The following is a 72,089-nucleotide window of genomic DNA, read 5'->3' on the forward strand; positions in this document are numbered from 1 at the left end:
GTTGGAATGTTATTTCAGTGCCAGATGAATTGGCCATTTGCTGCCTGAGAATTTAGGATACTTTTAATAATGCAATTATAGCAGCTGTATTTTGTGATAATCCATTTTTTCAGTAATATATTCAAACATTTGAATATACAAAACATAAAGTCAAAGTCCATGCTTTTTGGCTTCACCTAATCATTGTTATTCACATCAATATAAAAATTCCGAGGTAAAGTAAAAAACACATTGTTTGAAAACTGTTAAATACAACTTTCTTTTGTTTATATAATTTATATTTTATATGTAATATTTTAATATGTATATATCTTATATACAATTTACATTTTGCCATTACTCTTCCAATGCCATTTTTCACATTATTCTTAGCACCGTTTTAGTGAGCAATTAGCTATTAGTTGAATGTCTATTTATGTATGTGGAAATTATACTTTAAGAAATTAATGTGCCTATACGCAAAAAGTAGAGACTTAGTTCATTGTTATCAATAAGTAAAATAGCATTTTACTTATTTTGCATATTATATGAAGGACATTATATGAAGACAATATAAGTAAATTTGTTTTTCAGGTATGATTTAATACACGTTACCGACCTGACTTCACTGGATATCTGGAAAAACGAAGGAATGCACATTATTCTGCTTGAGGCTTTGCAGAGAGGAGCTGCCTGAGAGATGGCACCTGCATTCCTGGATGCCCTGGCCCCAGGAGTGGTTGGTGCTGACTTCACATTTGTCTAATAAGATGTCCATATACAAAAATGTCTGTAATGTGGGAACCATTACAGATCTAGGAAAGGTTTTTCAACAGCAAACAAAGCAAAGCCTGTTTCTCTCAAAGTCTTTTATTTTCTTTTTGAATTTGACCTTTTAAAATACGATTAAAACATTCCATCAAGACTGTCTTTAGAATTGACCCATAAGATTTTTTTTTCTTGACGATTCCAACTATACTGACTTTCTAAGATTATTTTCTCTAATCTCTATGTGAGTCAGATAATGGGAGTGAAGAACGGGTGAGACAATTATAAGATTAAATCAGAAAAAGCAAACCATAATTCAGAAGATGCCCAATGACTTTAATAAATAAGTTTACAATTTCATGCCTCCAATCCTAAATTCTCTGTTTATGATATATGAAGAGATTTAAATTTTCAAATGAAAATCTAAAATTGGGCCAGGTGCTCACGCCTGTAATCCCAGAAATTTGGGAGGCTGAGGCAGGCAGATCACGATGTCAGGAGTTTGAGACCAGCCTGACCAACGTGGTGAAACCTTGTTTCTCCTAAAAATACAATAATTAGCCAGGCATGGTGGTGCATGCTACTGGGGAGGATGAAGCAGGAGAATCGCTTGAACCTAGAGACGGAGGTTGCAGTGAGCCGAGATGGTGCTACTGCAATCCAGCCTGGGCAACAGAGTGAGACTCCGTCTCAAAAAAACGAAAAAGAAAAGAAAATCCAAAATTGAATTTGCAAATCTGTTTTTAATAAACAAAATACTCTCATTTTTTTGAGAGGTGTGATGGAAAAGTTAATTTATTAATTAATTTATTATTTGTTTTTAAATTTGCTTTTAAGCCTCACATCAACATCACCTCTCCATTGACTACGTTTTTTAAACATAAACATAAATGGTATAAATATTCTTAAAAATGTGAATGTTCTTATAACTGTACGAGAGGTAACTATATCAAAATTGGAAAGAAGGTGAATGATAAATTATTACTTGTGTCATTTTATTTTTGTTTTGATTAGATCTCATATTTCATTATCACATGTAATTTTTTTAATGGTATTTTTAAAATGTATGACTTTACACAGTGTGGCAGAAAGAGATTTTGAAAATTGTTCAGTCAATCTGGGTTTTAGTTCTGACTCTCATTGTAACTAGATATCTAATTTTGAGTGTATGTCTTTAACTTTCTTGATACTTAGCTTAGTCTTCTGCTAAATACAGGCTTGGACCAAGTCCATGTTTGTGCATAATTTTTATTCTACCTTGAAATGCATGATGAATGATATTGCCCCGTGGAGTACACGCCCAGGTGGTTCCTGAGAACATGTTGGAGTCCTAGGTAATGATTAACTTTATGACCATTTGCAAGTTAGTTAGTATCTCTGAACTCTGAATTTGCTCATCGGGAAAAAGGATTATATTATTAAGTACATTAAGAAAAGCATGGAATGAGAACAGGGTTTGCCATTAGAAATACTTATCAAATGCTAGTTATTATAATATTAGGCCAAATCTTATAGATTTGTTAGTTATATGTTAGTGAATACTTATTATATATAGTTATTACTATTGTCGTTATTCTTATGAAAGGTAACTTCACTAAATTCTTCCTCATCAAAGAAGCACATTGGGCCGGGTGCAGTGGCTCACGCCTGTAATCCTAGCATTTTGGGAGGCCAAGGTAGGTGGATTGCCGGAGCTCAGGAGCCGGAGACCAGCCAGGCAACAAGGTGAAACCCCATCTCTACTAAAATACAAAAAATTAGCTGGGCGTGGTGGCCGGTGCCTGTAATTCCAGTCACTTAGGAGGCTGAGACAGGAGAATCCCTTGGACCCAGGAGGCCGCGGCTACAGTGAGCCAAGATTGTGCCAGTGCACTCCATCCAGCCTGGTCCAGCCTGGGTGACAAGAGCGAGACCCTGTCTCAAAAAATAATAATAATGCACATTGGAGTACAGTATATTATAGTAATAATGTATCTATCATCCTTTAGTAATGAAATCAATTATATGAACATCTATGCTATTTATGCCACATAGGTTAAGACACAGTGAAATAAATGATTGGAAAATATCCTTTGTGCATCATAGTTATTTGTTCTAGAGCATTCCTTTATTAGTTGACTGGGATTATCATTAAAAACACATACCACAGACTGGGCAGGGTGGTTTAAACAATGGACATTCTTGCGGCTCTGAAGGCTGGGAGTCCAAGATCCAGGCACCCCTGGCTTCGGTTTCCCCTGAGATGTTCCCCTGGGCTTGCAGATGGCCGCCTTTTCCCTGTGTCCTCACGGGGCATCTTCTCTCTGCGCACACTCATTTCTCGTGTCTCTCTTCTTATAAGGACACCAGTCCTGGCCGGGCGCGGGGGCTCCCGCCTGTAATCCCAGCACTTCGGGAGGCGGAGGCGGGCGGATCACGAAGTCAGGAGATCAGACCATCCTGGCTAACACGGTGAAACCCCGTCTCTACTAAAAATACAAAAACTAGCCGGGCGAGGTGGCGGCGCCTGTGGTCCCAGCTCCTCGGGAGGCTGAGGCAGGAGAATGGCGGGAACCCGGGGGGCGGAGCTTGCAGGGAGCCGAGATGGCGCCGCTCACTCCATCCTGGGCGGCAGAGCCAGACTCCGTCTCAAAACAAACAAACAAACAAAAAAACAAAATTCACATATAAGGCAGAATAAAAGCACAAAGAGAAAGAGCAAATCAAGTATCTGTTTAAAACATATAATGAGGCCAGGCGCGGTGGCTCACGCCTGTAATCCCAGCACTTGGGGAGGCCGAGGCGGGCAGATCACGAGGTCAGGAGATCGAGACCATCCTGGTTAACACGGTGAAACCCCGTCTCTACTAAAAATACAAAAAACTAGCCGGGCGAGGTGGCGGCGCCTGTGGTCCCAGCTACTCGGGAGGCTGAGGCAGGAGAATGGCGGGAACCCGGGGGCGGAGCTTGCAGGGAGCCGAGATGGCGCCGCTCCCTCCATCCTGGGCGGCAGAGCGAGACTCCGTCTCAAAAAAAAGAAAAAAAAAGGACACCAGTCCGATTGAATTATGGCTCCACCCTTGTGGACTCATTTAACATAATGACCTCCGTAAAGGCCTGTGTTCAAATGCACTCACATTGGGGATTCAGGCTCTAATGTATGAATCGTAGGGGATACAATTCAGTGCATAACAATCCCATAGGGCACACCTTCCTGAATCAGCACTGCAGAATCATCAGAACATTCTCTGGGGTACATGAGCTCTATGTAATGGCTTGTCTGATCATGCAAGGAACCAAACTCCAAGCCCTCAGAACAGGTAAAATAACATGCATAATTTAATCGCTGTGTGTATAAATGCCCTTAAATTACATTTACAAATGATTTCAGAAAAATACCTAGACATCGTGGGTCCAGGCTACATTTCCATGGGAATAACCAAACACAGATTCGGCCATAAAACACCCAGATGCCAAATAAATTACAACTCTAAACATCAAAATGCATTATTGAGTCCACAAGAAAGGGCCAGAAGGTCCCAAAAGGTCTCTATACCAGCCAGCTCGGAGTCCTGAGGAGAAGAAGGGGAAGTATTTCTGCTCATGGAGGGGCAGAAGTGGCTTCCGGGGTATTTTATCCTTGTAATCAAAGACTTTTGTCATATGCAAACATAAATATACGACATTAAGTAGAACCAACCTCCTAGTCAAACAATTACATAATTTGGCATATTGTGTTCTATTATGAAAAACATCTTTGATCTGTCTATAAAGTAGGTTAAATATAAAATCTAAAATATTTAACTATTGGAGTGAATCTTTTTATTTCAGTCGCCCAAATTATTCTATTTATTTCATTTATCCTATTGTCTGTATTATTAAAAAGTTCTAATTTTTGGCCAGGCACAGTGGCTCACGCCTATAATTCTAGCACTTTGGGAGGCCAAGGCGTGTGGATTGCCTGAGCTCAGGAGTTTGAGACTAGCCTGGGCAACATGGTAAAACCCTGTCTCTACCAAAATACAAAAAATTAGCTGGGCGTGGCGGTATGTGCCTGTAATCCCAGCTGCTTGGGAGGCTGAGCCGGGAGAATTCCTAGAACCCATGAGGCAGACATTGCAATGAGCCAAGACTGCGCCACTGCACTCCAGCCCGGGCAACAGGGGGAGACCCCATCTCTAAAAAAAAAAAAAAAAATTCTAATTTTTCAGACTCACCAAATTTCTCTGGAAATATAACATTAAAAAGAAAACTTCAAGGCAAGGAATAGTAGTTCAGGCTTGTAATCCCAGTGCCTTCAAAGACTCAGCCATGAGGATTGCTTGAGGCCAGGAATTTTGAGACAAGCCTGGGCAACATAGCAAAACCTCATCTCTAAAACAAACAAGCAAAATTCCCAGGTGTGTGATGCACACCTGTAGTCCTATAGCTACTTGGGCAGCTGGGGTGGGAAGATCACTTGAGCCCAGCACTTCAAGGTTGCAGTGAGCTATGATCACACTGCTCTCCAGACTGGGTGGCAAAGGAAGACCTCAGATCTGAAAAAAAAAAAAGTACAATTTTTTCTGGTTCATCAAACTTCATCAGAAATATAATATTAAAAAGAAAAGTCCAAACTTCCAGGGTTTGCTTCTGCAAGCAGTATTGTAAAAGAAATCCTCTGACTTTGGATTACTTCGTTATTCCTTCACCACAAATCAAGTAATCAATGCAGGAAGTAGATGGACCATAGTCATTGACTAAAAGCCAGATAAACACCCCAGTTGTGCAATGTAAAAAAAAAAAAAAAAAAGAAAAGAAAAAAAAAAAAAAAGGTGCGTTCTAGAAAGTCAAAGTTTTTAGAAGGCCAAACTTTGAATGGAATTAGACCAATGCTCTGATAGTAGAGAATACAAAATGCAGACACCATAACCATTAAAGTCAAAGTAAGCCAGGATTTATTTGCATTTTTTAATGGGCATGCAGAGGGAGGCAGGTGATATTACACTGTTTACATCAAACCACATGGGCTGAATGAGCTAAAAGAAACAGTGGGATTATCTGTGTGTCAGCATTCTAATCCCATCAGGCCTGTCAGCACTATAATTTCCAACCTATCACTTAGTTTAAAATACAGTAGGGGAGAGCCTCAATGTTTGTTTTGTTCTGATGAGCCAGATGACTCAGAGCAGACTTAGAAATGGAACGCTTCAGAAAATGAGAGAGTTTTGAAAATTATAGTGGTTTTGTTCACAGCTGTATATATTTATTTTTTCTGTAAAGCAGGTACACAGTGAATCATGTTTCCTGGGGCCCAAATTCCTCAAACAGTAATTTTCTTCTCTTCTCTGGTTGCCTGAAACCAGGAAGCTTTCAAGTTTGCCTAACTCAAGTGAAATAACTTTGTAAACTTTGTAACTTTGTAAACGAGATAATCTTGGTTAACTGTTACTGTTTGATTAAAATTTTTCAATGCAGCAAAAGACACATGCTTTGCAATATCCTTGTTTTCAGGCCCTTATATAACATTTCTTAATTATTTGTATTATTTAATATAAGAAATAATATTCCTTATATTATTTAATATAAATGTAATTATATATAATTAATATATATAATTATATAAGGACACGAACACAAGGACAAAACTAGGTACATGTGTAAATTACTTCAGAAAGCACCTGAGGGCCCTGGGATATAGATTTATTTTTCCATCAGAATGGCAAGGTAGATACTCTGAAACCCCTTTCTGGCATAAAACATATAGACACTGGATGATTACAATCATAAATTTTAAATGCATTGCTGAGTTTACAGAAAGGTAAGGGACATTCCTAAGGGCCTCCCACTCTGTTTCCCCCACCCCCAAAAGAGGAAGCTGATCCCAGAGTGGTAAATAAATACAGAGATTGGGGCTGTCCTGGATGCAAACGCCTTTGGCGGGAGCAGAGAGCTTTGATAGAAATGAGACACTGGAACTTAGCCCTGGCAGACAGGAGACTCTCAATCTCTGACTGCTGCATAAACTCAGGACAACTAATGGTGCCCTAACCTCAGTAACCGTTCATAGGCTGAAAATTGTCATTTAAATCAGGGGTCCCCGGCCCCTGGGCTGCTGACCAGTACCCTCTGTGGTCTGCTGGGAACTGGGCGCACAGCGGGAGGTGAGTGTGGGGCAATGGAGCATTACTGACCAGAGCTCGGGTCAGATCAGCCGCGGCATCAGATTCTCACAGGAGCGCGAACCCGGTTGTGAACTGTGCGTATGAGGGATCTGGGTTGCGGTCTCCTTATGAAAATCTAATTCATGCCCGATGATCTGAGGTGGGCCAGTTTCGCCCTGAAAACCGTCCCCCATTGAAAAGGTGTCTTCCACAAAACCGGTTCCTTTTGCCAGAATGGTTGGGGACCACTGCTCAAAATGGTGTGAACCCAGAAAACAGTTTGTCTTCGTACATTCCATGTGATTTCTAAAACTGAGATTAAGTTTTCCTCTGAAAATTGGCAGGCCTTTCCTCATATAGTCTGGGGTTTGAATTTACATTCTGTGCAGGATCAGGGAAATCTCCTGTAAACATTACCTTAAAGTGCTCCCAGGTGGGTAACCCCTCTTGGTTCCTGTCAGGAATAAAGGAATACCTTTATTGGATGCCATTCCTCACCCAGGCTCCTCAGAGTTCCTAGGAATTAAGTTTGGACAGACAAACTTAACAGAGTTTCTAGGAATTAAGTTTGGACAGACCGTTTATTATTTAACAGTAAAATAATAAAAATAATGATAATGATAATATATGAGGAACTACAGCCTATCAGACTTATAATACTAAATACAATGGAGATATCAGACACAGAATCTAAAATGCCTGTATATGAAAAAGTGATTGACATTTAAAATTCAATGAAAAGATTAAGGAGAAAATTAGATACAACTAACGAGGAATTAGTGATCCATAAAAACCTTTTGAGAAAAGTATACAGACCTACGTACAGGGAGGTAAATAGAGGAAAACAGAATAAAAATAAAATTGTCTAAATTGCTTCTAATTTAGATTCATCTAAGAAGTTCTCAAACTTATTGGTGTTAAGATTTATTTATTTTCTTAAAAAATTACTGAAGAGAATTCCAGTGCATTTAAAGACTAAAATAAGATTTTAACTTGTTACATGTAAAAATGAAATTCTATTAAAAAAAGTCATATACTTTAGGGTTGAGATTCAATATAATAATTTTCACTGTTTCATCAATATATCATCCAGTAAAATCATCTTTTATTTCATACATTACTGCTTGTGTGTACTGGTAAATAATGTAATGACTACTAGTGCAGTTTGGTATAAATATTTTGATCGGTGCTAAGTTGCAAAAAAACTTTCCTTTCCATTGCTTTTGCTTTGTGGAAATGTCAACATTTAACTCTGTTAAATAGAAAATAATAATAATAAAGAAAGAGTATTAGAAACAGTCAGAAAGAAAATAAATCACCTATTTAAAAAACAGACAAATTGACAGAATTTTGATAGCAAATAATATCCTATGCTAGAAGGCAGTAAAATATATACATACAGCTTATAACTTAGACATGTGTATTTATTCAAGTTATCTTTAAAAAACATAACTGCAAGAGGAAAATAAATTATCAGATAAATTAGAATTGAGAAAGTTGACTATAACAGAACTTATTGTAAAGCGACTTCCAAGTTTATATTCCAAGAAAAGAAAAATAAACTCAAAAGTGATACCTGAGATTCACAAAGGAATAGGCAAAGAAATTGGTAAACATGGGCAAACCTAAAAGAATATTTTCCACATATAATGTCAAAAATATTTAATTTACAGAATAAAATCTGTAAGTATGTAAAATCAGGATAAGAATAAAATATAAGCTTGAGGGCGTGATTAGAGCCAAAAGCATTCCAAAATGTGTACATTTTCAGGAGGAGGATGTATATAGGATAACAATAATTTTGGATTTTTGAAAGATACTTATAAAAACTTTCAAGCACATAAAACAACAGATTTTTGCTATGTGACTTTTAAATCAAGTTAAACTTAAAATGAAATCGAAGAAAAAATACAGAGAAGCGAAAAATGACATAGCAAACACGGCAAATAGAAGGAATTCCAAAAGATGGCAGCAAAAGTAAAAATGAAGACCACAGTCATTGCCAATGACCATCTAATTCACAGGATTCAAGTTATCTTCTGCGATTACATGTAACAAAAATATCAAAAATTTACTTATTTTCACAAGAAACGCACTAAGAAAAAAGAGAAAGACTGAAAATAAAATTATGGTGAAAGATGAACCACACAAATACTAACCAAAATAAAGCAAGGTAGCCCTATTAATATTGGATGAGTGTAGCATGAAGGTAGGTCATTAAATAATTAGGAAATTGCCCATTCAAAAGGAGGTTGTTACAGTTTTAAACTCATGTCTTATATCAGAACGTGTTGCTATGTAACAAACACCCAGAAGCTTTGTGACTTAAAACAATCACATACGTAGCTCACAATTCAGCTGGTGATTTTCAGCTTGTGTGACTAGAGGGACAAGGTCACCTGTCTCTTAGGAGCCAGCAGTCTGTCCATGGCCTCTTCACATAACGGTGTTAACAGGAATCCCAAGAGTAGCAAGAAATGGGAAAACCAAAACACTTGTGATTTTAAAGTTTCCACCATTCTCACTTTTCCTAATATCCCGCCTGTCAAAATGACACGGAAGGCTAAATTCAGGAGGTAGAGCAAGACTCCAAGTATCCAAGGGTGGAAGGACCTGCCACAGCATATCAGAAAGGCGCGAATTTAGGGAGGGGAAAATTGCATGGCCACTTTCATAATCAACCTCAATGCATTTAATAACTCAGCCTTAAAATAAAGAAAACACAAGGTCAAGAGATTGAGACCATCCTGGTCAACATGGTGAAACCCTGTCTCTACTAAAAACAGAAAAATTAACTGGGTGTGATGGCGCGTGCCTGTAATCCCAGCTACTCGGGAGGCTGAGGCAGGAGAACTGCTTGAACCCAGGAGGTGGACGTTGCAGTGAGCTGAGATTGCACCACTGCACTCCAGCCTGGGTGACAGAGTGAGACGCCGTCTCAAAAAAAATTTTTTTTAATTAAATAAATAAATAAATAAAGCAAATATTGGCAGAATCATAGTCAGAAAATTCTAAAATAAAATTAGAAGACATAAAACATCTCCTGATAAATAATATATTTATCACTCAAAAAATTATTAAACATATGTGTGATTTCAGAGACACGTTAATGAGCCTAACCTAACAGGCATATAAAACAGCTTGCACTACTCATGAGTACACTCATTCTAAAGTACACACAAAACATGTAAACATTTAACTTGTCATATTTTTGGAGTTTCACTTACATACAGTAAGTCATATACATTTTAAATGTACAGATTTTACTATGATAATTTTGTATGATAATTTTAGGGTTTTGTGAGATGTCCTTTATCACATAAAGAAATTTCCCTTTTATTCTTAATGTTCTGCATGGCATTTAAAACTTAAATACCTAGTAATTTTAGAAAATTTATTTTTCTGTATCTTTTGAAAAAATAATATGCTTTTTCCTTTATTATGTTAATATGGTGAAGAACCGATAGATTTTTGGTTGTTTAACCAATCTTAGATCCTGGAGTCTCACTTTGGACCGATTACTGGATTCTAGCTTCTCACATTTTTTTTTAAGACTTTTCAGTCTATATTCATGACAGATAGAATATTGTTTGTAATTTCCTTTCTAAGATCTTGGTCAGATTTTAATATCAATTATGTGGTGGTTTTATTAGGCAAGTTATGAATTTTTTCTTCCTTCACTATTTTCTGAGTTTGTAAGACTGATATTATTTCTTCACAAAATATTTGATAGAATTTACCAATGAGTCATTAATACCTTTTTAATATTATGAATCCAGTGTACACATCTATTTTTTTTTCTATATCTTGGTGAGTCTATTTCAGTAACTTGTGTCCTGAAAAAGTTTTTTTTCCATTTCATCCAACTAGTTGAATTAATTGGCATAAGGATTTTGGTATTTGAGGGGTATACAGTGACCTCCCTCCCTTCATCCTTCATACTCAAAATTTTTTTTTTCTTTATCAGTCTTGCTAAGTGTTCATCAGTTTTATCAATTCTTTCAAAGCATTAGATTTGTCTCTGCTGATTTTCTCCACTGTCAGTTTTTTTAAGTTATTTATTCCTACTTTCATTTTTATTGGATCCTTCTTCTACCTCCTGTGTTTAATTTGCTCTTAATTTCATAGCTTTTTAATCATAAGCTGAGATGATTATTTTAGACTTCTCTTCTAGTATTTGTTTCAAGATAATTTGATATAAAATGTTTTAATTTCCCTTGCTTTTCTTCTTTGACCTAAGTAATTCAGAAATTCGTTAATTTCAAAGTATTTGGGAATGTTTAGCTATTTCACTATTTTTGGTATCTATTTTCATACTGTTGTAGTAAGAGAATCAGAACAAAGGCTTTTTAGAGGATTTTGATCCTATAAAGGTTATTAAGGTTTGATTTATTGATCAACCTATCATCTACCTTGATTAAAGTTCCATGTGCCTTGAAAAATGTGTGTTCTGAAGTATCAGGGAAAACCCATCCCCGATACTCAGCGTGGGTTCTTTTCTATTTCCCTACATGTTGGCCGGTCTGAGAAATAAAGGGAAAGAGTACAAAAGAGAGAAATTTTAAAGCTGGGTGTCCGGGGTGACATGTTGGCAGGTTCCGTGATGCCCCCTGAGCCGTAAAACCAGCAAGTTTTCATTAGCAATTTTCAAAGGGGAGGGAGTGCATGAATAGGGTGGGGGTCACAGAGACCACATGCTTCAAAGGTGACAAAAGATCACAAGGCAGGAGGTCAGGGCGAAACTAGAATCACTAATGAACTTCCATGTCCCGCTGTGCACGCAGTGTCATTGATAGGAAGGTGTAAATGTCCACGAAATCTTCACAGTTTATGTTCTGCTGTCATGGCTTTGGCCGCTCCCTCCATTGGGGTCCCTGACTTCCCGCAACACTGAAGTTAGGGCGTAATGTTCTAGAAATATCAATTAGGTCAGTTTGATTGATAGGGTTGATTAAATCTTCTATATTATTACTTATTTTTTCTCTGTTTTTCTATCAATTGCTAAAAGAGAGGTATTAAAATCTCTATTTGCCTATTCCTCTCCTTACTTCTGCCAGTTTTGGCCTCACAAGTTTTTGAAACACTGTTATTAGATGCGTTTAAAATTATTTTTGCTTCCCATTTAATTGTACTTTACATGATCCTGCAACTTTTTATTTGTGGTTTGCTGATTGTGTTGGAGTCTGCCTTTTTGAAATAATAATACTGACACCCCCGTTTCCTTATGCTGAGTGCTTTGTTGGTCTCCAGGTTTCTTTTCATGCACATTCCATTTGTCTCTTTCTTAATATTTCAAGTGTGTTTCTTTAAACAGCATCTTGCTGTACAGTTTGTTTTCCAGTTAATCAATTCATGGACTAATTTTCATTTACAATAACAATTTCTTTTTACATGCTGTTCTCAGGGTATTTTAGTTAATGCACTAATATGTGTTGGTTTAAGGTTTTACCACCTTAGAAGATGTTTTCTTTTTGTCCCATTTATTTTTTGTTCTGCTTCCATTTTCTTGCCTTATTTTGGAAGATTCACATGTTTAATACTCTTTATTCTGTTGTATTTTAGTGATACTTCTTCATGTGCATCTATGTGTCTGTGTGATTTCAGTATATTTCAAAAAATTATAATGCAAGAGTTACAATAAAATTTCAACAACATCTCACAATAAAAATAGACAAGTAAAGAAAGTAGACAAGTTACAAAAAACACATACATTTGTGTATCACACATAAAAGAACCAATTTGTAACACATTTTTGGTTCATGTTGTATATTTTTCCTTATGAGTATACATATTTATGATAGAATAAATGTTTTGAAATTGAAAACAAGCACTTTCATTGTTAAAAGGCCTACTCCAGTCTCCTACGTACACTTCCCTGTCTGGAACATTCACTTACTTATAACTTCTTCATTTGCGTGTTCAAGCTGGCAAAGCTTATAATTTCTACTTATTTTTCTAAATGTTGCTTTTAATACCAGTAACTAGAAGTTAGGCAAAACTGCTTGTAAAATAGAAATATGTTAGCCACTGGCCCTGGGCAAGCTTTTAAAGTGTACAATACCGCTCTTGGAGGCAAAGAAAGGACTCCAGGCTGTTGTGACTATTGGAGGTTTTGCATGTCCCATGTCCTGTCCATCATTTGGCTGAGGTTTTCCACTAATGCAAATCATCAACATTATACTTAAAAAATTGTACTCAATTCAAATCCACCTTAAAATTAATTTTAAAGCAAAAAGCCACATTTAACAAGAAGACTTCAGTTATGTTCTATAATAACAAAACAATTCATTATCAGATTCCTGTAGTTAGCAATCTTCCTTCAGGTATTTAACTTAGGAATAAATTACTGGGACAGACACAGAAACAGCTACACAAGAATTCATCTGTTGTGCCAAATGAAACATACAAGTACTTGCAAGGATAAAGTCAGAAAACCCCAATCCTTTCATTTCTCCTTCAAAAAAATCATATCATAATTACGATTTAAAATGTTACTCTAAGAAGATCAATTGTTTTGAATGTTATTCTCTTTCAAAGTTGATTTATTTTAACAAAAACTGCTATATCATCATTGTTGCTTTTCATTTTCTGATGCACAGTGAAATGTCTATAATCCGAACTCAGACTTACTCACGTTCATTTCAAGTCATCTCTCAGCAAGCACACTCATATAAATTGCAATTTATCAATTAAAAATAAGAGGATTCGTTTGCTAATTTCAAGGAAATGGCAGTAAGTTGATGAAATGCACTCATATAAAATGAAACTAATGGCATCTATAACAAGGAAATGAATCTTTTGTCCTTCAATGATGTGCAACATATTCGTAAATATGCTTTCAATATATCAGGACCGAAGTTATTAGACAAGTGGCCTGAATACCACGCCAGGCATATTATAAAAATATCCCCATTAAGCCATAATTCTATTTGGCAGTTTCTGTCTTCATGAAAGATAATTTTATATGGGAAACATTTATATGATATACATATAAAATCAAAAATAACCAGTACCTGAAGTAATGTATAAATGATAAAAATGAGCAAGATAGATAAAGTGTCCAATGGCTGATATCAGTGTTGAATAATATTTTAGTCATTTACATTAAATTTTCACCACTTCAACTAATGAAATATGAAGTACAAGGAGAGCTTGTGATCATACCATAATACACCATACAGGCAAGTAGATGACCTTTCCAGTGAGAAGCCTCAGCATCAACATCAAACAGATTATCGTCCTGTTGACGATATACATTACATACCATAATTTATAGAGATGACTCTAGGAATTCATGAAGGGGTCTTGTCTACTTTTGGTTATGCTGAGTGTAAATGGCCTAATTTTCAATCTTCTCTTAAAGGTCACTTTCATAACTGATACTTTGTAAATTTTTAAATTTTCATTTTAGTTTTCTTTTCAGCTAAACTAACTTCCAATTCCTCCACTGTTTCAACTTGACGATCAGGGGGACGAGGCATAGGCATGGTCTTCTATCTTGTTCCCGAATCTCTGGAAAAGAAAGTTGGGAAGCTTGGAGATGGATCTTCTGTAGCCCATGTTCTAATATTTGTTCTTATATTATTATTTGTCATCAACCTGCACTGAAGCAAATAATTATTTTAACAAGAAGCCTCTTCATAATAGAGACTTCTTCAGCAGTGAGCCGTTTTCTCAAGGAAAGCCATTTCTCTGTCAGAGCAGCTCTTCCCCACAGCAGAGGTATTCAGCCTTCAAATGCACCAGGGGTCCAGATAATTGTACAAAGAGAACACCTTGCTTCATAGACTCATCACCTGCAAGTGGAAAAAGAGGGAGCTTTTTAGCAACGTAGCAAACTGCAGACTCTGCTAAAGGCAGCATGAAAAACAAGGTGCTTCTCGTAGCAATCAGAGAGCATGGCTCACGGAACAAAGGTGTTACACAGCTGAGGAGAGAATACGCAAAATGAAAGCACTCTGCCTGCTAAACACCCAAAGGATCATCTTCCTTCATTGGTTCTTTACAATTTCTATCAGCATGTTATCTGCAAACATAACAGAAATTAGGGGCAGTGTTTAGCAACCTAAGACATTCGAGTGGAAGCAGTAAGCAGATAACGCATGCAATCACATTATTTGGATTAATCTAAGGATTACTCTGCAAATACTGTTAGCTCAAATTTGTAAAGTAGTTCCAGAAATAAAGGCGTTTGTACCATTTGCAATATGTTCTGCATACAACATATTCTTTAATCCCTCATGTGTCAACTTGTCATGCATCTGGAATATTTGATTTCAAATAGCCTTATTCAAGGAACTGTAAATGCCCATCTTCCTGATGGAAATGCCAGCTCCTTAAGAAAAGGTTGGTGGAAAAACAAAACCCACCTCTTGACTTTATACCAAACGTGGAGGCCTAAATTTTCAGAAAAGTCCAGTCAGCACTTTGGTTTCCTGAACCGCTTTGTAAAACCCAAAGCAGTGCTGGAGAAGAAGGAGAGTGTGAGGCCACTGAACACAGAGCATTGTTCCAATTACAGAAACACCTGCACTGTGTGGCTTTATGCTGATCTGTTGTGAGCATTTTACACAGTGTTTAATAGTCCTTCAAATTCCTCTTTCTGCAAAATCCAAAATGGGCTGGGGGTGTTGCTGGCATGCTAGGGGCTTTAGGGGGCCTCTTGCTGGGGGTAATTTGATACTTTAGCCACGATGGAGAATGCTTGGCCTGGTAGAGTCTCAAATGCCACCCATAGACACACTAATTAACAGCCTCTGTGTATTGGCTTCTGGGGGAAAAAAAAAAAAAAGAGAGAGATTGTTTTCTTTTACTTAGTGAGAAACCATTGTTGGAAAAAGCAATGACTCAGCTTTTCAGCAGTGAAACTATTTACATGGGCAAAAAAGGCTGCAGCAGGCTTGTAAAAATCTTGCTGCAGATATATTTTTTTCTCTTTCCTTATGCAATTGTGGTTCAGGTAGAGCCATGCATTTTCAAACATCTTTTTGAACATCTATTGCTTAAAATAAATGTACTTTACTGCCAGAGGACTCAAGCAATAATTACCTTAATTATTTCTGTTTACACTTGGAGAAATGTGGCATCCGAAACTGCAATATGAGACTTGTTGGGCTTTAAATATTCCTTTTCTGTATGGTTAGTAAACACCAAAGGATGAATATAAAGTTTATCTGTATTTATGCGATGGTTTCAAAAACCACACTTCTAAAGTGCAGCTCCAGCAGTTTTTAAACCCTGCCAAGTATATTTTGAAAATCTCCTTTGGAGTAAAACATTAATGAGGTAGCATAGTTTGCTTTTCTAAAGACAAAACTACATTTGGAATCCTTTCCAGTATGATTCTGTGATTCCAAACCTCAAAGTAAGAAGAGCACACGAGTAGGGAAATGGCATGAAACGAATATGACTGAGACCATTCTGTTTACGTCACCGAGAAAAGATACACAGACTCTAAGCCCTTCTTATAGTTTGTTGGTGGAAGGCAAGTACCAGCCTGCATGCCTTCATGTTCTTAACTTCCTCAATAAAGAAATTATTCCAGCAAAGAAGTGGTGACTTCTTATTTTAATTCTAACTGCTTAATTTTTTCAGTGACTTCGGTTAAATTAGAATATTTTTCTTCAGCAATATTTAAATTCACTGAAAAACAGCTAAATTTAATAATCCGTCCTCAAGGATTTTTAGAAGTCACATAGCAGAAAGAAATAAAGGTATCTCTCATTATGGTAATAAACTACCCGTGTTAAAGCCACAAAATGCAAAGATGCTAACAATAACAACAATTGTACAAGAAAGTCAATCTACAGAGACCCCCAAAATTACTAAATATTACTTTCAAAACCCAATTAATAGTAAGCCTCATTTTAGCCATTGGCTGTACCATCAAAGTTGCCATGTATCTAAGAATAAAATTGCTTTTTGTGTCTCAATGCCTCATCTAAAACCAAAATACGTGCCCACTGATGATCAGGGAGTGCTGTGAGCCTGACTCTCCACATTACCACAGGCCCTGCTAGTGCTTGAGAAGTGATTATGTGAACTGGAGTTACTCCTGTCACACGCAAAGAATCAGAGTGAAGGGGTTTTGGTAAAAAGCAGGACACAAAGCACCCACTCCGGGAACTGTCTGGAAAGCCCAGCTACCAGAAGAGCAGTTAGAACCTTAAGACCAGTTTTGCCCGGAGGCTGCCCAAATGACTTGCCCTGACTCTAAGAATGTCCAGGTGAAACTGTACCTGCCACCATTCCTCACCCTGTGGGATTTGCCAGCTCCCGACAGTCTTCACTAGCACCAGTGAACTCACTTTGAAAACAATTCACATCACATTTCTCCTTCCCAAGAAAACTCCAACCTCTTCCTTTCTTCCTAGGGCATAAAAGACCACCGTGGGCTGTGCGTACACCCTGCACTGCAATTCTGTTTTTATATATATTCTCAAGGAAAACCTTTTGCTTAGAGATTCGTCACTGTCTTTTATTTCACTGCAACAGTGTGAAGGTGAAGTAGGCTCTCGGGTAACACCATTAGCCCTTACCGGCCATTCCAGTGAGTACATGAAAGTGCTGGTGCATGGGCTGGACTTTTAGCTGTGGTTGGGGGCTGCTAAAGTCTCCTGTGATTACAGTCAAGTACCAACTTTAGAACTTAACTAAAGGGTAATAGATTATTGCTCTAATATTGTTCAACTCACTGCTAGAAAAAGTTCGATCTTTAAAAGTTCAAGTGACTCTGGCACTTTGTATAAACTTTCAAGGGTGTATTCTGTAAAAAAGCTTTGAAATTACCAATTTATTTTCTCTCTTGATCATTTTTTTTCCCCACAACATAAAAAGAGGTGAAGTAGGAATTAAGAGTTGTACCTGAAACCAATGGGAATTAAATTTAGAGGTGTATTTGTGGTATTAGAATTCCTTGAATTCTACCCTCATTTAATTTGAAACAGCATTTGCTCTCTTGGTTTCCTATTGCTTCTTTTTTCCCCTATGCATTTAAAACTTCATTGGTTCTCAATTTAGCTCACCAAACAAAGGAATATATTAAGGTTAAACCTGTGTTCTTTACAATGACTGTAATTTTGTAGAAAGTGCCTTGTATAAAAAAGTTATTTTAAATAGTATTTGCTAGTGAGCTTTCTCTCATTTTTGTTCATTTATAGATGGAATTAAATATTGACTCAGAAGGGAAAAAAATGCTTGTCATACTTACAGCAAAACGAAAACACTTGGGGGTCTATGTAGAAACGTAGTGTCTGTGTGTTAGTCTGTTTCCACACTGCTGATAGAGACAGACCTGAGACTGGGCAATTTACAAAGGAAACAGGTTTCATGGAGAACTCACAGTTCCACACAGCTGGGGAAGCCTCACAATCATGGCAGAAGGCAAGAAGGAGCAAGTCACATCTTACGTGGATGGCAGCAGCCAAAGAGAGACAGAGCTTGTGCAGGGAAACTCCCCTTTTTAAAACCATCAGATCTCATGAGATTTAATCACTATCACGAGAACAGCACAGGAAAGACCTGTCCCCATGATTCAATCACCTCCCACCAGGCCCCTCCCACAACACATGGAAATTCAAGATGAGATTTGGGTGGGGACACAGACAAACCATATCAGTGTGCCATTTAAACAAAAGCTAGGGCAGGCATAGTGGCTCACACCTGTCATCCCAGCACTTTGGGAGGTCAAGGTGGGAGGATCACCTAAGATCAGGAGTTTGAGACCAGCCTGGCTAACATGGTGAAACACTATCTCTGTAAAAATACAAAAATTAGCCAGGCATGGTGGTGTGTGCCTGTAATCCCAGCTACTTGGGAGGCTGAGGTAGGAGAATCGCTTGAACCCAGGAGGCAGAGGTTACAGTGAGCAGATATCATGCCATTGCACTCCAGCCTGGGCAACAGAGCAAGACTCTGTCTCAAAAAAAAAAGAGAAACTAAAATGTTTGTTTCTTGCTGGGTACATCAGTCAATGAGGATTTGTCCTGGAAATGGCTGCAGGTGGAAACAGCTAGTGGCAAGCCAAGGACAGTATTGCACACACACTCGGTAAGCATTTAGGAAATGTTTGCTGATGACAATGACTAGCAGAAAGCACTTCCACTCAACGTATATTCAAAGTGATTTCTAATACTGCACAGGCCAAATCATTACTGCTGAATTACGCGATAGCAACAGTCCCACCTGTAGGCAGGCCTCAAAACCAACACAGTTTATTAGCCTCCAGGCCAATCACAGAAATTATCTTGTTTTGTTTTACAATGATTTAAAAATGTGTGTAAGCATTGCAGCTCTTTGAATGCCCCCTTTTTTTCTCTACAGAAGTCTTACTTTGTCTCTCTTCCTGACGTAGATCTTTAATTGACTGAAACTTTCTTTAGTTCAATTAAGTACAGACTTTTTTATTCTTTGACTTAAGATTTTTTGACTTTATACAGTGTGAAAGTAATAAACACTCAGTAGACACCACGCTTCAAGCGCCCATGCAACCATATTGTTTCTCACTTTCAGTACAGTATTGAAGACATTACATAAGATATTCAACACTTTATTATAAAATAAGCTTTGCGTTAGGTGATTTTGACCAGGAGAAGACTAATGTGAGTGTTCTGAGCACACTTAAGGTAGGCTAAGCCAAGCTATGATATTCGGTAGGTTAGGTGTATTAAATGCATTAAATGCATTTTTGACTTATGACAATTTCAAGGTATGATGGGTTCGTCAGGGCCATAACCATATTGTAAGTTGAGGAGCATCTGTACTGCATCATCCCAGGACTACTTTAATAGGACTTAATTTGTAAAGACACCAGAAATAGACCTAGAATGGCTTCAGAAAATCCTTTATCTGGAGAGTCAAGCTAAGACCAATTTCCTCACTACTACACTGGAAAGACAAACACTTAGTGAACTTGGAAGTTATCCATTCAAACATTCCGTAGCCTGGTTGGTATCTACACGTATCCATGCATGGACATGGTGTTGAAATCAGGCTCTACTTAGGAAATGCTGGTTTGGGAAAAAATGACTCAGGTATTCTGCCTTGTTGGTTATGATGATGTTTTCTTGAGAGTTTAACTCTATTATATTGTAGATGCTGGATCACAAGGTAAGTGGGCTGAGGGAATACTGACTTCCAATAAAAGCAGTGCTACAATTTCATTGTAACTTACATGACAACTGACCAGGCAGAAGCCAGTGAAAAAGGGGACTCTTTAATGATGCCAATCATCCAGGAAAACGGCGTGATTATAGGCACATGAGGGCCTGGAATGCATTTAAAATTGTTTCCAATTTATAAGGGTGATTTTAGGAAACTGAGAGGGCCACACAGAACCAGGAAGAAAAAATAAGAGTCATTCAGAAGAGAAGCAGCAGCACAAAGGAAAGTCAGGTTTGGTGAGATTAAATCTATCCTTCGAGATATGAAACTCTCATTCTACAAAACTAAAATATTGCATAATAATATTTTCTTTTCAATAGTACATTTAGCCATATAAATTGATTTGAAAACACAAACCTAGTCACTAAATGCCCAGGAACTGTTTGGTAGAGATTTGCAGGTAGAAAAGAAGCCGTCCGATTCACAGGGATGTGGGATCAGCTACACCTATTGTTCGCTTCCAAGGCAACTTGACATTCTTTCAGATTTGATCTAACCGGGTTAACCATGTGGGCTGGAAATAATGCTGACATGCATGCAACGCTTGCCGGTTGGACTGCTCTCGTAAGCTCCGTGTAAAATGGACTAAAGAAGCAGGGATTTTAGAAGAAACGCTTTGTGAGATTCCAATTTTGAAGTTATCGTCTCCGTACTGCGAGGAGTAACATAAATAAAAATCTGAAACTGGATGGCATAAGAGAAGGAAGTATGTTCCTTAGAAATACCATGCAGATTTTTGACTAGGTCCTAGGAGGACAGAGTCAGAAAAAGAAATTACTTTTTATATGCAATATATTTAGCTGAAGCCCTGGGGTGAAATGATAGGCTCATGATGAATAGATACTCTGGGACAACTCAGAGGTCCCTTGGCTTTAAAATTCCTGGATACTGTACTTAACCTTTAGAACTCTCCAAAAGCATACTGCACGCAAGTTGCTCCCTTGAAAATCCCCATTTTGAAAATAAAATCTAGAATTACAGAGCAAATTATGACCCAGTGCCTGTGTCCAAAACACATATATGTGGCCTTTGAAGAGTGGATACAGCTGGGGAAGGACTGCTGACAGAAAGTGGAGGTAGTGAACTGTGGGCTGCACTTGAACAAATGTTTTTCTTTCAAATTGGTGAATATACCCTTTAATACTGAGGTGTGTTAAAGCGACTTATTTCCTAATCCTTGCCTCATAGTTCCTGCTCACATATATTTCTTTTCTAAATGCAAATTTCTATTGCAGAAGTCCTTTTTGATTTATAACTTTGTTTTGCCAAATCGATGTATTTGTTCTCCAGTAGGATAGATGTTAGGTAAGTTTGAGCACTTGTGAGAAACACTGCAAAACTTCACTTATATTTGTTTTGAGCAAAGAAACGGCCTGTGACGAGGGCCAAAGATACTGAGGAAGTGAGAGAAACTAAATGAGCCTTTAGTCCAACCTCCTTCTTTCACAAGTGGGGAAATAGAGGTTCAGATATTTATTCCAACTCATTTAGCTTGGGAGTTTATGGAAGAGAACCTAAGCTCTTTTCACTCTGTCTGGTTCCACTACTAGGAAATCTACTTACGGTTTACCTGGGTTGTTTTTGTGATTGTTTAACTGGGAAGAACAATTATAATCAAACCATTATTGTTGACCTATCCTAAAGGTGACATGGTTTTCTTGACTTTTTCAAATCTTAAATTAAAGCACACATTATTAAGAGTTCGTAAATTATAGAAATCTCAATTCTCAAGCATCCTGGATTATCCACTGTGGTGTGAGACTCCAAATTGGGGGCATATAAATGGTGGTAACATTTTATGTTCCGGCAGCTTTTCATGTGTCAACTGAGACAAATGAAATGTAAATAAAACATTTTTAAAAAACAAGTAAACAGAAAACAACGTTAAGTGTCCATCCGTGGACGAATGGATAAACAAAATGTAATGTATACAATGGATATTATCCCGCCTTGAAAAGGAGTAAATTCTGATGCACTACAACATGGGTGAGGCTTGAAGACATTGTGCTAAGTGGAATAAGCCAGTTATAAAAAGGCAAACACTGTGTTTCCACTTTCTTTTTCTTTCTATCTTTTTTTTTTTTTTTTTTTTTTTTTTGAGACAGAGTCTCTCTCTGTCACCCAGGCTGGAGTGCAATGGCATGATCTTGGCTCACTGCAACTTCCATCTCCCAGGTACAAGTGATTCTCCTGCCCCAGCCTCCTGAGTAACTGGGATTACAGGCACACACCACCAGGCCCAGCTATTTTTTTGTATTTTTAGTAAAGACAGGGTTTCACCATGTTTTCCAGACTGGTCTCAAACTCCTGACCTCAGGTGATCTGCCCTCCTTGGTCTCCCAAAGTGCTGGGATTATACGTGTGAGCCATCGCACCCAGTCTGTTTTCAATTTTATATGAGGTGCCTAGAGTATTCATATTCATCTACAGAAACTAGAATAGTGGTTGTCAGGGGCTGTGGGGAGAGGATACTAGGCAGCTGCTTAATGCGTATAGAATTTAATGCATACAGAATTTTAGTTTTGCAAAAAGAAAAGAGCTCTGGAGATTAGTTGCCCAATAAGAATGTACTTAACACTACTGAAATGTGCATGTGAAGATGGGTGAGATGGTAAACTTTAGGTTATGGGAGCTTGATCGCAAGTTAAAAAGAAAACAAAAAACAAGCATAAAAATAAACAGCAGCAACAGCAACAACAAAAAATAAACAAAATAACTCCAAGGGAAAATTCAAGTCTGATTGTGAGAAGTGAAAGGACAAGTTTCTTTGATTTTTCTTGCTTTGGTTTTTAAAGAAATAGTAGGAACAAAGCTGTCAGTTTGAAAAAAAAAAGAAAAAAGAAAAAAAAAAGAGAGGGAAACCAAAGCTGATGATAGTGATTATTTATTTATAATTAAGGCAGAATTACAATTTTAACATGTGAAGAGTCAGCACAGCACAGAGGGTAAAACCTGAAGTTTGCTCAAACTGTGTTTCAGTCCCAGCTCAGCTATCTAATGGCTGTGTGACCTCAAACACGTGATCTACAAAGTGCCTCAGGCTCCTCACGTTAACATGGAGATAATCATACTATTTATTTGAGAAGGTTGTTTCAAGGGTGCAAAAAAATTAAGACACCTAATGCACACAGAAGAACTTAAAATCTGGCATCTAATAAATTCCATATAGTAATGTTACATTTAGAAATCCAAAATAAAAATGAAAAAATATTATTGGTTAAATTCTTTATAGTACATAATCTACATTGTATACTATTAGTAGAAATCATAATGATCAAAATAACCCTTTTATTTGGTTGCAGAAATATTTTACATTCTTCCAAGATGATTTTATTCCAACCTGTCATTTACAATCTCTCTTAATATAAAATTTCAACAGAGAATTCCAAAGTTTTTGCATTTCTTTTTTTAATGACAATACTGAACAATGTTTCACGTTGAAAGAAAAAGAAGGAACGAAATATGGAATTCATTTTTTTATCAGGAATACTGGCTGAGGAAGAACAACTACATTTCTGTTCTTAGGTACTGAATGCTGAAATCACAGCGATGATTGAATGATTCATGGCTTAGCTGTGTTCACATATTTTTTTTCTGCTTTAGAATCTGCCATCAACTAGTGGTTTAGATTTGATACTGATGATACCGCATAAAAGAGTCCATCAGGATGAATAGCAAGTGACATGGATAAGAGTATCACATGATACATGTAAGATGCCTTCACCGTTAGAGTCTACAATGTATTTGGAACAATGCATTACAGATGTGTCTTCACCAATATGTAAGAAACTAGGGAAAAATTAATTATTCATTAAATTTAACTCAATCATTCGTATAATCAATGTTAATACAAAGAAGATATAATAACAAGAAAAGGAAAAATTTCCCAGGAAATCATGTGAAATATTCTTCACACAAGATGAAATAAATGTTAGGGAAGCCATGGTAAAATTGTTGAGATAAAGGTGAAACAACCAGATAAACAATCAATCAAACTTCCAGGAGAGTTTATCATTAAGATCTTAGAATGAGGCATATGTTGAGACTATTATTGCACCCCTAATTAATGTCAAAATTTTTATTGGCTACTGTTTCAACATACAATTTTATATCTCTGACCTATTTTGCAAAGTAAGGACCTTAAAATATTGCAGATCATTGCATTCATCATATGTGATCTCTACTTCTGAACCAAACCAAACAACAACAAAAAAATAAAAACACTTGCAACATCAAAAAGCTGCTTTAAGTGAATTGTCACTAAAATTCCCTTCAGGGTAACAAAATGCCTTAGGAAAGATATTATTAGACTCCAATGTCAAAGAGGCTATGAAAACCAAATGTCTCTCTGAACAAAAGGTCCATTCTACCCCAAGTTCATCATCTGCACACAGAAAAAGACAAGGATAAGAAGAATATGTACACATTTGTGTATACATTTTACAAACCACAAAAACACTATGAAATGAAAATAGGGAGCCATATGACAGTTAAAAAATAGATGCCCAACGAAATTTTATTAGCTGAAATTGTGCATGAGAACTTAACATTATGTTGTGATGCTCTTTACTTATTTAGCTTAATATTTAAAGAGTGTGTTAGTCTGTTTTCATGCTGCTGATAAAGACATACTTCAGGCTGGGCAATTTACAAAGGAAAGAGGTTTCATGGAGAACTCACAGTTCCATGTGCCTGGGGAAGCCTCACAATCTTGGCAGAAGGCAAGAAGGAGCAAGTCACATCTTAACGTGGATGGCAGCAGGCAAAGAGAGAGCTTGTGCAAGGAAACTCCCATTTTTAAAACCATCATGCCTGTAATCCCAGCACTTTGGGGGGCCCATGCGGGCAGATCACAAAGTCAGGAGATCGAGACCATCCTGGCTAACATGGTGAAACCCCATCTCTACTAAAAATACAAAAAATTAGCTGGGTGTGGTGGTAGGTGCCTGTAGTCCCAGCTACTTGGGAGGCTGAGGCAGGAGAATGGTGTGAACCTGGGAGGTGGAGCTTCAGTGAGCCGAGATCACGCCACTGCACTCCAGCCTGGGCAGCAGCGCGAGACTCCGTCTCAAAACAAAGAAACAAACAAAACCATCAGATCTCAAGAGACCCATTCACTATGATGAGAACAGCACAGGAAAGACCTGCCCCCATGATTCAATCATCTCCCATCAGGTCCCTCTCACAACATGTGGAAATTATGGAAGCTACAAGATGAGATCTGGGTGGGCCACAGAGCCAAACCATATCAAAGAGGGAGAGGTAGTTTTGAGATCTACCCTAGTTCTAACTATTCCTACAACATGCTGCACAATTTTTTTCTTTTTAACAAATTTGGAAAAGCTTTGACTAATTAATAAACGATGTGGTTCACACAGTGTATTTCTTGTATACGTTTGAAGCAATCCTGGTCAACTAAACAAAATAGCTAACCTCCTAAGAAAGTGAGAACTACAGTTCATATCATGAAAATATATTTGAAAGACATAATTTAGAAGGTTTCTTCAAAATATTTTTTGCTGTAACCATGGTAAGAATTTCTTCACACACAGAATTTCTGTAGGTTTCAAAAAATACAAAGATAAGAAATCTAAAAATTGAACTTTGTACTAACACTCATAAATATTTTAGATATTATTTTTCAACAAAACAGACAACTAAGAATTCTTGAGAGTGATTAATCATCTACTTATGCCTAATTATTTTGTGTATACACCAAATGTTTATAAACATGACATAACCTGAATTTTCTTCAATTTCTATATTTTTAAAGCTTTGTTGACCTCAAAATTCATTATTTAAAATTACCTTTCCATGAATTTACTTCCTTTTAAAACCTTTTTTATTGGCTAATCTTGGTAGAATAAACCAAATGTTGACTGTCTATATGACCCATGGTAAACTAACTGCTATATAACAGAAGTTTCCAGAATTTATAATGGTTCAAACACAATAAAAGTTGACGTCTTACTCAGGTAACATTAGTTAGTAGTTGGATACATCAGTGGGTGATCCATCTCCTCACAGTCATTTAGGGATTTATGTTCATAAATATTTGTCATCTACCATGTGTGGCTTCTAAAGTCAACCTAGGGATTATCTCCATTGCAGCTTGCCATAAAGGGTGAAGGACATGAAGTCACATCGTGCAGTTTAAGGACTAGACCCAGATGGCACTTCTTCTGATCATTCTTTTGGTTTGACCTTGGTTACATGACCACATCTATTTTCAAAGCAGACTTGAAAATAAGTGGAGCTGTGTCCCTGAAAATAGGAGTTAACATCTCCTACAATAGGTAGCACAATTCACTGTGTTCATGAGCTCTTAGAAGGCAGGAATCTTCCTAAAATTATAGACCACCTGATTGGGAGGAGAATAATGGCTTTAACTGTTCTTTATCCATTACAGATGCATATAACTGATTGATATTTATGAAGCCAAGTTGTATCAATTTGAGAAACTTTCAAAATGACTGACTTTTATCATAACACATAGTGAAAAGCAATGCCTTTTGAGGACGTTGGGTAAAATAAACACTGGGCCTTCTACTGACCTCAGATAGGAGCCGATCATAGTAGGAAACCTTCATATAAATCAAGGACGTCTTCATACACCTCCAGAGTTCCGAATGACAGCAGCTTGGAATTGCCAAGCTCCACTCTTGGTTGGACAACTTGTCTAGTCTTCCGGGTGTGGCCGCGCATCCGTAGATGGGTGAGTTGTGACATGCGGAAGAGCTTTGAGGAAAGCATCGTGACTGACATCCGCTGCCGGAAGTCCCTGCTGCTGAGCAGTACGGCGCCTCCTACAGGCGATAGGGAGCTCTCAGGCTACCAAGCGGGATCTAAGGGGAACTTTCAACTTGCTCCAAAACTTGACAGTGTAGACAATGCTAAATAATAAGCGGGGTACAATAACCTGGTTCCCAACTCCGGTACATGCTGCACGTTGCCTCCAGGCCAATCTGGAAACACGTCTTCAATCCTGCCGTGCTCTTGCTCAAGACTGCGGGGATTCCTCATTTATCCCAGATTCCTTGGTGGTGTTTTTGAAGACCTTTACAATTGTGAGCTAACCTACCCGATAAATGTATCCCCAACTACCTACCTGTTAAAAACATTCACTGCAGCTAATCTCACTCACCAGCCCTCAAATATGATGTATATATTTTTTCACTCATACCATGAACATTTGACCATTTTTTTCTTTGCCTAGATAATATCTTGATTTTCTTTCAAGATGAATCAAGTCTGAATTTCTCTATAACAAGCAGAATTCAGAATAAGTTCTAGCCTCCTTTTATATCCTGTAGCCGTTATCACCTAAACCACCCATTTTTCTCCTGGTTTATTAGCACTTGAACTGTTTGCAATATGTTTCTTTTCCTTATGCTCCTTCACTGCGGCAACTGAATTTTTAAAACATCAGAAAAAAATTGATTTTGCCTTTTTTCATCCCCCAATGTGTTTCCCTTATGGAATGCTTGATAAACATGCACTGACTAGTCTACAGTTGTGCCATCAACACCTGCAAAATAATGCTGAGCACCGAAGAAGGGGCTTAACTGGAAAGAGGCTGGAATCATATGTATAAACCAACTCCTCCTCCAGTGACCTGTAATGTTAAAAGAATGGTAGCAGGGTTAAGTGACCAGACAGATACTTTGAGCACCTGCAGTGCAAGAATAACCATCACAAAAAAAAAACCAGAATCTTTTTGAAGGAACTTCTATATCTAAACTACAAAGAACATCAACATAGTCATCATGAGACAAATCTGAACTTGGTTGACTACCACATAAGATAGGAAAAATCTAAGTGTTTTTCCTACTTTTTTTTTTTTCTTTTTTTTTGAGATGGCATCTTGCTCTGTTGCCCAGCTGGAGTGCAGTGGTGCAATCTCAGCTCACTGCAAGCTCCGTCTCCTAGGTTCATGCCATTCTCCCGCCTCAGCCTCCCAAATAGCTGGGATTACAGGCGCCTGCCACCACACCTGGCTAATTTTTTGTATTTTTAGTAGAGAGGGGGTCTCACCGTGTTAGCCAGGATGGTCTCGATCTCCTGACCTTGTGATCCACCTGCCTTGACCTCCCAAAGTGCTGGGATTACAGGCGTGAGCCACCACACCTGGCCTCCCTATTCTTACACTCAACACAGCACAGATACTTTTCTCTAGCAGATACCAATTAGGCGTTCTATAATTCAGAGCAAGCCTGACACTGTCTACCTGAAGTAAGAGTCAAATCCCACAAGCTAAGGGCTCAGTCTCACAAGGCTGCCTCCGACCTCAGTTGCCAATCACAAGTCTGGACCTCCAGAATTTCTGACCAACGAACTAGCTACTCTGTTCAATTAATTTGCTAGAGCAGTTCACAGAACTCAGGAAAATAATTTACTTACATTTACTAGCTCATTTGCAAAGGATTCATCTGAACAGCCAGATGAAGAGATACATAGGATGAATTCTGGAAGGTTCCTCAAACACAGGATCTTCTGTCCCTGTGACATTGGGGTGTGTGACCCTCTTGGCATGTGGATGTTTGCCCACCTGGAAGTTCTCTGAATCCCAGAGTTAAGGGATGTTAATGGAGACTTTATCATGTAGGCATGATTGATTGTCAGCTCAGACTCCAGCCCCTCTCCCCTTTCCAGAGGATGGAGGCATAAGACTGAAAGTTCCATCTTTCTAATCATGGCTTTCTGGTGACCAGCCCCCATCCAGGAGCACCAAGGGACATCTCGTTAGAGCAAAAGACACTCCTATCATCCAGGAAATTCCAAGGGATTAGGAACTCTGTGTCCTGAATCAGGGTCAAAGACCAAATACGAGAACAAAGATGCACCTAGCACCCTTATCACTCAGGAAATAACAGGAGTTTTTAGAGCTCTGTGCCTGGAATTGAGGATGGAGATCAAAATATATGTTTCCTATTAGAAATCACAATATCACAGCTTTCCTCCTCTTATTTTATAGTTTAGCATTATTTTCAGATTGGATCACAATGGGAGGTGTCGATGCCAGAATTGGGAGCATCTAAAATGTGTAACCCAATCCTGCATTTGACAAGAGAAAGTAGACTTTTATGACCATTTCCTGTGTCTGTTTTTAAATGACTTGCGTATTTATTCAGCGGGTATATGCATTCCTTTTTAGCATTTCCAAGTAGAGAGAATGATGATATCCTGTACATTGTGAGCTAGGTTATTGATGGGTTTCTCAGTATTATGGGGGTTTGGTGGGAAAATATTATGTCTGAAAAATTACTTCATCTTTTTAGTAACTATGTACTGCAGTAGAAAGGATGAATAAAGAAAGGAATGAAATGTGGGAGGAAGAAAGGAAAGACAGGCAGAAAAGAAGGGAGGAAAGGAGAAATAATTGAAGGATGGAAAGAAAAAAGAAAGGGAAGAAGGAATAAAAAAAGGAAGGAGGAACAGAGAAGAAAGAAGAAAGGAAGGAAATCTTCTAAAGCATATTTTGTCTTTCAATATGAGACAAGTTGATTATTTTAAAACAAGTATTTCAGATTTATTGCTCCATTTGCAGAAGTTTAGGAACTACATGTTAAGGAAATATCGTAACTCTTCACTTGAAAATGGAAAAGTGATAAAAATAGGTGTTATTCTTCTATTCCCTTTGTACCCTTTGAATTGCTATAGTTAAGTGGTAAAGTCTGAATGAACATGTTATGATATCTCTGTAAGTAACAGAGATAGATGCGGCACTGAGGTTTTCTAATTGCTGTGCTTGCTGGGTCTGGGGGCAAGTACAGGGAGATGAAAACCAGCACTGCCCAGTCGCCTCTTTCCTCTGTGCAGAGGAGGCAAAAATGGTAAGTAAATAAAATAGAGCTGCAAAGATTCTTTCGATTCCCATCACGTTCAATAGAAGAATTTCTGAAAATTGTGAAGCCTATTTATACTCTTCTTAATCCGAATACTAGCAGGTAGCTGCAAATGTTCACTTTGTGGGAAGAGGGGATAATTTAGGTTTGAAGATAGGTATGCCAAAACCTGGGTGGAATTAGAGCATCCAGGGTGTTGCAGGAACCAGCTGAAGACGGCACGCAGGCTTACAGCCCCCAGCTCCCTGCAGATCAACGTGTGTGCAGAAAGCAGTCTGCAGCCTTTACTTGCAGACACACGTTGGTGGGTTAGGTGCTTGGGGAAGAGAACAGCATTCGCAGAAGGTCCTCAGGTGGAATACACGTACGAACACTATCACAGGGAAACCGCTGAAGCTAATCAGTGTGAAGTAATATTTTGTGAGGCCCCCTCCATCTCCTACCCAGAGCCGGGTCTTCCTTTCGTCTGTTATTCCCTGGATTCTGAGGGAGTACATCTGTCTTCTCGAGGGTGCTTGAGGCGTCTCTTTCTACTCATTATGTTCAGAATTAATTCTAGTCTTGAACCTATGGAAGGTGCGCGCTCAGCCTGGCCATCTGGGTGGTCCTAACTAGCATTTGGGTGGCCACACTTTTTCACATGCTACCAAACCAGGGGCAGGAAGGGCGGCTGAGGACCGCGGGGTGACGGGTAGAGCAAACGGCGAAGTCCAAACCTTAGCTACACAGTGTATTCTGGAGCATATCTTGAGCCTGAGGACCTGCCTGCATTGATATTTTTATGAAATGAAACACTGCTCTTGTACTATCTCCTCATCGTGGGTTATTATATTCCTCCAAGGATGAGCCCACTACCCTCGCTTTTCACAGAAGCTCAAGGGCACACCCGTGAAACGTATCAAACAACCTGGGAAGGAGAAACCTCTTGAAATCGTCGTGCCAATGGCAGTTGTTTGGGGGATGAGTATCTTGGAAAAAACATCCCTAAGGTTGAGTGACGCACAGCCATGTATCCAATCAGAAATAATGTCCACACTAAGCTAATTCAGAGGATATTGCAAAAGGAATGATGCATGTAAAAATTATTAGGCTAGACTTTTTCACATACACTTGCTTCCTAAACTCTTAGAAATAAAAATATACCACAAGTCTAAAATACTCCCACAATAAAATGTGTTTCAATGAAAGGCCATTATTTCATTAAATGTTACAATGCAATACCTATTTTTCTGGGCAAAACCTAATGTAATAGGATAAATGTTTTTGTTTTTTTCAATGAAAACACCACCCAATATGTTTATTGTTGGCCCCTTGAACTATAGCTATCTTGGGATAATTTCTGACTATATTAATCACTCATTCAGTGTGTAACCTTAATTTTCTCACTTGCAATAAAACGTTTGTATTAGTCCTTAAATGTCTTGTGTACTATACAGTTCAGTCATCCATAGTAATTTATTAGCTGTAGGTTACATATCATGAGACTATTTATAAACATATTTTCTAGCAAGAGATTCAACATGCAATCTAATGATGGGGCATTTATCTTTCTCTATAAATCATATTTTTCCCGTGGCAGAAGTGAAACACTGTTCTAATAATAACTTTTAGCATTGTCTCATTAAAATAATCTTTTAAACATATCAGTTTTAAGGCAGTAAATTAACTGAAAATGGTAGCATGACCTATGCCCAGGGTTTTGTGGGCATGACTGCCAACCATGTTTACTAGGAAAATAGTTTAAAGACCAGTATAAGAACAGACACACTTGGAATAAATAGTTACACAAAGTGGGAAGGTTTTCCTTCTGCCATTACAAATTCATTGTCTCCCTTCTGAGCCGGGCCTGAGTAATCAAGGGCAACCATTCCACGTGTCTCTCATCTTCTTGACTTTTCCATTTTCCACAAATGATTCCTGCCTTTTTTCTTGTTCTTCCTGGACCTTGGTATCTTTGTTATGGAAAAAATAGGGGACATTCATGAAGATTTTTTGAACATCTCGAGTTCACTATGAAATTCCCTAGGTTGGCTGCCTTCTTTTCCTTTTTCTCTGATTGAACGTGGAAGAGTTATCCTTTTTCTCGCCGAAATCTGATCCTTCTTTACCTTAAACCTTTCTGCCTCAACCCACTCTCCCCGCTGCACCTTGCCCCCTGGCCGTGGGCCCCTCCTTCTCTACAACTCAGAAGATCCTCCTCTCTCCTGCTGAAAATTCTCCCATTCCCTTCACTGCAGTCTGGTGATCGTGTTCATCTGTTTCCTTCCTTCTGCCAACCTGTGTGAGTAAGAATTTCACGTTTGCTCTCTTCCATCACTTTACCGTATATTCTCCAAAGAGTCATTCTCATAAAATATAACTCAGGTCAGTGCACGCCACTGTTCAAAACCCTCCAAAGTCTCTCCAACGTAGTGAGAACGCGTCAGAGTTCCCTACCCGGTGCCGTTCACAGCCCTACGTGCTCCGATGTTTGCCGCCCCTCAGACCTCATCTTCCCGCCCGCTCCCCTTTGCTCCCCTTCATTGTTCCCCAGTCCCACCCGCACGGCCCCGCTGAGAGCCTGCACTGCCCCATGTGCCTGCAGTGCTGTCTCCCTCACTGAGTTCAGGGCCCTCCTCGAAAGCTCCTCGGTAAAGCCTTCTCTGTTCTCCCATACATAAATGTGTTTATGTTTTCTCTCTGTCCGCATCAGTGGCTGGGCTCTATTAGGCCAGCGAATTTGTCTGGTTAGTTCACTGCGCTAGGACCATGCCCAGCACAGCGTTTGGCTCATAGCAGCCCTCAAAAAAAAAAAAAAAAAAAAAAAAAAAAAAAGGCAAAGGAACGAGCGAAAGGTTGATTGGAATTTATTACCAATTCCCTCCACATCCCTGTGGCTTCTTTTCTCTCACTTCTGTGAAAATTCAACAGATGACGTCGTATGTAAAAGGGGTCAACGAAGTCCCCAAAGCACTACCCAGTGGCTGCTTTGCTTTTCTTATCTCTCTGTGCTCTGCGGCATTTGAAAGTATGAGTGTCTGTTTCTCCTGCTGGAAACTCAGGCCGCTGTTTTTCCTGCTATTCTTCCTGGGTACTCACTCCCTTTATTTACTCCTTTTTCCCTTAAGTCATGATTTTTCTGCTAATTGCTCTTCAACTGTTGCAATTGTGTTGGTAATTCTGTGATTTCATCCTCGGGTTTCTAGTCCCGTTTTCCTAATTTCTCTGGGTAATCTGTGCTAATCCCATGACCTCAGTTTACACAAGCTAATCTCTAAATGAAGATCATTACTCTCAATAGTTCTGCGGGACACCCTACACGCTTTTATAGGATTGGACGTATCCCATCAGGTAACTTGAATTCAAAATCCCCTTCAATATGTTTCTCTATTGACCATCTCTAATTTAGGGTAATAGCTACACATCTCCCCGTTGTCTCAAGACAGAAACTTGGACACAAATTCATAACTACCCACTAGATGTATCCCTTCGGATAACTTGAATTCAAAATCTCCTTAAATATGTTTCTCTATTGACCGTCTCTAATTTAGGTGAACAGCTACATGTCTCTGCATTGTCTCAAGATGGAAACTTGGAAGTAATTCTTAACTCTTCTGTTCTTTGCCCTTCTTGCATATGATTAGCAATGCATACGATTATCTTGCATATGACTTAGCAAAGTCATGTCATTTGCCAAGTGTAGTTAAAAATATTTGCTTGGTCTACAGGAAATCATTAATGTTTTGTAACCATGTAAGTTATTAACAGTGGATGATTTTAGGTCTAGGTATTATTATTAAATACAGGGACTGTTTCCAGGCACTGAATATGAATCATAAATTAGGGTAGACATGAGATGTGATTATGACGATATTCTAAAGGTCTGTGATCCTAGGTCTACAGCGGCACGGTGAGAATTAGAATAACCTGGAGACAGACCATTGCTACATGGACTTGCCTGGCTGTGTTAGAAAAATACTTTCAAACCCAGGCTTAAAATAGCCACATGGCGTTGCTGGCACTCACCTCATTCACACAAAGAGCTCCCTTGACACTGAGCTGCTGACGAGAAAAGGTCTCCCTGGGGGAAGAACTCCAGGGTTTGCCAGGAGGCTAAGGTAGGAGAGCCTGGGCAGGGCTGGGCGGGCCTCGGCAGCTGCACAGCAGAACCCGCTTCCATGTCTGTATTCATTATCACACACAGTACTTGGATCTTCTGATCAGGTTCCCCAAATTATTCTGAGGCGTCCGTGTTCACTTCTGAAGCTTTGTGTCGGCAGCCCCTGCCCGAGGTTGCTTACAGGCTAGGTTTCATTTTTCCTCCCAGCTGAGGAACAGACAGCAGCCTCATTCTGAGGAGGTGCACGTTGAGAACACATTTATTTTTTCCTGTGACTCGTTCAGAACCACATTTTGCAAAATGCACTGTGACGTGGTTTGGTTCTATGACCTCACCCAAATCTGTTATTGAATTGTAATTTGCAACGCTGGGGGAGGGGCCTGGTGGGAGGGGATTGGATCAAGGCGGGGATTTCCGCCTTGCTGTTATCCTTTAGTGAGTGAGTTCTCATGAGATCAGGTTGTTTGAACGTGTGTCGCACTTCCCCTTTGCTCTCTCTCCTCCTCCACTGTGGTCACATGGGTTTACTTCCCCTTCCTGTTTACCATGATTCAAGTTTCCTGAGGCCTCAGCCATGCTTCCTGTACAGTCTGTGGAACTCTGAGTCAATTAAAACTCTTCTTCATAAATGACCCAGTCTCAGGTAGTTCTTTATAGCAGTGTGAGAACAGACTAATACACCTTGTTTCCTTTATTACTCTTTCTGGAAAGCAACATTCTATTAATAATGTTTTGGTTTGAATACAAAATAGTTGTTTTAAATTACTCATTTTGAAAAATCCTGGGTTTAATTCAAATATATGCCAATATCTTCCAAAGTAAGGTAATATTCAGAGACAGTTGTTAAGATCAGATGGCATAGAGAAGTTTCTGGAATATTCATATTTGAAGACTCCTTATTAATGAATGTCTTTGACTTAAATCTAACCCCAAACTGCAACATAATTATTTGTACATTTTCATTATATAGTGTTAACAAGCTCAGTTGCAAACAAATAAAATACTTAAACTATTTGTTTAAATAGATAAATAAAAAAAATCATGTCCTTTGTACCCTCTGGGCCTTCTTGCCCAATCTTAAATCAGCGAGACGCTTCTCTCAACCCCTACTGCCCCAGTTCAGGTCTCAACCATTCCATGTTGATTACAGGTGCAACTCAGTCTCTGTCCTCTTGATTCACCTACTGCTATATGAAGATGAGGGTCCCCAAAACATGAATCTGTCAGTGTATCTTCCTGGCTTAAAACCCTTATTATCATTAGAATAACATCCCCGAAAATTGCATATGACATGCTCCTTGCCACGTACCCAGTACCACCTTGCCTACCCAGTACCACCTTGCGCCACTCACCTTGTTAAACAATCCAGTTCAATCACACCGCACTGTTCCTGACTTATAGAAGGTCCTTGCCTATTCACTTTGGTGTCTTTGCACCTGTGGCTCCCTGTGCCTGCAGAAACTCTGCAGTCTTCAGCTTTTCGCTCCTATTCGTCCTATAAGGCTCACATCCAATGAGTCTAATGCTCATTTAAGTAATGGCAGAAAAACTAATTCAGAAGGCTTCACATTTTATAAAGACAAAATGTAATATTAAGGTAGATTTCAAAGCAAAAATAACTAAAATTAGTAGAGTACTTGACCACAAGTAAAAGATTGGTGAAAATAGATCCAAAATCCTAGAAACAGAAAGAAGAATCTGTGTTGACTGAACATGGCATTTCAAGTTAAAGCCAGGAGGAAGATACACAAACTTTGCTGCTGAAACAGTTTGGGGGGTAACGAGGTTAAAAAAAACACTAACCTAGGTCATCATAGACCCCAACAAAAAAATTAAACAGTACAATTAAGACCAAAAATGATAAAGTAGTAAATATTTATTTGAAATAGATGTGTGTCTGTGTATGTGTATGTTACCAGTGGGAGGGATATAATGGCTTTAAAAAATATAAAACCGAAAGAAAAAATAAAAATCAAACAGATGAAAATTCATGTAACTCTAGAAAAAGTCTTATTAGTCAAAAAAGCATTAACAAAATTAATGAGAAACTCATTCATTTAATAGCTTTAACATTTTCCAGATTCAGGGAGCCCAAAACCAACTTGTGATGTTACTACATCAGGCTGTTTTATTTTATCTTACTTTTTATTGTATTTTATTTTATTTGGACAAATACAGGGTAATGCTACGCATCAGACATTGTTTGAAACAGTTTATTAACTTGTTCCTCCTGCTTGAAGATTAAAGTGCTGAGAGACATGGTGACATGTCTAGTTTTCTTTAAGCGGACGTGGTACTGTAAAAGTAGAATAAAAAGTGTTAAGGTGTTGTAATCTGAGCAAAGGAGGGAAATATAAATAAAAATAACCCTGTTTTCTTTATGCTTCATGAATAGCACCTATTTATCATGACCAAAGAAAACTATTTTTAAAAAATCAATTGAACAAAATATACAAACTGTTATACATAGATCAAGCATTGGTTCAGGAATCTCATTAAGCTAAGACATGTAGATATTTGAAATAAAATGTATTACAAAATGATTTAGGATATACCAGATGTCCATAATTCTAACATCTTCTGCTTTTGAATAACTCACACTATAATAAGTTATGCAAAATTTTATAAGCAAAAGTGTATGCAACAGCTGAGACACAACCACTCTGTATTGTTACATGCTAATGACATTATAGTTGCTAATGACCAGTTACAGATTTGTTGCTGGCATTATCTACACAAATAATAGAAGCACAAGGGTTAGAATATTATACTGTACTTTTATAATTAGGTAAAAATTAATAAAAATGCTAATACTTGGAAAAAGCTAAGGTATCGCAAACTTCAAAAAAAATAAGAGGAGTTGTAAATCAGCAGGTATGCTGAGAACAGAGACTCTTTAGACTTAGTGGGTTGCTCATTGGACTGAAGCCAGTTGATGCCACGTTCAATCAGGAAAGAAAAGAACAAAATTAAAACCACTGATGAAAGCTCAGAAATAAACCACCTGACCTATGTCTAAAGGAAGTAGGTAATTAGGGGTTAGGTAGTATGTAGCTCTCCAGAAAGTGAACCCTGACTTTCACATATTTGAGTTTAGTACACGATTCTGAAATGCATCCTATTTTAAGGTAAAATTTTATTGATATATAAAACCAAGAAATGCTTGCAACTCATAAGTGTACAGCTGAATAAGTTATCATATTCTATTCCAAATGCACCTGTTTAATCCCCACCCAGGTCAAGAAATAAAACATTACCTGCAACCCCAAAGCTTTCTTTATTTTTCCTCACCTCTCTCCTGACTACAGATAACTACTAGGGTAGACTTGTTTTACTTGTCTTGAGTTTTTCGTAGGTAGAATCGTTCAGTATGTATTTTTCGCCTTCCTTTCTTCCATTCTTTTTTCATCTTTTGTTTCTTCCTCCTTCCTTCTTTTCTTTCTTTCTTTTTGGGGGACTTTTTTGGTTGTCTTCTTTTGCCCATTGTCACGTTTGGGAGACATATTTCTGTTACTGCCTGTTGTGGAAGCTTATTCATTGTCATTGCTGAATGATATAATGTTGCATAAATATAAAACTATTTATCAATGCTGATTAAGAGACAGTACATTGTTTCCAATTGTGAAAGTTTGATATCATGTTTGTAATTAAAAACGGTGCTGTATCTGTCCTTTGTGCCATGTATACATATTTCTATTGGGCAGACATTTGGGGTGACATTCCAAGGTCATTGGATATGAATGTTTTGTGTTTTCATTTTCTAAAGTGGATTTATAAATTTATGCTCACACCTTTAATTCATATTTTTACCAATACTTGGTTTTTAACTTTTTAAAATTACAATCATTTTGGTATCTGTATAGAAGTACTCATTTGGTTTTAATTTTCATTTCTGTAATTACTAATGGACTTGACCACTTTCCGTGTTTATTGCCCTTTTGAAGATCTTCATTGGGAAGCACTTAATGTAAATCTATTCACATATTTCCATCAGTCTTTCAGTGATCTTTTTATTTTCGAGTATAAACAACTGTTAGATACATTCAAATGTATTTACATATTTGTATGGAAGGTATTTTATTTTTGAATGCAAACTCTTTGCAAATTATATGTGTTGAAATGTCTTGTCCAGGTCCATGTCCATGGCCGGCCTTTCTCAGTTCTCTTTGCTTTCAGGTTTATAAAAAATGACACTTTTAAATAAAATGATCATATATTAACGGCTATGCTATGATTTTCTTCAAGAGGATTTTCAACAAACAGGGTGCTTTGGATATGCAGAGTTTCTTGAGTATGATAAAGCTCAAAATATAACACTTTATTCATGGTTAACACATACATTTTGAATAAGAAAAATGTTCCAACCTGAAGTTATGAAGATATTTTTCTATGTTTGTTTTTGTAAATGTTTTATTATAAAACACTTAAACTACATTCAATCTGGACTTGATTTTTCTACATGTTATGAAGTAGGAGGTTTTTTTTTAACCGGCATATCCAATTGATATGAAACAATTTATTGTAATGTTCTTCCTATTGCCATTGCTCTGCCATTTCACTTTTATCATAAATCAAATGTCCACTTATGTACAGGTATACTTCCAGATTGTCTGTTCTAGGTCATTGGTCTATTTGTCTCTGCAGACTATTTTTAAGGCAGCCTTATAACCTAGTCTCGGTATTTGATAGAGTAAGTCCTTTTCCTCTATTCTTTCATTGATTTTCTACAAACTTTAGATTATCTTTTCTTCCACTAGAGGTCCTGTAGATTTTGATTAAGATTTTATTGAATCATAAAAAGCATCTAGGAGAGTTGACACCTGGTCCCCAGGATCTAATGGCAGTGACATTATGTCTGTGAGGTGGAATGCTGCCAGATCTGAGAAGCTGATTAATTGTTGTGCTGCATCCTTATTTCATGTAAGGCTAACACACCATTCTGAAAGATACACATGCCACTGTCAGTGGCTTTAATGCAGAATATTTCCAAGCATATGAAACCCTCCTTTTAACCAGGCACCATGGCTCAAGTCTGTAATACCAACACTTTGAGAGGCCAAGGCAGGCGAAGCACTGGAGCCCAAGAGTTTGAGACCAGCCTGTGCAACATGGCAAAATCTCATCTCTACAAAAAGATAAAAAATTTTGCCAGGTGTGGTGGTGCATGCATGTAGTCCCAGCCCAGCTACTTGGGAGGCTAAGGAGGGAGGATTGCTTGAGCCTGGGAGGTCAAGGCCACAATAAAATATAAATAAAAAATAAAAGTGAGCCAAGATCATGCCACTGCACTCCAGCCCAGAAGGTAGAATAAGCTTATCTCAGAATAATAATAATAATAGCAATAACTAAAAACCAACCAACAAAACAAACTAAAGCAACAACAACAACAACAAAATATTAGACCCTTTTTGCTCTGGAGCTGTGCTCATTCTCATCAGGGACACGCTAGCATTTGGCAGCAGTGGACGTGCTCTTGGCGGTAGGCACATGTGGCTCTGAAAGTTATCCAGGGTCCCAGAAATCTGATTACATCACATATTATATTGAATGTAATATGAAATATGTAAGAGGTAATGCTTGATTGAATTAGTGAAAATATGATGAACTATGTCAATTGAAGAGTTTTTCTCATAATAAAGAAAGAAGAAATCTTTGAAAATTACCTAGATTAGGGATTGCAGTAAGGTAAAAACAAGTATGGGATGCATTTGAAAAGCAGAAATAATATAGTGCTTTGATAGTTAATATTTGTTACCAGAACATTCTAAAATTATATCTGAAATATGGAAAGTCAATTTAAGGAAAGAGAATAGCTCCTAGACCAGGAAAATGTCACTGTTATCTGCCACTTGAATACTATATGAAAAGCCAATTGCCTTCGAGTGAAGTGAAATTTCCACACAAGCACAAGATGCTGGTGCTGCTTTTCACACATGGCGATACCTGGTCATCAGCTAGCCAGGGTTGCTGCCTTACGTGGCTAATGACTTTGTAGCACTCTGGAACTCTCAGTGTCCTCACTGAATGTTTCCTCCACCTCTTTGCACTGAGAATCAAATGTATGCACCGAATTCTGCCACTCTGCACACAACTCAGAAAGTGCACATGTGTCTTTCATGCATTCTGAGCCACTACCAGGCCACCACTTTTCCATCCCCATGAAGATACTATTCTGAGTGCACTCCCTTGTCATATGTTCTCATTTACTGAGGCGTTTGCCTCTTGCATCCTATTCTAGCTGGTAGACGTAGCCACACAGGCAATTCATCTAACATTAGTGCCCTAGGTATTTGTCCTCCTAAACTCTAATGATCTTGAGACGTTTTATTTCTGCCACTGATTCTTTGACTACTATATTTTTCTCCAAACCATCAGCTATCTTCTGTCTTCAATTGCTTTTTTAGCATGTTAATACTTTATTACATTAATTCAATCAATATACTCAAACTTTTTTACCTAATTGTTCTAAAAACTGGACTCAAACTTCATACCTGAATTAACCCTTTGCTCCCCACTACTTTAATTCCTCCTACTTCCTCTTTAAAACAGAGCGATGTGGAGAAAATTTCAAAATGATATAGATCAATGTCATGGCAAATTCACAATATTCACACAAAACACATTGCTTTAGTTTGACAGATTTTCATATTTCTCTAGGCTTTTTCTTCCTATATCTACAATAGCAATGTACAAGCTTTTTCAAACTCTTAAAATTTTTTTATGCCATCAGAAACCTCCTCACTCATAGTCAATATCCTTGACTTACGATTGTGCAGATTTAAAAGGCCATCAAACAGATTTATAAGTTTTCCTTATAGTAGGGAAGTAAAAAGCTGCAAGGAACATTTTTTCCACCCTAACAATGACAGAATACTAGATAATCTACAAAATTAGAACTTTTTGTTGAACATATTAGATAGCAAATTTCACAAGATAATCAGCTGAACTTAATTCTAAAGAGTGACAAGTTTATTTAAGAAGAGATGGACAACGCGAACTGGTTCACATTTGGCGGACTATGGGAGGAACGGGCAGCCACCATTGAAGTAGATTAAAAAAAAACTTCAATTCTCATAAATTGTTAAAGAATTGGGCAGAAGACATATTCGAAGAGAGCAAAGACTTTCTTGTCAGAAACCGCATGTTAGAAAACTATAGTGATGTCTGTAAAATATTGAGAGAAAAACAAATATAAATCAAGAACTCCTTATCCACTGAGAGGGCCTTTCAAAACTGAAAGTGAAATAAGACATTTTTAGACAAACACAGGCTGTAAGAACTCACTGCCGGTAGCCCTGAATACAAGAAAATCAAAGGACAGGCTGGGCGTGGTGGCTCACGCCTGTAATCCCAGCACTTTGGGACCTGGAGGCGGGCGGACCTGTACTCGGGAGGCTGAGGCAGGAGAACCACTGGAACCCAGGAGGAGGATGTTGCAGGAGCTGAGATGGCGCCACTGCACTCCAGCCTGGGTGACAGAGCGAGAATCCATCTCAAAAAGGAAAATACAATAATTGTAAAGGACGTTCTTTAGACAGAAAGAATATGATATGTGATACAAATTTAGATTGACGTGAAGAACACAAGAAATAGAAAAATTGAGAGTAAATGTGAAAAGATAATTGACTATGAATAACAGAAAGAAAAACAAGGTTTTGGGAATATGTAACAGGCAGACATAAAATACATGACAAAAAGACCAGAACGAATGACTGGAAATTGAAATGTATTGCGGTAATATTCTTACGCTACATGTGAAGTAGTATAACGTTTCTTGACGGTGCAGTGTGATAAGTCAAAGCTGCATATTATAAATACTAATGCAACAACTGAAGTGAAACTAATAAGCAAACAGTAAGATAAAATGGAGAATGAAAAATGCTCACTTCCAAAGGACAGAGAAGAGAGAAATACAAACAAAAAATGCATGAAGTGGGTGCAAAAGAATGAGATGGTAGATTTACCGATAGCCAATAATGTCAATAATTACATTAAGTATAAATAATCTAAAAACAACCATTTAGTGTCGGTATTGTCAGACTACATAAAAGCAAATATCCTGTTTATGAGAAGCTGATTTTAATACAAAGACATGTAGACATGAAAAATAAAGGTTGGAAAAAATGAACAATATAATCTTTAATCAAAAAATATTAATATTAATATTTATATAAAACAAAGTAATCTTAGAACAAATATGCTTTTCAAGAAAAAAGATGGGCATTATATAACTAAAAAGTGACTGCTTCACCAATAAGATTTAACAACCTTAGGAATCGGTGAACTTAACTACAGAGCTTCAAAAATGCAGTTCTTAAAATCCTAAAAGAAATGAACGGAGAAATAGGCAAATCCGCCATTATCATTAGATACACCAACAGTACTCTCTTGGATATTGATAGAACAGGTAGAAAAAAAATAACAAATAAAGAGAAGACGAGAACCTATAGACCAATACAACCAAGAGCAGAATAAACATTCTTTTTTATTATTTTTGATTTTTTAAGTTCTGGGGTACATGTGCAGGTTTGTTACACAGGTAAACGTGTGCCATGATGGTTTGCTGCACCTGTAAACCCATCACCTAGATATTAAGCCCAGTAGGCATTAGCTCTTTCCCCTAATGCTCTTCCCCCCCACCGCCTTCCCCCAACAGGCCCCAGTGTGTGTTGTTCCCCTCCCTGTGTTCTCATTGTCAAGGAGAGGAGGGACGTCAAGGCTGTGAGTCGAGATCATGCCACTGCTCTCCAGCCCGGGAGGTAGCATAAGCCTGATCTTGTATCCTGAGACTTTGCTGAAGTTACTTATCAGCTTGAGAAGCTTTTCGGCTGAATCAATGGGGTTTTCTAGATACAGGATCACGTCATCTGCAAACGAAGACAATTCGACTTCCTCTCTTCCTATTCAAGTATCCTTTATTTCTTTCTCTTGCGTGATTGCTCTGGTCAGAAATTCCAATACTATATTGAATAAGAGTCATGAGAGAGGGCATCCTTGTCTTGTGCCTGTTTTCAAGGGGAATGCTTACAGCTTTTGCCCATTCTGTATGATGTTGGCTGTGGGTTTGTCATAAATGGTTCTTATTATTTTGAGTTATGTTCTTTCAATACCTAGTTGATTGAGAGATTTTAATATGAAGGGATGTTGAATCTTACAAAAGGTCTTTTCTGCATCTATTGAGACAAACATGTGGTTTTTGTCTTTAGTTCTGTTTATGTGATGAATTACATTTACTAATTCGTGTGTGTTGAACCAGCCTCGCCTCCTGGGGATGAAGCCAACTTGATGATGATCTATGAGCTTTTTGATGTGCTGCTGGATTCAGTTTGGCAGGTGCTGCTGGATTGTTTGACAGTATTTTATTAAGGGTTTTTGTTTTGATGTTTATCAGGGATATTGGACTGAAATTGTATCAGGTAGAATTCAGCTGTAAATCCAGCTCAACTTGGGCTTGTTTTGGTTGGTAGGCTATTTATTACGGCCTCAATTTTAGAACTTGTTATTTGTCTATTCAGGGATCCAACTTCTTCCTGGTTCAGTCTTGAGAGTGTGCATGTTTCCAGAAAATTATCCATTTCTTCTAGATTTTCCAGTGTATTTGTATAGAGGTGTTTATAGTATTTTCCAATGGTTGTTTGTATTTCTGCAGGGTCAATGGTGGTATCCTCCTTATCATTTCTGATTGTGTTTATTTGAATCTTTTATCTTTACTTCTTTATTAGTCTAGTTAGAGGTCTATTTTATTGATTTTTTTTCCATAAAACCACCTGCTGGATTTGTTGATTTTTTGAAGGGTTTTTCATGTCTCTATTTCTCTTCAGTTCTGCTCTGAGCTTGGTTATTTCTTGTCTTCTGCTAGCTTTGAAGTTTAATTGCTGTTGGTTCTCTAGTTCTTTTAGTTGTAATGTTAGGGTGATAATTTGAGATCTTTCTAGCTTTTTGATGTGGGCATTTATGCTATAAATTTCCCTCTTAACACTGCTTTATCTGCACCCCAGAGATTCTAGTACGTTGTCTCTTTGTTCTCACTGATTTCAAAGAACTTAAGGATTTCTGCCTTAATTTCATCGTTTACCCAGAAGTCATTCAGGAGCAGGTTTTTAATTTCTGTGTAGTTGTGTAGTTTTGAGTGAGTTTCTTAATCTTGAAGTCTAATGTGATTGCCCTGTGGTCTAAGAGACTGTATAATTTCTGTTGCTTTGTATTTGCTGAGGAGTGTTTTACTTCCGATTGTGTGATCAATTTTAGAGGGAGAGAATGCAGATTCTTTTAAAGCACACATAGAAAATTCTCCAAAATAGATCATTATGGTTTTATAAGTTAAATTTTAATACAATTAAAATAATTAAATATCACACAAAGTATGATTTCAAACCAAATGGAACTAAAACTAGAAATCAGTAGCAGAAAGGTATTTGGAATACAGCAAATATTTGAAATTAGTTCACTTTAAATAATCTGTTGATAAAAAGAAATCAGAAAGAAAATTGGAAAATATTTTGAATTGAATATAACTTAAACATATCAAACTTTGTGGGCCTCAGCTAAATAAAGCAATACTTAGTAATTTTAGCATGAAATATGTATATTAATAAAGAAGAAATGACTCAAACTAATGATCTAATCATTCATGATAAGAAATTTGAAAGGAAAGACCAAATTAAACAAGCAGCAATAATAAAATAATAATAATAATAAGAGCAGAAATCAATAAAGTTTTTAAATAGGAAAACAATAGAACAATAGAGGACATTAACAAAATCAAAACCTAGTTATTTGAAAAGATCAATAAAATTAGAAACCTCCAGCTAGATTGACCAAGAATAAAAGAGAGAAGGTGCACATTGCTCTCAACAGGAATGAGACAGCGTGTATTACTACATATCCAATAGACATTAGAAAACATAAGGGAATATTAGGAGAACAACTATATGCTACTAAAGTTGATAACTTAGGTGAAAATAACAGGCTTTTTAAAAGATAATATACAAACAACCAAAGTTTAATTTGAAAAGAATAGATGACTCGAATAACCATAAATCCATTGAAATAATTAAATTCTTAGTTCAAAACCTCTCCACACATTAAAGTCTGGGTCCAGACTTTTCTGGAAAGCTCTGAAATAAATAGTATTTGCACAATCTCTTTCAGAAAATAAGGGATATAGAAACTCTCTCCAAGTCATTTTAAAAGGCCAGTATCACTCTTATACAAAATCAGAAAAAGGCATTACAAAAACAGAAAACTACAGACCAATATCTCTTGTGAACATACAAAGAAAAATCCTTAAGAAATGTTAGCAAATCAAATCCAGCAATATATGGAAATTACAGTACAGCATATTCTAGTAGGGTTCATTCATGAATGAAAGTTGATCTAACATTCAAAAATCAATCAATGTAACCCGCCATATCAATACACATATGAATATATGATCTTGAGATTATTTCATTAGATAACAATAAAGCATTGAATAAAATTGAACATCTGCTTATCGTAAAATATCTCTTATGATAAAATTTATGATAAAACATCTATTTATGATAAAACATCTATCTATGTTAAGAGGAGAAGAGAATGGCTAAAAGATACGTATTAATAATTCAAGAGTGAAGCTTTATTCCCCTGAGGGCAGGAACAATGAAAGAATATCTCCTTTCACCACTTCTGTTACATTGTAGTGAACATTTTAGACAAAGTAATAAGTTTGGAAATTGAACCATTCAACTTCTTAGCAGGAGATGATAAACTGACTAGCGCCAATTCTCATTCCTCCCTTTTCCTTTTCTATCATAATGGAAGAAGGCACAAAGTTTGCCTATATTTTTGCATCACCAACATCCGATAGAGCACTTAACACAGAGGTGATCATAACTGAATAAAAAACAAATAAATACATAGCTGATTTCTCTTTTGTTTCCTTGGTTAAATGCTGAATGAAAATATCTATTTAACTTAAAACATGTTGCTGATTCTTGTAACTGATTTTACTGGTTTACTTGAGTGTGTTCCTATCGTCTTTTTCCTTTGGTTTGTTTTCATCTTAACATCTAAAACTTGATTTTTTAAAGTGATAAGAAAGCACTTGTTTTTATTGTCAAGCCATTGCAATACCAGTTTACTGGATAAAGTCTTTCATGTTCCATTTTAAAATATGTATATAATTATATCCATAGGTATCAGAGTTTTAGAAAATCTATATAATTGATGTTAAATTTTATGATTCTGCTCACCATAAATTATGAGCCCTTCTATATTAGTCCACTCTCATACTGCTATAAAGAACTATATGAGACTGGGTAATTTATGAAGAAAAGAGGCTTAATTGACTCACAGTTCCACAGGCTGTATAGAAGCATGGCTGGGAAGCCTCAGGAAACTTACAATCATGGTGGAAGGGGAAGCAAGCACATCTTACCATGGCAGAGCCAGAGAGAGAGAGAGAGGAGAGAGAGAGAGAGAGAGAAAGGAGGTATCACACACTTTCAAAATATCAGCTCTCAAGAGAACTTACTCACCATCACCAGAACAGCAAAGGGGAAATCTATCCCCTTGATCCAATCACCTCCCTCCAGGCCCCTCCCCTAACACAAGGGGATTACAATTTGACATGAGATTTGGGTGGGAACATAGAGCCAAACCATATAACCGCCAGTCATGACAACTCTTATCTTATTAAACCATTAGATATTCTTGATATAATCATATCATAGACAAAAACAGGGCAATGATTGTTTAGAAAACTATTAGTAAAACTTGAAAATATTTACTTGAAGACAATAATAATCAGAAGCATTAGGTATCACTACACTGCTTTACTTTCTGTGTTATTATTCAATGACTCAATTTTTTAGCAGTTTTCAATGTCTAATCCATACATAATTTAATTAGAAGACATTTAGGAACTAAAAATGAAAGTCATATTTTCTTCCCTACATATCACGTGGCAATCCTTGTTTAATGATTTTAATAGTTTTTAGTTATTCTGAGAAAGTATCGTTTAGGAGAAATCACCGGACAGAAAGTCTAAACTCCTAGATATTCTCGTTTAACTTTATTACTTACTTCCTATAGATCAGAGATGTTCCTTTCTATATTTTACATTTTCCATAGCATCTATTACTAACAACAGTAACTTCTAACCTTGAATATTGCTTTATATTTTTAAAAAGCATTTTACATCACAATGCTATATGAGGGAGCTTCTTGTTATCTAAGTATTAGCAAGAAAGTAACAATATTACCCTACAATAGATTAGCCCAATATCAAGGTATTAGGTAAAAGGACCCAAGATGATTTAGAACTTCAGTAAACTCCTCCAATTTCTATTGAATGCAGAAAGCAATAGATATCTATGGTGCAAATTGAGAAACTCACTGAGTGAATTATAACAAGTGTGAGAGAGCAACAAATATTTTCTGAGCAACTGCTACGTACTTTACAGTAATTGTTTAGTACTCAGCCCATAATCCCACTTCCACTTTCCTTCTCACCCTTAGGTTTAAACATCTGGAACTTAAGCTTATATAAATGATCCCAAGCTGCCGGTTTTTATGACTAAGCTGTTCCAGTTAGACTCAGCTTCTAGGAATTACGAATTGGGTCTCTGAGGGTCTGAGTCAGTCAGAATGAGTGCACGAAGACATGGAAACCAGCTGAGTCACACTCAAAAGAGAGAGCGTTAAGATCCATTAACTCTGACTGTACATGTCCCTGGAGCTACTTGGTGTACTACCACTCAATACTTTCAAACATTTAGTGAATCACGTGAGAGGTGTACATTTGTAATAACACCTCAACTCTCAGCTCCCTCAATTTGCCCACAGGTGTGACTTGAGAAGCATCAGATGGTTTCCTGTATGTTGCAACCATACAATTCTTGTAAATTAGACATTATTAATATTTGTCTGATGAAGAAACAAATTTAGAGAGGTTAAGTATGTAGCCAAAAGTTCCACAACTGGGAAAAGGCACAACCAAGACACAAGATAAAATAATAATAGTATTGGGAACCATGATTTTTCAAAAGAAATGAGCATTGATAATGCTATCCACTGATAATGATGCTTTTTTAAAAAAAGTTGACTTCCGGCTGGGCACCATGGCTCACGCCTGTAATCCTAGCACTTTAGGAGGCCAAGGCAGGTAGATCATTTGAGCTTAGGAGTTCAAGACTAGCCTGGGCAACATGGTGGAACCTGTCTCTACAAAAAATACAAAAGTCAACCAGGGTGTGGTGGCATGTACCTTTAGTCCCACCCTCTTGAGAGGCTGAGGTGGGAGGATTGCTTGAACCCAGGGGTGTGAGGCTGCAGTGAGCTGTAATAATAAAAATTTTGACTTCCATAAGAGTAGAGGGGAAGACATAATTCACTTTTAGCTCAGAAAATATATACCAATTGCAGGTGAACAGCTACTATTTCCTTCAGTTTCCTTTTTGAAGATATGACAGCTGCAACTTACCACCATTTACTTTTTCTGTATACACACCCCTTCTCCCCAGAGTCCCCATCTCAAAGGAGCAGACCTTAACTAGTGGAGCACTTCCTCACCTTAACGTGAATAAAATTGTTTCCTGCAATGGTGAAGTGAAGAAGCCTATACTAGTAAAATTTTGAAGTAGGAGAACATACTTATCAGCAGGATTTCTTTTATTCGGCCTTCGGAAGCCACTTCCTGTAGAGATTTATGTAGCTATGGTTTATTGCTAATTTAATTATGCTTCTGGAGCGGATTGTGTTTTAATTTTGGAATTTTTTGGGAGTGGTTACAATTTTATGACTGCCTTAAGCCTTTCTCAAAGGCATAATTTTTATAAAGCAATCAAGCGCAAACATTAGGTAAGGCCAGAGGTCATTCATCTCTCCTTTCTGCAAGCAGCACTTTCATAGAGTTTCCAGAGCTTTAAGGGAGTACATGAAACCATTTCCTTTTACTGCTGATACTGCTTCTATCAGACTATTCATTAATTATGCCAATTACATTTTGAATGGTACTAGAATATGCAAAGGGTAAAATATGAATCAGTGTATAATTTCAGTACTTTATTTTGTCTGAATTTTATATCCCTTTAGGGTTATTTCTGCTCAAAAACAAAGTTTCTATAAAAATTACCTATAATTTTTTTTCTAGCCACATATATTGAATATATCAGAAGCAGGCCCATGCAGCACTTAACAGAATCATTTATGTTAAAAACATACGAGAGTAATCACAGTTTAAATAACAACACAAATAGGCTTTATAATAAGATAAATCATATGTAAAATAAGGTCATTTTTAATGTACATATTGAGCTTGATGTAGAATAAAATAGTTACCCCCACGTCCACAATCCAGCTTTCGCATTAGAGCATTATAAGCCTTGGAGCCCCCTTAGGCCTCTACCACATTGTATTCTTCTACAGCGACCTAGAAATAGCCACATCCTGGTCGTGAATTGTGTACCCATTGGTCAAAAGAGAAAATTACAACAGGTTTAGTTTAAAGATTTTAACTGGTTTTTATGTGCAATTCTGGAATCAGGCAAGACCTCATTCTACAAAATACAGGGAGTGTTCTGATCAGCTGGGTGAGGAATTTGGCTTCACAGACAGGAAAGGGCTGATGAAAGCAGAAACAAAACACAAAATGTGGATTTGTCATTTCAAAGTTACCTTCATTGTCAGGGTTAAAGCTAAGGGGACTTGCTAAAACTGACCTGTCTCAGATGATCTCTCACCTGCTTTCCTGGAAAGTCAGAAAAACAGCTTAGGGTTGGCTGGCTGATGCTGCAATGTGGGTATGAGTAACTCTGTTCTGGTTTGGTTTGTTGGGCCTGGAGCAGGAGTTTAGCCCAAACGGCTCTCACTGAGAGTGTGACCGAAACTTAGGGCATCAGCGCTACTCTCACTCACCACCAGTTTTGGTTTTTAGTGTCAGCACATTATTCGTAGGTTCTGGTGTCCTTGTTATCATGCAGTTTTGGAAGTTTCATCATTTCAGCCAGAGAGAGACCACTCGGCATTTAGCAGGTGGCTGCATGTAGACATTCAAGACTTTTTAAGTGAATACAGAATACCAGGGAGACTACCATTCTGACTCTCAGAAGGTAAAATTAGAACTTTGGAGTATGTCCCTTAGTCAGGGTTCCCATGAACCCAACCAGCCGAAATCAGTTAAGCCAAAGAATAAGCCAGATGGCAAATCTACTCATTTTAACCAAGGAGCTTGTTCATTCATTTTTGCAGTGCAGTCTCTGTGATACCCAATGTATTTATCTATGTGCAACAAGAAGTGTCCGCAACTGCACAGACTCATCCTCCTGGCTCAGCTGGTCGGTAGCAGTTCAATCATCTGCTATCCCATGACTCAGTTAAATTAAAGTAGAGAGTGAGAACAATTCGATCTAGAAATCTTACTCTATAAAAGGGGCTGATTTTAAACACAGTGAGAATTTAAACACAGTTGTATTATGGATGTTGCTAACATTACCCGCTGGGTGGACTAAAGGGCCCCTTAAGTCATGTAAAGATTTGGGTTTGGTTTGACAGATCCAGTATTTCATCAAATCACCAGCAGAAGCTCCTGATGGTGCAATTCTACCTACAGCATTATCCTGCCCAGGAAAAAAGCTCTGCATCAGCAAGGAGAAACCAAGAGGGGCCCAGCTCTCACTGTGACTGGGAGACTTTCTCCCAGGTCCTGCGAAGCTGCCACAGCATGAAGTTGTCAGCTGCTTCTCCTGGTTTTCAGTTTGAGGGTCCTTGGCAATGGCATGGGGCAATTCGGTGAACTCTCCGTGTAGTCCACACACCAGGCTTGAGATTTGTTCCAAAAAATGTACATCAAGTTGTCCCACTCCAGCTTAGAGGGCTTCAGGAAGAAAGCATTCTTATTCTTACTTGGAGAATTGTAGCCAGATATTGGAGGAAACTAGAATTCAGAATCCAGTCCAGTCTACCAGTAGGCAATAAAAAGCTAAAAACAATGAGTGGGGCTAAAATATAATGCGAGGTGCACTATAGTTTTCTTCAGAAACGTTCTTCTTTTTACAGTTGTATCCATTTCTACCCAAAATAATCAGAGTAAGACAAATTTGTTTGCAAAACAGGTCTAGTCTTGTTAAACTTTGCCTGATATGTAAGTGCAGCAAGAATTGTGATTGACCACATAGGGACATTGTAAAGTTCGCTTTTGCTAGAACTTTTGATTAGGAATCTCCGATTAGACTTTTAGAACCCTCGTGACTAGGAAGTCAATCTTCAGCAGACCTCAGACTTCATCTGCAGTACCTGTAGATACATCTATGTGCATGTTCAAATATTACATCCCAGTAAAGCCTTAGTAATATAACCAATTATTTCCAACTGCATCCTATTATAAAAAGAGAAGATTCTTATTGCACTTATGCAAATAACTACATTCCCATAAAAATAAGAATACTCACAAGTTGCCATATTCTAGAGGGATCAGGTAGGAAGAAAAAGTGAATATTTCAATTTTTACAAAAATATACTTTATCAAATTTTCAGTAACTATAAAAAGCTTTTAAAAAGTTTTCTGAAATTCAGAAAACAAAACATTAAATGAACCAGCAATGTTTCAAATTTCAAAATAGTCATGAAAGCCTATAATTCTTCATTATCTCAGTATCATGTAATTAATTCTTGTTCTACCTGATTTTGGTTAACAATTTCACAAATCCATCAATTTCTTTACTGAAGATCTAAAAATTCTTACTCTGTCTAATAGTATGATCTTAAAGTTACCAAAACTTGTGTGTGTCAAAGTCTTTTACGTAAATTCCCTTGAAAATGGATCACTGTAGAATGGTAGTCGCCAGAAAAAAAAAGCTTTCAGAAAAGCATCGGATTAAAGCAATTCATGGTCTGTGGAGGACAAGACTTAAAATGGCCATAGTTAGAGATCTGATGAGAGTTCATTATAATAATGTTATAACTGAAAAGGAAATTTGTTTATTTCAGTGGCATACAACATTTTAACAAAATAACAGAAATTATGGTTGATAACATATTAGGTTTCCAGGAATTTCATACAATTTTTGGAACCCATTGTTAACAGCAAATCCATATACATATAACTCAAACATCATTTCTTATTTGACGATGCCTGTCCTGTAATTTAACACATCAAATAAGCTTAATTGATTTAAAATGTCTTCTTCAGACATTCAAAGTCCTTCCGAATTGTCCCAAAGTTAGTTCAAAGTAAGAAAGATTTAACTTTGAATTTGATTTTGGGAAGTTTGTCAAAAATATCAAAGGTTTAAGACACCTAATCAAAATAGGATCACAGGTCACAGTGGAGTAATATTTATTAATTTAACCAGAAATCATTCTGGTTTAAAACTTCAAATTGAAAAAATTCAGAAGACAAAGATAGAAAGTGATGTACAAAAAAACCCGGACGGTTCAATGGAGATAACTCAGTTTTCCTAAGTAATCAAAGATTAATAAAGACAACACGAAGCACAGGAAATCATCTCAATAAAACACAGAATCTTGGTTTTCTAGTCCAATTATCTAAAAGGTAAAAAAATAATAATAAAAATAAAAATAAACTTACCATTTTCTAACAAGAGCAGTAAACAAGAAAAACTTGTTGTCTTAACAAATTTTGCATCAGATTTTAGTTTTGCCTCAGTGAACTTTTGATATTAATGCTTTATTTTTAAAAAAAAGCCCACAATTCTCTTTTAATCTTACCCAGCCAATTGTACTCGCAATTCCTTTCACAAGGTTCATCTTCCACAAAACTTCTAGAACCTTCTCATATATCTGCAGCTGTTTGTCAAATACTTTTCCTTTTTCCTATATTGGAACAACTATTCATTGTACTTTAGAACACAAATTAGGCTCTTTGAAGAAAAACACATCCTTCATATAAGTTTTACATACCAAAAACATGTCTTGTCTTCCCTGAATAAGAGTTTTTTCCCTTATTTCTATTTTCAATTACAATATGATAATTAGAATTCTTAACTTTTAGCTATCTTATCTTCTAGTGAAAACCCAGGAAACGTTGTGGACCATCCTATATGAGCATTCACCAGTTCATAATTTCTAGAACTGTGTTTTGTCGACTTTTTATGTCTATTAATGGACTCAAATATATACAGCTTTTTATACAATACAAAAACAAGATGCCAAACATGTATATATTCCTTAAACTTATGTTTAGCAATTAATGTTTCAGTATTCTAATTTACTTAGAAATGACTCAAGATGTTTCATAAGTATCTGTTATTTAATTTAACATAACTTTAAATCTCAAGCCACTGAAAAAGATATTTGAAACTATAAGAAGTTTATCAACTTTTATCCTATTTACATTCACCTAATTTACTCATTGCTTTTTAAATAAAGCTAGCCATTAAAGTAATTCAGGAACTTTCACCCCAAAATAACTTGCTTTGGTATATTAACTACTTTGAGCTTTAGCTAAAAGGCACTTAAAAATAGCAAAATACAAGGCATGGCTTGGGCACAGCGGCTCATGCCTGGAATCCTTGCACTTTGGGTGGTTTAAGGAGGGAGGATCCCTTGAGACTAGGAGTTCAAGCCCAGACTGGGCAACATAGTAAGACCCACATCTCTACAAAAAATAGTTTTAAGATTTTTTTTATTAAAAGACAAACAAGACAGGACTTTCTGAATTTGTCTAATCTGCCTAAATACTAATCTTCCAAAAGGAATGCAGCTGTTAATCCTTTCCCCAGAGAGTTTCAGCAATCAGGGAAAGGGAAGATTAGCTTTTATCACAATAGAGAAGACTTCACGTCACCTACAAAGACCTTGTCACAAATTATAATCTATTCTTCTAAGAGCTCATTCATCCTTTCCAAAAACTGTTTACTCTGAGCCTATTTCCTCTTCATTACCTCACCATATTTCATCAAACCAGGTAAATAGTGAGGCTCTCTAGTGTTGGGAGGTCAGCAGAGGACTTCTCTGGTCTATCCAACATTTAGAATATTTAAACTTTGTTTTAACCCCATCACTGACTGCTTTATTTATCTCATTTTAAATAACCATCTAAAATGGTTCTATCGTAAATTTGCATTTTGAAAGAAATGCCTCTTCTGTAAACTAAGGGAAAAAAATTACATATCACCAGCCCAGAATTTAGATTTCAGGCCTAAATGCCACAGTTTTCCTAGAAAAGAGGGTGTAGGTAGGAAGCCCAGTTAAGACAAAATGGTCAAAGGTGAGACATGTTTAGACTAATACTCTTGCTCTCTCTCTTTTTTTTTTCTTAGGCCGGAGTCTCCTCTGTCACCTAGGCTGGAGTGCAGTGGCATGATCTCAGCTCATTGCAAGCTCTGCCGCCCGGGTTCACACCATTCTCCTGCCTCAGCCTCCTGAGTAGCTGGGACAACAGGCACCGCCACCACACCTGGCTAATTTTTTATATTTTTAGTAGAGATGGGGTGTCACCGTGTTAGCCAGGATGGTCTCGATCTCCGGACCTCGTGATCTGCCCGCCTCGGCCTCCCAAAGTGCTGGGATTACAGGCGTGAGCCACCACACCCAGTCAATACTCTCTTATATTGTAGGAATTTCTAATTATTTTTACCTACATGTGTAATTTTTTTAATAAGAGAGATACAAAATAGCCAGCTAAATGCCAAAAATGTGTATTTTGGAAACCAACTTAGCTCAGTAGACAGTCATTTCAATTTAGCTTGTTTCTTGAGCAGATTACTGACTTCAGGGTGAAATCCATTAACATATGGTACAATGAAAGCATTTTCTGTGCTGGGACTCAGAAAGAATAGCTCTGAAAAAGCAGCGGATCTGCTTGACCTGAGGGCTTAACTTTTATAAACACATTATCCAGCCTTCTTTCTCCTTCAGGGCAGGATAGTAACTAAGGAAAGACATGATAGCAGATTTCATTTTTCTTATGGTTTGAGTTTATCTTTTCTTTTCTTTTTTGGCAGGAGACCAGAGTTTCGTTATTACTCAAATCGGTCTCCCAAAGCATTTGGGGATCCTATTTTTTAAGGACAGCTTGGTGGTTGGGGGAAAGCCAGTGGGCCAGGAGTTCTAACTGGTCAGGTCAGAGATGAAATCACAGGCATCTGAAGCTGTCTTCTTGTGCTGAGTCAGTTCCTGGGTGAGGGCCACAAGATCCAATGAGACAGTTGATCTGTCTGGGTGGGTCCAGCTGATTCATCCAGTGCAGGGATGCAAAATGTCTCAAGCACTGATCTTAGAAGCAGTTTAGGGAGGTCAGAATCCTGTAGGCTCCAGCTAAATGACTCCTAACCCATAATTTCTAATCTTGTGGCTAATTTGTTGGTCCTACGAAGGCAGTCTAGGCCCCAGGCAACAAGGAGATTTGTCATGGGAAAGGTCTGTTATCAACTTTGTTTTAAACTATGCACTATAAACTGAGTTCCTCCCAAAGTTAGTGTAGCCCATGCTCAGGAGCGAGTAAGGACAGCTTGGAGGCTAGAAGCAGGATGGAGGTGGATAGATCAGATCTTTCTCACCGTCTCAGTTACAATTTTGCAATGGCATTTTCAATCCCTCCCCTTGGGTTTCATATCACCTTAGTCTTAAGATGTTGGCTAATGAAGACGGAAAAAGGGCAAAGACCACGCTCATTTCTTCCTGCTGATCAGGGCACAGTGGGGGTAGGCATTAACCCAAGGTGAAAGAAGTTACTCAGGGGAATGGTTCCCCAATGTCTGCATGCATTAAAACACATATATTTGTGTATTTTTTGGCATAAGTAGTTGGAGCTGCTCATAGTAAGTGGTGGTAAACCCGTGGGCTGTGACTGCCTCAGGCCCTGCCCTTCATTTCCGAGGACCAATGTGCAGAAGTTCTTAGGTACAGCCTGAACCTACTCGTGGTTTATCAGTGCGCCTCAGGTGATACTAGCAGATGAAATGTGAACTTGCGGGAGTAAATACCTTAATTTCTGCGTAATGACAGTTTTTGGAAATGGTTTCATCAAAGTAGCAGCAGGAAACAGATGTTAGAGTTAAATAGTGATAATTGAAGACGATCAATAAATGCATATTTACAAAGTTGTAGGCAGAGAAAAGAGAGGCTAGGAGCCTCTGGGAGCTGTTATTCAGCTTAGGTCTGTAGGGAAGGGACAAGGGAGGAGAGAGCAGTTACAAAAACTTAGAGAAAGTAGCTAGAACATTGAACTACCTGGCCTTACGGAGAGGGAAATGATCAAACCCCAATGCCTAGCAGAAAGGGGGCCAAGGAAATAAATATCTGAATCCATTTTGCTCCCACCTTCTGATCTTCTGCTGGTCTCCCACTAGCAAACCCAGTTGGATACCAGAGGGCAAGGGAAATTCACAATGTAGGACATTAAAGTCAGCTCTGCTGCATTCAGAGAAGGATGGACAAGAATGTACAGTGCATACAGAGTGGCAAATCGGAGGATCACAGGAATGACAGCAACTTACACCCTTGCAGGAATTGTGTAGATCTTTTCACACTCCCTATGCATGCCAGCATTTTGTATTACAAAACAATGATATTGTGTCTCCATTTATTCAGATATTTAAAAGTCTTCCGATAAATCCTGGTAATTTCCTCTAAGATAGATCTGGTCCAAATTTTAAAACTTAAATCCTTGAGATAACATTGAATCCAAACTTAACTTTTGGTATAAAATGGTCGTTTTATTATGATTTTAATATTGAGAGTGTACATATTTTCTTTTGTTTATCAGCCATTTTTTAATCTTTTTCTGAGATTTTTCTCTTCTTTTTTTTGTTCTTTTTTCTATTGGGTTTATTACATTTTTGTATTTTGATGAATTTATTTTCTAATATAATACTTTGTTACATATTTCACCCTAAATGCAACATTCACTGCGTTCCATGTATTAATTTTATCTTAGCATTTTCATTGTTATTCTGTTCAAATAATAATTAATTTGGTATTTTCATATTTCTAGCATTATATTCTCTCAGAAATGATGTCAAAGTTGCTTCTTTTTTGGTAATATTCTAAATGACTTTTTAAAATACATATATTGTTGTATTTTTGTTATTCATGTTTTTACCTAATTTCATTTGCATCATGAAACATTTTCTGTATGATATTAATTATTTAATGTTTACTGAGATAGGAGTTGTGACCTCCTTATTTTATTTTCTTTTTCTTTTTTTCTTTTTTTCTTTTTTTTTTTGAGACGAAGTCTCATTCTGTTGCCCAGGCTGGAGTGCAGTGGTGTGATCTCAGCTCACTGCAAGCTCCACCTCTCAGGTTCATGCCATTCTCCTGCCTCAGGCTCCCAAGTAGCTGAGACTACAGGTGCCCGCCACCATGACCAGCTAATTTTTTATTTTTAGTAGAGGCAGGGTTTCACGTGTTAGCCAGGATGGTCTTGATCTCCTGACCCCGTGATCCGCCCGCCTCGGCCTCTCAAAGTGCTGGTATTACAGGTGAGAGCCACCGTGACCTCCTTATTTTTTAAATGTGTACATGAAAGGAATGTGTATTCTTCAATATCGGTATGCAGTGTTCCATATACTCTAACAGATGTTCCTCAAAAATAACTCATTTCTTTATTAATACCTTTTTTTCTACTTCATCTTTAATTACTGCAAACTATGTGCTAAGATTTCTCGTTTAGGTGGTGATATTTTTCCATTTAGAAATTATTCAAATAGATGTATGCAATTTTAGAATTGCTATATTTTCCTGGTGACTTGAAAATTTACTAATAGTTAGTGCCCTGCCTTATCTCTAGTATTTAATAATACTTTAAGTCTCTAATGCATGGTAAAAAATATAGATACCCCATTATCACAATTACTGGATACAATCAATTTTTGTCTGGGTTTACCCACATATTTATCATTTTCTTTATTGTCTACTTCTAATTTCCTTTTCCACCTTTCATACCAGCTGATTTTTTCTTCCTGAAACTTATCTTTTATAAGTTATTTGTAAATGTTTTGGTCTTATCTTAGTATCTTTTAAAGTTTTCCTTGATATTGAAAGATAGTTCAGCTGGCTGTATAATATGAAGTTGATCACTATTTTTGTCTAAGTAGTTGAAGATAGCCTGCTGCTCGCTTAACAGTTTAACTTTTGCTGCTGAGAAATAAGCTGTTTGCCTAAATGTCATTTTGTGTTGGTAAACTTTCTCTTTGATGTATCATAAGACTTTTCCTCGGTGTTTTGTGTTCTACATCTTTACTACGACGCAACCAAGTGCTCATTTCCTTCCACTGATCTCACTTTGGATTTTTGATCTTCCTAGATCTATCTGTGTGTGTGTGTGTGTGTGTTTATGTTTCAGTTTTCAAACATCCAAGCCAATATCTCTTCAAATATTTCCTGTAACTTATATTAGACTTTATTCTCTACTTCCCGAGGCTATCATGCTTCATCCATATTTTTTACCTAATTATCTTTCTATGCTGCACCCTGTTGCTTCCTCAGATATATATCTTTCTACCTTATTCATTTTTAATCAACCTACTGTTTAATCAATTCATAGAATGTCTTTTGTCAATAATTATATTTTTCTATTTTAGACGGGTTTTTAAATTACTTTCTATTAGTTTCTCATACACAAGTTTTGTTTTTTCTTACTGTCACGAACAGAGCCAGGTTAGAAATAAACAGGTCCATACATATCCGTCTCTTTCACCATGTCAGGCTTTTATTGATGCCATTTCAGTCACAAGCCACTCACTCCATGGAGTTCCCAAGAAGGAATTCTCCTTCCTATTTCCTCGTCACTCACTAGGCAGAGCCAGGAACACACAGGCTCAAGCCACTCCACAGGCCAGTCAATACGCAAACCAAACATAATAGTATGCTTAATCAGTATAGCAATGGTGTAGGTTAAACATTTCACAACAAATAATGTTTAACATCAAGAGGAAAAAGAGATAGCAGAATGGGTTAACCAATCAGTCCAGCGGAAGTGAAGAAGACAAAAGGTGTCCTGGTCTGGGCCTTCCAAGGAAGTCTTTGAGGAGGCAGGGCCCTCAGTGGCAGATGCCAAGTTTTTATGACAAGTGACTGCAAGACAGTGTCAGTTAAGATGGCCATTTCAAGGAGCTGAAGACCTCGTTTTGATAGTCAGTCCTGTGGTGAGAACTGACAATGGAAGAGGGTGCTTGTTTGTGTCCTTACCTGGTTGGAAGCAGTCTTCATTTGTTTTATGTGTTTATTATACAAAACATCTTATCCTTGTTGGCAGATTACCCTGTGAAATATAAAATGGAGTCATTTTCTGAGATAGAGTTAGTTATGTCAGGGGTTCTCTATATACCTACCTAATATAGTTTCACAGTTTCTTACCTCATTATACTTTGAATATCCTCTTCTGTTTTATTAAGCTTTCTAAAAATACTCATTTCATATTTTTATTACTATCATTTCAGTAGCCACACTTGCTGCATCTTTTCTTTTGCCTTTACTATGTTGATTTATTTCTCTAAGTGCTGCATAATTCCCATTGCAAACTCACCTCTTATGAAACATAGTTTAAAATGGATTCTTCCAGTCTACAGAATCTTTGTGGTTTTTTGGTACTACAAAAGTAGTATTTTGCATTACCAACACAAGGCAGGTTTAAATTTAATTATCATCTTACTTTTTTTTGTGGGAAGGGGATAAATTGTGAATTGTAACCAAACCTACTTGAAAGTCACATTTTTTATAAATATTCAAGGGGACCTTATTTTACCCTAGTCCAAGGGAGTTTCTTTATTTCTTTGTCTGTTTTTTTTGAGGAGTCAGTTTTTTCCCCTCTTTTAAGTCATCCTTTCATGGGAGCTGATTTTTGTAATTCCCAGCATTATGTATTAGTTTTGAATTTGATACACTTTTTACACTACATCCTTTATCTCCTGCTGAACTCAAATTTTTAAAGAATCAATTATATTAATGGATGCTACTGATATAGACAATATATATCTTTGTTTTCCTTGTATTACACATGGTGCTGAAATGATTTACAACTAAGAAACAGGATTCCTGTCTAACATGTAATTCAAAATACAGCACCTCTGCAACCTCACATCTGCAGGGATACTATTTCAGAACAAGGAGAAATTATTTATATGATTGATTTCTGCTAGTTCTAGGGTATAACATTTTGAAAATTACTGAAATGATGACAAGTTACAGGAAATTTAAAGATATAAACCTTAGCTTAGATTCCTAAAAATCATCCACTAATATATGACAGAAGGATTTTAAATATCTTAGGCTTAGTATTTAACATTTGAAAATATTTGTTCACCTTATTATAATTCATTTTTTATGAAAATATATTGCCTTGCTTCTAAAAATAAATTCCGTATGCACTTAGAAGAATAAGAGAGGAAAACTTTATATTTGGGACATCAGTAAACTTGACACTTACAACAGCATTCCATCTGGGCTTTGTTCCAATAGAATCACATCCTTTTTAATTGTCGCTGATTTGAATCCTGTTGGTTTCTTCTTCCAAGCACCTGGTCAGCCTCCAGCAATTTCCTGCCCTGCTGATCAGTATGCAGGCTCAGAGGAGGACCAGAGGCCCCATTATTCACTGATGGCTGCCGTGTCAGCAGCGGACACTATTTTGGGGGTTAAGGTTGTCAGCAGCGGACACTATTTTGGGGGTTAAGGTTGCCTTCATTTTATTCTCTTTGAGATAGTTATTCCTAAGAGGAAGTTGCTCGCTACATCAATGTAGGATTTTACAAATTCTCTTTGTCTCCTTGTAGAAGAAATCAGAATAGTAGCTAGCAAAGTACGTCAAAATAGAATACCGACCAACAGTGCTGAAATAAATTATGGGAAGCTGAAAATAAGAAGAAAATGCCTAGATGGATTTCTCCCTTCTTCATGTGCAGCCTTCTACTTGAGAATAAAATTGCTCATGTAAATCAGTTTTGTTTAATATTCTCAATTAGAACTAAGATTCATATTATTAACAATTAAGAAAAGAAATGAAGTGAGCATGCTAGTTTTCAGTTAAGGAATTCTTAGTAGAAATTGTGCAATATGTAGGTTTTTTTGTTCTTGTTTTTGTTTTGTTTGACACCTAGTTTTCCTCTTGTTGCCCAGGCTGGAGTGCAATGGCATGATCTCAGCTCACTGCAACCTCTGCCTCTCGGGTTGAGGCAATTCTCCTGCCTCAGCCTCCTAAGTAGCTGGATTAGAGGCACCCGCCACCAGGCCTGGCTAATTTTTGTATTTTCAGTAGAGATGAGGTTTCACCACGTTGGCCAGGCTGGTCTCGAACTCCTGACCTCATATGATCTACCCATCTCAGCCTCCCAAAGAGCTGGGATTACAGGCATGAGCCGCCGCCCTTGGCCTAAAATGTAGGTATTTTTAAGGAATACATATGAGTTGAGGAAGAAAAAAAACCCAAAAACTACATATTTAGAGATCATCTCCATGAAACAGAGTTGACCTTATAAATGACATAAAGTAGGTTTTTTTTGTTTTTGTTTTTTTTGAGACGGAGTCTCGCTCTGTGGCCCAGGCTGGAGTGAGTGGCCGGATCTCAGCTCACTGCAAGTTCCGCCCCCGGGTTCCCGCCATTCTCCTGCCTCAGCCTCCCGAGGAGCTGGGACCACAGGCGCCGCCACCTCACCCGGCTAATTTTTGCATTTTTAGTAGAGACGGGGTGTCACCGTGTTAGCCCGGATGGTCTCGATCTCCGCACCTCGTGATGCACCCGTCGGCCTCCCAAAGTGCTGGGATTACAGGCGTGAGCCACCGCGCCCTGCCAACATAAAGTAGATTTTTAAAAATAATTTATGTAGATAGTAGTGAATAAGGTGAAAAAAACTGAAGAAAGAATGTAAAGCAGAATTTCCTAGTGAGTTCTTCAACCTCTTCATATAAATTATTGGGGATAAGTCTCTGTGGATTCGATTTTTTTTTCTTTTTTGAGACAGAGTTTCGCTCTTGTTGCCCAGGCTGGAGTGCAATGGCACAGTCTAGGCTCACTGCAACCTCTGCCCCCCGGATTCCAGCGATTCTCCTGCCTCAGCCTCCCACATAGCTGTGACTGCAGGCACGCACCACCGGGCCTGGCTAACTTTTTTTTTTTTTTTAGTAGAGACGGGGTTTCACCATGTTGGTCAAGCTGGTCTCCAACTCCTGACCTCTGGTGATCCACCCGCCTTGGCCCCCTAAAGTGCTGGGATTACAGGTGTGAGCCACGGCACCAGGCCCAGGCCTTTAAAAAATATCTTACCTATATTATCTGCTTCCCAGCTTGAAGTCAACTTGAACAATTGTTCTCTGTGTTATTACAAGAAAGGCACAGTTAGTAGGACCTGTTTATTTAATTTCTATTTTTGTTTCTTGTGTGGTAGTTATGTTTTATATTGTCATGGAGTGTTTTTTTTAAGAATGGTAATAGATTTTTACTTAACAGTTATTTTTTATAGGACTGGATTATCATGCTTTTATTGCCTTATTTTATTCAATCATTTATTTGTAGATTAAAAGAACAGTTTACACGTATTTATCAATAACTTACTTTGTGTAGTATTTACTATTTCTAGATAATTTTATATCTATTATTCATATAATTTTTAAACCAAAACTGTAAGTTAGGAAAGACAAATGTTGGATTTCTACAACACTGGACTAAAAATCATTTATTCAATATTTCTATTTTACACATGAGAAAAATTCAAAAACTTGCTCAGGGCCAAATCTAGTTAGTTTGTGGACCCATTAGCACCATTTTAGGTTTGAATAAATAGAGGATTAATGAAGTTACAAAGAGCAAAGTTAGCATGGTATAGTGCAGACAGTTGTTCAAAACCAAACCTTCTGTCATTAATATTCTATATTTGTTTCCATTTTGTTATTTTTATTTTTTACTTTTTTTTTCCTGGAGCTATTCATCATGAACTGCTGTTTACATTTTATCCTATTTTTTTAGGTTGGTTTTAAATTTCTGACAAATATTTCTTGAGTTATTTAAATCAATTAGTCTGGTCCTTTCATGATAGACTGTTTTATTTGCTCAATTTGGTATATTCTTAAATTTCACCTATCAAAGAGAAAATCGAATATCTCTTGTTATTTTTACAAACCACCTGCTGGCCTTATCATGATTTGAGTAGATTATAGAAAGTAGAGTTAGAAATGTTTGGACTGAAAACCCCAAATCCTGACCATTAGATCATTGACCTTCAAAGTACATAGGAAATTTCGTGGAGGATTTATTTCCAAATGGACCAGATTACGTTCACAGAGAAGGTGCAATTGAAATTACATATAGGGAATTTAAAATGTACCACAAGCTGCACTTTGTTTTTGTGTTTCTACTTTTAAGTAAAAAGTTTGGCATTAAATGTCTTGGACACATCTATTTTTAAAGAAATCATTCTGATAATAAACCAGAATGAATTACCATAACTTTTATAGTTTCAAATATCAACACCTCAATTCCAACAAAAACCCAGTTCATGTTATGATTTGTGTTTAATGAGTATTGTATTAGTCATTTTCACGCTGCTGATAAAGATACACCCAAGACTGGCAATTTACAAAAGAAAGAGGTTTAATTGGACTTACAGCTCCACATGGTTGAGGAAGCTTCATGATCATGGCAGAAGGCAAAGAGGCGCAAGTCATGTCTTACATGGATGGCAGCAAGCAAAAAGAGAACTTATGCAAGAAAACTCCCCATTATAAAAACCATCAAATCTCATGAGACTTACTCACTATCATGAGAACAGCACGGGAAAGACCTGCCCCCATGACTCATTTACCTCCCACCGAGTCTCTCCCATGACATGTGGGAATTCAAGAAGAGATTTGGGTGGGGACACAGCCAAACCATATAATTCCAACTCTGACCCCTCCCAAATCTCATGTCCTCACATTTCAAACCCAATCATGCCTTCCCAACAGTCCCCCAAAGTCTTAACTCATTTCAGTATTAACTCAAAAATCCACAGTCCAAAATCTCATTCAAGAAAGGCAAGTCCCTTCCACCTATGAGCCTGTAAAATCAAAAGCAAGTTAGTTACTTCCTACATACATTGGCAGTACAGGCATTGGATAAATACAACCATTCCAAATGAGAGACATTGTCCCAAACAAAGGTGTTACAGGCCCCATGCAAGTCTGAAATCCAGTGGGGCAGTCAAATCTTAAAGCTTCAAAATAATGTCTTTTGACACCATGTCTCATCCAAGTCACACTGATGCAAGAGATGGGTTCCCATGGTCTTGGCCAGATTTGCCCCTGTGGCTTTGCAGGGTACAGCCTCCCTCCTGGCTGCTTTCATGATCTGGTGTTGAGTGTCTGTGGCTTTTCCAGGTGCATGGTGCAAGCTGTCAGTGGATCTACCATTCTGGGGTCTGGAGGACAGTGGCCCTCTTTTCACAGCTCCACTAGCTGGTGCCCTAGTAGGGACTCTGTGTGGGGGCTCTGATCTCACATTTCCCTTCTGCACTGCCCTAGCAGATGTTCTCCATAAGGGCCCCACCCCTGCAGCAAACTTTTGCCTGGGCATCCAGGCATTTCCATACATTTTCTGAAATCTAGGTGGAAGTTCCCAAACCTTAATTCTTGACTTCTGTGAACCCACAGGCTCAACACCACGTGGAAGCTGCCAAAGCTTGGGGCTTGCACCCTCTGAAGCAACAGCCTGAGCTGTACCTTGGCCCCTTTTAGTCACATCTGGAGTGGCTAGGCACTAAGTACCTAAACTGCACACAGCACAGGGACCCTGGGCCTGGCCCACAAAACAATTTTCTTCTAGGCCTTCAGGCCTATGATGGTAGGGGCTGCCATTAAGACCTCTGACATGCTCTGGAGACATTTTCCCCATTGTCTTGGGGATTAACATTCAGGTCCTCATTACTTATGCAAATTTCTGCAGCCAGCTTCAATTTCTCCTCAGAAAATGGGTTTTTCTTTTCTATCACATTTTCAGGCTGCAAATTTTCCAAATTTTTATGCTCTGCTTCCCTTATAAAACTGAATGCCTTTAACAGCATCCAAGTCACCTCTTGAATGCTTTGCTGCTTAGAAATTTCTTCCACCAGATACCCTCAATCATCTCTCCCAAGTTAAAAGTTCCACAAATCTCTAGGGCAGGGGCAAATGCTGCCAGTCTCTTTGCTAAAACATAACAAAAGTCACCTTTGCTCCAGGTTCCAACAGGTTCCTCCTCTCCATCTGAGACCACCTCAGCCTGGACTTTATTGTCCATATTGCTATCAGGCTTTTTGTCAAAACCATTCAACGAGTCTCTAGGAAGTTCCGAACTTTCTCACGTTTTCCTGTCTTCTTCTGAGCTCTCCAAACTGTAACAACGTCTGCCTGTTACCCAGTTCCAAAGTCACTTCCACATTTTTTGTTATCTTTTCAGCAACACCTCACTCTACTGGTACCCATTTACTGTATTAGTTCAATTTAATGCTGCTGATAAAGACATATCTGAGACTGGGCAACTTACAAAAGAAAGAGATTTAATAGGACTTACAGTTCCACATGGCTGGGGAAGCCTCACAGTCATGGTGGAAGGTGATTAGGAGCAAGTCAGGTCTTACGTGGATGGCAGTAGGCAAAGAGAGAGCTTGTGCAGGAAAACTCCCCATTATAATAATGATCAGATCTCATGAAACTTACTCACTATCACAGGAACAGCACAGGAAAGACCTGCTTCCATGATTCAATTACCTCCCACCGGGTCCCTCCACAACATGTGGTTATTGAAGATGAGATTTGGGTGGGGACACAACCAAACCATATCAAGTATATTTACCTCAAGGACAGTGCTCCCTTGTGCATTTGCTGAACTTTCAGTAGCTCTTCTATCACTCTATTAGGTCAGCAGTTTCTGGATGGTGCAGTACATGTTAGGTCCCATACATCCCATCCTTTAACCATTGCTGTATTTCCTTTGTTACAAAGTACGTTCTTCGGATTGATGTCATGTAGATTCATTATTTTTGAATCAGAAACTATTGAACGCCTTAAATAATAGTGTTGACTGAAGCCCAGGTGTGAAGGAAGAAGAACCCCTGTTCAGAATGTGTAAATTGCTGTGAATATTAGAAAGGGACAATGTAGTCAGTTTCAAGTACCCGGCTCCTCTTCTTGAGGGAAGTGCTCTTTTGAAAGCTCAGGGTTAACTTCCTGCTGACACATGGGACATTCATCAGCAGCAGTAGATAGATCAGGCTTAATGAGAAGGAGCCTCTCCTGTAGGCCCACACACAGCCTCCATTGCTGCTCCCCACCAACTCCATACTTGTGCCCTACGTTGGCACTGGAGTGGGTAATGACAAAGCTGGCATACATCAACTGTCCGTGAAATTCTGTCTAGGTTGTTTAGTGATGCTCCTTTCTGTTGAGAATTCCATAAAAGGACAATAGCAGTCAGTCGGTACCTACTTCCATAAGTCCATCAACTGAGCATTCCTTAGCCATCCATCCTGCCATCAGTCAGTGCCCACTTCCATAAGTCCATCAACTGACCATTCCCTAGCTATCCATCCTGCCTCCAGTTAAATATCCTGACCTCCCACCAGTACACATGTGTCAGTGCCTATCCTAACCAAAGGACACTACTTTTTCTACACAAAGTAACTGATATAGCACCCAAAATTCTGCTGAACTGCAGAGTTTACTCTCCTCATTCTCTTTCAAGACACTCACAAGCAGAGCTACACTGAGCCAACACACCTGAACTAGGCTTCAGCTACTTCCTTTTTTAGTCGGTTTAGAATACTCTCCTGAAGAAGGCATGACCTTGCTTCAGAAACCTAGGGGTCTGCCTTGTGATTCTCTCATTGGGCCTTATCAGAAACATCACAGAGCATCTTTTCCCACTGCTGATGGACAGAATAAAAAGGTCGTATAACCCAAGATACAGGGACACTTACATCTTAACCTGGACCTTCCCTGCTCTAGGCCTCACCTAATGTTGACAGCATTTACATCACCCACTATGTGACTGGATCACTATTCCCAGTTACGAAATACATCCATTTTGAAACCCAAAGGGTCCTAGCAGACATTTTGGTTCCTGCCTCTGTGGTGGCCTATCTTTGGGGAAGAATGTTTTCTTGGGCAAGGCAACTATCTTCAGATGATGGAAATTCCAGGAAAAGAGCAGCCACTGAGATCAGTTGCTGGAAAACCTGAATTGCTGGGAGGAAACATACCTCCATCCCAAAATAGAGATCCGGGTGGTAAAGCACAGCGTTCATGCCACCCAGGCTGAGATGATAAGTACAGCCATACTCATACCTCAGAGATACTGCAGGTTTGGTTTTAGGCCACCAAAATAAAGTGAATCTCAGCATAAAGTGAGTCATACAAAATTTGGAATTTCCCAGTGCATACCAAAGTTATGTTTACACTACCGTATATTCTATTAAGTTTGCAAGAGCATTATGTCTTAAAAATGTACATAAATTAAAAAATACTTTATTGTTAAAGAGTGGTAATGATCACCTGAGACTTCAGGGAGTCATAGTCTTTTTGCTGGTGGAGGAATTAGCTTCAGTGTAGACGGCTGCAACTGATCAAGATGGTAGTTGCTGAAGGCTGGAGTTCCTGTGGCAATTTCTTAAAATAAGACAACAATGAAGTTAACCACATCCATTGATTGTTCATTTCACAAGATTTCTCTGTAACATCCAATTCTGTTTCATTACATTCTGCCCAAGGTAGCATGGTAGGCCTTCTTTCAAAATTGAAATAAATCCTCTCAAACCCTGCCACTACTTTTTCAACTAAGTTATGGAACATTATAAATCCTTTGTTGCCATTTCAACAGTGTTCACAGCATATTCATAGCAGTAGATTCCATCATAAGACACCGCTTTTCTTGTTCATCCATAAGAAGCAAGTCATCATCCATTCAAGTTCTATCATGCAATTGTAGCAATTCAGTCACATCTTCAGGCTTCATCTCTAATTTCAGCTCCCTTGCTGTTTCCACCACATCTGCAGTGACTTCTTCCACTGAAGTCTTGAATCCTTCAAAGTCATCCATGAGGGTTAAAATCAGCTTCTTCCAAACTCCTGTTAACATTGATATTTTGAACACCTCTCATGAAATACAAATGTATTTAATGGCATCTGTAATGGTAAATCCTTTCCAAAAGGTTTTCAATTTACCTTGCCTAGATGCATCAGAGGAATCATTACCTATGAAAGTGATAGCCATATGAAAGGTATTGCTTAAATAATAAGACTTGGAAGTTGAAATTACTTCTTTATCCGTGGGCTATGAAATGACCATGTGTTAGCTGGCATGAAAACAAAATTAATTTCCTTGTACTTCTCCATTAGAGCTCTTGGTATTGTCAGGAAGCAGTAATATTTTGAAATGAATCTTTTTATTGAGCAGTAGATCTCAACAGTGGGCTTAAAATATTGAGTAAACCATGCTGTAATGTGTTGTCATGTAGGCTTTGTTCTTCCATTTATAGAGCATGAGCATGGGCAGAGATTTAGCATAATCCTTAAGGGACCTAGGATTTTTGGAGTGGTAAATAAGCATTGTCTTCAACTTTACCAGCTGCATTATCCCCTAGTGGGATAGTCAACCTGTCCTCTGAAGTTTGAAGCCAAGCATTGACTTCTCCTCTCTAGCTATGAAAGCCCTAGATGGTATGTTTTTCAAATAGAAGGCTGTTTCATCTACATTGAAAATCAGTTGTTTCAGGTAGTGACCTTCATCAATAGTCTTAGCTAGATGTTCTGGATAACTTGTTGCAGCTTATATATCAGCAATTACTGCTTCATCTTCCACTTTTTTAAATGAATGAAGACTGCTTCTTTCATTAAGCCTTAGCAACTAACTTCTGCTAGCTTGAAGCTTTTCTTTTGCAGTTTCCTCACCTCTCTCAGCCTTCAGGGAACTAAAAAGAATTAAGACCTTGCTCCAGATTAATCTTCAGTTTAAGGGCATATTCTGGCAGATTTGATCTTCTATCCAGACGCTAAAACTTTCTCCATATCAGGCTGTTTAGCTTTCTTATCATTGGTGTGCTCGTTAGAGTCTCACTTTTAATTCCTTCCAGAACTTTCTTTTCTTTTTTTTTTTTTTTTGAGACAGAGTCATACTTACTCTGTCACCCAGGCTGGAGTGCAGTGGTGCAATCTAAGCTCACTGCAACCTCCCGCCCCCTAGGTACAAGCAATTCTCCTGCCTCAGCCTCCTGAGTAGCTGGGATTACAGGCATGCCCCACCATGCTCAACTAATTTTTGTATTTTTAGTAGAGACAGGGTTTCAACATGGTGGCCAGGCTGGTCTCCAACTCCTGACCTCAAGTGATTCACCTGCCTCAGCCTCGCAGAGTGCTGGGATTTCAGGCATAAGCCACCACACCAAGCCCAAAACTTTTCCTTTGAAAATTCACAACTGAGCTGTTTGGTGAAAGAAGACTAGCTTTCAGCCTATCTCAAATTTCCACATGCATTCCTCACTGAGCTTTGTTATTTCTGGCTTTTGATTTAAACTGAGAGATGTGCCCAGTGCAGTAGCTCATACCTATAACCCCAGGGCTTTGGGAGGCTGAGGCAGTAAGATTGCTGTGTGCTGGTAAGTTATCTCAGGTCAGTGCCAAAACACTGTTGGAACTCACTGTGCTTTGCTCCAAACTCCACGAGATCAATATGAATTAACTCTCAAATTCAAATGTACCTTGTGCTAATTTGTCATCATTATACATATACTGCTGCTATTGTTTGTGTATCCAGTGCTTCTTATAAATAAGCATAACATTTTAGCCTCTCAAAGTTATGCTAGTAAACACGATTGACTGTACACAGAAATCTCTAGATGGGGTCTGCTAATTTTGTTACTTTTCCGCTTTCGTCTCTTTTGCCCATATCCAAGGACTCATTTCAACCACTAAAGTGAACAAGGTTAAATCTGGTAAACATTACTCTACCTCATTTTTGGCATTTCAAAAATGAAATATAGCTTAGGGTAATAGTGCTTGTGAAAGCACAGACATGCAAATACGGTGATCTCCCAGGGCAGACATTTTTAATCATTTACCTTTTTGAAATATAGGTCATGATACGATGACTTGCCTCATTTTTTCCTTATAAGAAAGATAGTGATTTTCCTGTAGGAGCTCATAGTGTGGGAAAGTGTCTGAAGCAAATAGCATCATGGAAAGTGAATGGATTGCAGTGTTTCCTTGTTTCATTTCTCGAAGGAAAATAACGTTCTGATAAATTATGCTCAATTCACAGCTTATCCAGACATTCTAGAAAAAAGTATAATAATTATTTCCATTGATGCCAAATGTCTTCTGAAGAAAATTAAGCTGTCAATTCAGCTTAATTTTATATTTTATTACAAAATCTTTACAAAAGGGAAAGATTAAATTAATATGAGACATATCCTTCGACTTTGGTCTTCACAAATAATTTTTTAAAAATGGGATTTTGAGTAAGACTTTTGATACTTTTGTCAGCCAACATGTTTCTGTCAGGTAATGAACCAAATTTGACATGCACATAATCTTATTGTCAATCCAGTTTGTCTTTTACAATGCAGTATAGGAGAATAGATTTTTAAGAGCACATTCTCCTAAGAATAATTAGATTGCCTGATGGAATAATCTTTTATGTATGTCAATCAAATGACCATGAAACCTTTGAATTATTTTATATAGCAAAATAAAATAATTTGAACACTTGAGGCAGAAAAAAGAAAAGGATCCTTTTACATTGACAAATATATTTATTCCCTTGTGATGAATTTGGTTTTATGTTTTTTTCACTGATAATAGTGATGATACTTAGCTCATTGTGTTTATTGTTTCCTTTGTTGTTGTGAAAATGGGGGTAGTATTTCACAGTGCTTTCTAGATCCCAGGAAATAGTTTTAAGTGGTTTCTTAAGATGTTTGCTTCCGGCTGGGTGTGGCGGTTTACACGTGTAATCCCAGGAGTTCAAGACCAGTCTGGCTAACATAGCAAAACCCTGTTTCTACTAAAAGTACAAAAAATTACCTGGGCGTGGTGGTGCATGCCTATAATCCCAGCTACTTGGGAGGCTGAGGCATGAGAATCGCTTGAACCCAGGTGGCAGAGGTGGCAGTGAACCGAGATTGTGCCACTGCACTCCAGCCGGGCATCACAGAGACTCTGTCTAAAACAAAAGAAAAAGAAAAAAGAAAAAAGATGTTTCCCTCAAGGAAAAAAAGGAATCCAGCATTTGTCAGCAGTAATTGTGCAGATGAGATCATCAACACTGTCAAAAGTGAGAGTCTGGCTGGGCACTGTGGCTCACACCTGTAATCCGCCGGGCACTGTGGCTCACACCCGTAATCCCGGCACTTTGGGAGGTCGAGGTGGGTGGATCATTTGAGGTCAGGAATTCGAGACTAGCCTGGCCAACATGGTGAAACCCAGTCTCTACTGAAAATACAAAAATTTTAGGTGGGCATAATGGTGGGCCTGTAGTCCCAGTTACTCTGGGGGCTGAGGCAGGAGAACTGCTTGAACCCAGGAGGTGGAGGTTGCAGTGAGCCAAGATCGCACCACTGCCCTCCAGCCTGGGTGACAGAGCGATTCTCTGTCTCAACAACAACAAAAAAAAGATGAAAGAAAACATGTGAGAGTCTGAAAAGGATTTTTCTCTATTCAAAAGTGAGTATAAATTATTACAAAGCATCCCATGGTTTTGTTAAATTAGAATTAAGTGTATTAAATATATTTTAATTTAACCCTACTATTTCAAAATGTCAATTACTCATTCAATATCCATGAAGAATCCACATATTCCTGAAGTCACCAGTCTGTTTGTTATTGCTGTCAAATCCTGGATTCCTTCTTAAGATCATTCCATGAATCTTGCCAATATTATTATTGAGTAGTATACACAAGCTACTGTTGACTATTCATGAAAAACAAAAACATATTTAAAAAGCTTTCAATTTTAACAAATAAATAATTCAGATAAGCATATATTTTTATTTTTCATTTTGCTTGAGGATATCGTATCTGTTCAGCTTTCTTATATTGTGATAAAATAGATATATGAATTATTTCACTTCACTTTTCTAATTTACAATCATGCTACATTGAAAGAACTTCTAGGAGAAAAGGGCAGGCTATTAAGGTAGCAACTTTCCAATAAGCTCTAAAGCTTGTGTGCGA

General features: G+C 37.8%; 1 long non-coding RNA gene across 1 annotated transcript; it reads right to left on the reverse strand.

Moving 5' to 3' along the window:
* Positions 1–5,539: 5,539 nt before the first annotated feature.
* LOC105466526 (uncharacterized) lies at positions 5,540–34,250 on the reverse strand. The gene is made up of 3 exons (XR_978235.2): positions 33,881–34,250; positions 14,134–14,665; positions 5,540–7,385 (listed from the first exon to the last, which is right to left on the reverse strand). It is a non-coding gene; the product is annotated as an uncharacterized lncRNA (long non-coding RNA).
* Positions 34,251–72,089: the final 37,839 nt, after the last annotated feature.

Source organism: Macaca nemestrina, chromosome 3 (assembly GCF_043159975.1).
Source record: "Macaca nemestrina isolate mMacNem1 chromosome 3, mMacNem.hap1, whole genome shotgun sequence".
NCBI classification, from domain to species: Eukaryota; Metazoa; Chordata; class Mammalia; order Primates; family Cercopithecidae; genus Macaca; species Macaca nemestrina.